This window comes from Spinacia oleracea, chromosome 5 (assembly GCF_020520425.1).
Source record: "Spinacia oleracea cultivar Varoflay chromosome 5, BTI_SOV_V1, whole genome shotgun sequence".
Classification (NCBI taxonomy): domain Eukaryota; kingdom Viridiplantae; phylum Streptophyta; class Magnoliopsida; order Caryophyllales; family Amaranthaceae; genus Spinacia; species Spinacia oleracea.
The window spans coordinates 68,971,691-69,043,779 of NC_079491.1; the positions used below are offsets into that span (position 1 = coordinate 68,971,691).

Below are 72,089 nucleotides of genomic sequence, written 5' to 3' on the forward strand. Positions count from 1 at the left end.
ACTATTAAACTATTCTGAATTGATTTTAGCAATATGCAACACATAATACTAAATCGATCGTGATTATCTTGTTTAGATTGATTTAAGGTACCTAGCATGATAATTCAATTGTCCAAGGTATTATCTTATTAGGTGTGATAGATCAATCAAGTTAATAGTTTGACAATTTTATAAGAGGGTGATGAAAGCGATTAAATCACATGAGGGACACATTACAACGCACCCTTGAGAGGTGCATTGTGGTTCTCAGAAAACTAACCACTTGGCTTTGCTGTTTCTCCTTTTATTTAACGAATCTCGGGTTTTTAAGCAATGTTCCAGTATTTAGGCTTAATTCATCAAGCTACAAGGGGCAGGATGCGTTCTGTTCGACTTTTGGGTCGATTGCTACAGAACGCTGGATCAATTTCGCAGCGTGAGGCTTAGGCTTAAGGCTAGAGTCAATACTCAGATTATGGAATTGTGTCTTCCTTTCACGTCGGTTTTGAGGCTGTATTTATAGGAAAAAGGGGGTGTGGAAAGATAGATTTTAAGATACCAATCCAAAAAGAATCCGGAGATAAAACGGCCCTGGGCATTTTCAGCGCCCAGGGTTGGGCGCCAAAGATTTCAGCGCCCAGGGCTGGGCGTTGAAAATGTGATATGGGCCGAGTTCTTTGTCAGATTTGGACTCCTAGAACACGGAGCTTTTGAGATTTATCCGAGTCTTTGTGTGCGTATTAACTTATGACAAAATGCGTCTTGGCCCGTTACGAACTCTGGGTTCGTTAGGAATTTAATTAATACGTAACTCTTATTTTCGAATTATACCAGGAATACAAATTCTATCTCTTTTAGGATTTATGTTGGAGTGCAACACCTAATTCTGACAGGTTTCTATCTTTATGACTTGCCACTTTTAACAACTACCTTTTACGGCAGTTACTATTCTTAGCAGGTTTCTATAAATAGTAGCTTTGGCTAAAATGAAAAGGGTGATTGAGATTCGTTATTTTATAGAAGATGCGTTGCCAAGTGGAGATTTACGTTCTCATCATCGAAACTTCCCTTTCGGGAATGGGGACAAAAGTAGGTGTCTACACCGAGCAGGAACAGTCGGGTGCACATTGGCTTCCTGACAGCTTTGCAGGATTTGAGGGATGTTTCGAGCCTCAACTGGGGTGGTCTGGCATACTTCGACCTTTTGTATGAGATGAAGTGGACCTCTCGGACTGCGCCGGAGAGCGAGCCAAGTATTGCGGCCTTGTGGAGTGTGCTAGAGGTATTCGAGACTCCTTGTACTTTGTATTTTGTACTTGTATGTTTGTATCTTGAACTTGGTTGATGCTTTGTTTGCTTTTGAAAGATTTGGATGTACGAGCACTTCCCGACTTTGGCGCCGGTTCGTACTAGGGATGCGGCTTATCCGTATGCTGCCTCTTGGATAGGAGCGGTGTGCAGCAGGGTGCCTCGGGCGGCCTCCCGCAGAGCTTTGTGGGTTTTACCTGTTGATAAGGTAGACATTTGTACTGTTTTACCCTTTTGTATTTGTACTTGTATAGTTGTCTGAGTTGTCTTCTCTGTAGGTGATTTGGCATCCCTTTGCTGGTGCGCCTATACCCGTTTCGGCTACTCGTGCCCTCTTCTTGTCTTGCCGGCGGGTCTTGCTCCCGAGGGTATATCGCTATATGTGGTACTTGGGGGATCGAGTGTCCCTTCAGCACAGTGGGGGGGGGGGGGGGGGGGGGGGGGGTAGGCTTGTCCCTAAGGACCCACCGGGAGTCCATGTTAGCGCCAGACGATGAACTCGCCCAACTCTATTTGAATGCTAGGGGCGATGCTGTTTGTCTCCCTTGGGAGCACTTTGTAGATAGGAGGGGCCATTATGAGGACCTTTTGAAGAGGCTTGCTCCACCTGTACGTTTCGTACTGCCGGTGAGCTCTTGAATTTTGTATTCTTGTATTCTTGTATTCTTGTATTCTTGTACTCTTGTATTCTTGTATAATTGAATCAACGTATGAATGCTTGTAGGAGGAGGAGGTCGACCCCAAGGACATTCCCTATGCTGATAGGGTCATCCGCTATGAGAACTCGGATGGGGAGCAGGTGGAGGTGACCGTCCTTATAGCTTCTCCTCCGCACTGGAGGTCGTATGATGCTGTACATGAGCATTATGCAGTTGTGAGTACTGTTGTATTTGTTTGAAACTAATTGTAATCTTGTATCAGGAAATTGATCTTGAACCTTTTATGTAGGCGCCTCGGGTGAGAGTGCGTCGCTGGATGCTTCTGATTGATTCTCTGAAGAGGCATTATGCCAAGCTGACCCAGAAGCTTTCTGGCCGGGACTGAGAGGTGCTTTCCTTGACTGTGAAATTTTGTACTCTAGAAATTCGAACATGGATGTCTGATTCCTGAATTTTGTACTTTTGTATAGGAGCGTCGTCGAGGTCGCAGAGGTTCTGTTGACAGGGAGCCCCAGGTGGAGATTTCGAGAGGGCAGGAAGAGCCGAGCTTAGATCTGGGACAGGGGTCCGGTGCTGGTACTTATCAGAGGCATTCTGATGCTGATAGGGGAGGTGTCCCCTTTGTATATGCCGATCCTACCAGGCATTCTTTTGGGGGTGCGAGCAGTTCGAGGCCTTTTGTACCTCCTCCCGGCTATTACTTCGGAGGAAGCGGCTCTCAGCCTTGGGGTGTAGATGCTTGGGCTTACTGGCAGGATATGGAGAGGATGCGTCAGGCCCAGATGTTTGGGGCACCGCGCCAGTTCATGGCGATGCCACCGCCTTATCAATACCCTTCCCCTCAGCAGGGAGTTTATCATTCTCCCGGTACTCTTCGTATTTCGGAGCAGGAGCCTGGTACCCCTGGGGCACAGCTGGATCGAGATCTGGAGCTTTATAGGAGCCGACAAAGGGGCAAGGAGCCTGTGGTTGACATTATGGCTGGTGATGACTCGGACTGACCCTGCGTGGTAGCGAGTTCCAGTTTGTCTTGGTTGGATTTTTGTATAGATTGTATTTGTATGGATTTCAAATTTGAACTTTGTATGGCTTTGAATTTTGTAAGATTTGGAATTTTTGGATCTTGTATGGCTGAATATTGGTTTTAGTATGATTTGAAAATTGAATTTTGTATGTGTTGTGTGTTCTTTTGAAATTTGTAGCTATATGTATGCATGCAAAAAAGAAAAAATTTGCCCATTTTTTCGGGTGTACATACCCATTATAAGCCCCCACTTTGACTGAGGTTTTTTGGTTAGGAAAAGTGCAAGTCAAAGTATATTCAACTTTTGCTGATGCATATGCAGACTCGACTTAGGACGCCGATCTAGGACTAGAATGTTTGAATTTTTATCAGATTGACTCGAAATCGGCCCGAGGCGCTGACTCGGACTGCCTAAAATTGCGCGGTTTGCGGCTTTGGAATCTTGAATAATTGAGGCTGTACTCTGCTGTCAGAAACATTAAAGAGTGCGTACTTGGAATCATAAAGGGGATGGTGGCCTCGTCCTTTGTTGCAGGCACCTGCGCTTGGCGCAGGTCACGACGCCTGGCGCCGGTCTACTATCATAAGTGCCGGTTTTTTATAAATAGGGAGCTTTTCGGACCATATTTTGCATCAATCCATCCCTGCTTTTCTTTGTATATATCGGTTCCTCACGAAAAGAAAGAAAATGGCTATGTCTTTTGAAAATACCTTGAACTCTTGGCTTGGTTCGTTAGGAAAATTAGAGAAAAGAGAGCTCGATGGCATGCATCTTGGGGTGCTCGCCTCCTTCCGGTTTGTAAAGCTTGATGTGCACTTCATTCTTGCTGCTTTGGAGGCTTGGGATCCGAATCATCATGTCTTTGCTTTGGAAATAATGAGGTATGTCCCCTCCCCGAAGAGTTTAGTGTTATACTGGGGTGGCCCATTATGCCGGAGCCATGCATGCGTAGTGTTGAAGAACACTTTTTCTTGGGTTTTGAAAGATATTTGGGCTTGAAGCCCCACTTTTGAGTGCTGTTGTATATGGAAGAGGGGTGGATTTGTCCCTCCTTGTCGCCTATTTTGCTGGGCTTGGTGTCCCCAAGGCTTTCCGCTTGAGGGCCTTGAGTTTTTGTATCTTTGCTCGCTTCCTCTTTTCGAAACAGGGGTTTGGCAATGGTGATGCCTCCCTAATAGAGTTTTTAGAGCAGTTTGCTAGTGGCCGGGACCTAATGTCGCTTGTGATTGGCGAAACATTGTTGGGCCTTGATATGTTGAAGTCGGACCCCTCTTCTTTGCCGTCGGGAAGTCCGGTATCACTCCAAGTAAGGATCTGGAGCTTTCTTATGTATTGAAATTGTACTTGTATTTTGAATTTTGAATTTTGAAATGTTTTTTTTTGTATACTCCCCAAGGTCTGGCTTATGGAGAGGCTCATGCTGGTGGCACCACCGGAGAACTGGAATGCTACAATAGAAAGGGGTTCACTGTGCGGCGCATGGTGTATGGCCGCCTTTCATTGGATGAGTGGCGCTGCGCACTCTCTGGTGTTGAATCTTGTATAAGGTGGGTAGTTCCTTGGTGGGGAATTGCTGCTATGAGACATGCCCTGGGTTCTACTGCTTTGAGGGTGCCAAGCCTCACAATGTTGGTCTTCTACTCGCCTGCTAGAGTGATGAGACAGTATGGTTTGAAACAAGAAATTTCGGATTGTGCTGAAGAGAACCCGAAACCTGTTGCGCTAAATGCAAATTGACTTGTAGTTTGGAGGCGGTACTGGGTCGCCAAACCATTCTTGAGTATTCAATACCCACCTGAGCCAGTTACTCTGTCTGCGGGTTACGTTGTATGGATGAACGGCCCAAGCCAGAGGGACATTCTTTTCTCTGGACCAGCTAGAGTCCGAGGTTCTAGAGCTAGACGCGCTGTATCAACTGAGGAAAGTGACGGGAGTGTGGCCCATCCGGTGCTTGACCTATCTAAGTCCAAAGGACGTTCGTCATCCTCCCGTCTTGGAAAACTAGCAAGTTCCCTCTCTCGCCGCTTGGGAAAAGGGAAGATTGATGATTGATTGCAGGAAGAGCCAGGGGATAGTACTCAAGGTGCCAAGACTCAAGAGCATAGTCGCCCGACCCTAGATCCACTAGTGAAAAAAGGCTTATTTGCATCCCCGCATTTGCCACGCCATTCTGAACATGCGAAGCAAATAACAAATTTTAGCATAAAATTTAGTCATTTGCGTCGCAGATTTATAATTCTGCGTGGCAAATGACTCTAGGAGCACCCTAGAGTCATTTGCCATGCAGAATTATAAATCTGCGACGCAAATTACTCAATTAAGTGCATCGCAGATTTATAATTCTGCGTGGCAAATGACTCTAGGGTGCTCCTAGAGTCATTTGCCACGCATAATTATAAATCTGCGATGCACTGGTTGCAAAACGAATATTAATTCATTTGCAAAACGAATATTAATTCATTCTGACTTAGGTTATTGCTCGACAAATTAACACTGCGCCCTAGCTCCCCAACGAAACCACCACCAACACCAACACTAGCTTCTTTGTTCTCACCGGCGGCACTACCGTCGTTGCTTCGCCGCCTTCCATCGTTGCCGCGCCGGCGTTCCTTGGCTGATTCAAGTACTGCGCGCGAACTATTCACTGCTTCCCCTCACTGCTGCGCGCTTCACTGCTTCCCCTCACTGCTCCGTTTTTAGAGCCGCCGCCAACGCCGCCGCCCACGCCGCCACCCACTCAGCCGCACTCGTTCATTGTCGTCTCTCCCCTCTTAGGTATTGAATAGTTTTGATATTTATTGAATTTTAATTGTGTATTTTAATTTTAATTGTGGACATTATAATTGAATTTTAATTATGCATTATAATCGAATTTTAATGGTTGATATTATTTGTTGAATTTTAATTGGGTACATTTTAGGATTTAGGTTTTGTTGAATTTTAGTTGTAGGTTTTGTTGAATTTTAGTTGAATTATATTTTAATTGGGTGCATTTTAGGAAAACACCATCTTATGTTGATTTTACTGGAAATCAGTGCTTTGTTGGTGATGCTGCCAAGAATCAAAGTGATAGAAACCCTGCAAACACCATCTTTGGTTTGTTTTTCTTACTCTTCTCCGACTTCAGCTTCATTTGAGATGCTATTGGTTTCCCAATTATGCTGGTTTTATAGTCTTCTGCCACAATGTCATGAATCATGATCTTATAGTTTTGCACTGTTTGGTAGAAATACCTTCTCATTCACTCACACTACTAGCCTCTTGCCTTACAACATACATTAGAGTGAATGTGGTGGACAAACATAAGATGAATTGCTGTTGTTGTGAAAAGAATCATGATATTAGTTGCCTCACATTACGAATACACGAATATTGTCTACTATGTTTTTCATTTGATTGTAACATGTCTCGTGAACTTGTACAAATTACTAATACATGAATGTTGTCTACAGTTTTTTACTTTTTAGCTAGTAACAGGCCTAATGAACTTGTATATATTTTTATCTCACAAAGTACCAATTCTCCTTTTAGGTAGTATCAGTGTATCCACCTTCCTAAATAATCAGCCGTGCTCACTGACATTTACACTGACATTTAATCTGAATGTCATGGTTTCCAAACAGAGAAGAAAGCTATTCTTCCTTCTTCATTTGATAACTTATTCAAACTCTGATTAGGTTCTTACTCTACACTTTTGATTGTAAATAGGATATGAGGAAGAGAAATGGAAATACTTTTTAATTAGGAGAAACATACCCATTCTCATGCTTTTTCTTCCCCCCTTCCCTGTTTTCTTTTGAACCCCATGTGCAATAAGGATCTGATCTTGATGATCATATTGTGGAATAAGCCTATGTTTCTTTGTGTTATCTTATTCTTTGTGTTTGTTCATATCAACAAAATTACAGATGCAAAGAAGCTTCTAGGAAAGAGATTTAGTGATGTAACAGTTCTGATATGAGCTGTACAGATCAGTGCACAAAACTGATCAGAACTGACCAGTTCTGTGCACTGATCTGCACAGTTCTGATCTGAGCTGTGCAAATCAGTGCACAGAACTGGTCAGTTCTGATCAGTTCTGTGCATTGATCTGCACAGTTCTGATCTAAGTTGTGCAGATCAGTGCACAGAACTGATCAGAACTGATCAGAACTGTGCACTGATCTGCACAGAACTGATCTGAGCTGTGCAGATGAGTGCACAGAACTGATCAGAACTGACCAGTTCTGTGCACTGATATGCACAGCTCAGATCAGTTCTGTGCAGATCATTGCACAGAACTGGTCAGTTCTGATCAGTTATGTGCATTGATCTGCACAGTTCTGATCAGTTCTGTGCAGATCAGTGCATAGTTAAATGACTTAGAACGACCAAATTAGCCTTAAATGTGAAATAATAGATTGTAAAGAGCCTTAGAAAGTTGTAAATATGCATATTAAACGTGTAATAAGTTTGAAAACATTCATTAGGTTTTTTAGTTCAAAGTTGGGTTCGAAAACGTCATTTTTGCCTAAAAATGTCCTTGAACGACCCAATTACCCTTAAATGTGAAATAATAGATTGTAAAGAGCCTTAGAAAGTTGTAAATATGCATATTAAACGTGTAACAAGTTTGAAAACATTCCTTAGGTTCTTTAGTTCAAAGTTGGGTTCGAAAACGTCATATTTGCCTAAAAATGTCCTAGAACGACCCAATTAGCCTTAAATGTGAAATAATAGATTGTAAAGAGCCTTAGAAAGTTGTAAATATGCATATTAAACGTGTAATAAGTTTGAAAACATTCCTTAGGTTCCTTAGTTCAAAGTTGGGTTCGAAAACTTCATTTTTGCCTAAAAATGACTTAGAACGACCAAATTAGCCTTAAATTTGAAATAATAGATTGTAAAGAGCCTTAGAAAGTTGTAAATATGCATATTAAAGGTGTAATAAGTTTGAAAACATTCCTTAAGTTCTTTAGTTCAAAGTTGGGTTCGAAAACGTCATATTTGCCTAAAAATGTCCTAGAACGACCCAATTACCCTTAAATGTGAAATAATAGATTGTACAGAGCCTTAGAAAGTTGTAAATATGCATATTAAACGTGTAATAAGTTTGAAAACATTCCTTAGGTTCTTTAGTTCAAAGTTGGGTTCGAAAACTTCATTTTTGCCAAAAAATTACTTAAAACGACCAAATTAGCCTTAAATGTCAAATAATAGATTGTAAAGAGCCTTAAAAAGTTGTAAATATGCATATTAAAGGTGTAATAAGTTTGAAAACATTCCTTAGGTTCTTTAGTTCAAAGTTGGGTTCGAAAACGTCATATTTGCCTAAAAATGTCCTAAAACGACCCAATTAGCCTTAAATGTGAAATAATAGATTGTAAAGAGTCTTAGAAAGTTGTAAATATGCATATTAAACGTGTAATAAGTTTGAAAACATTCCTTAGGTTCTTTAGTTCAAAGTTGGGTTCGAAAACTTCATTTTTGCCTAAAAATGACTTAGAACGACCAAATTAGCCTTAAATGTGAAATAATAGATTGTAAAGAGCCTTAGAAAGTTGTAAATATGCATATTAAACGTGTAATAAGTTTGAAAACATTCCTTAGGTTCTTTAGTTCAAAGTTGGGTTCGAAAACGTCATTTTTGCCTAAAATGTCCTAGAACGACCCAATTACCCTTAAATGTGAAATAATAGATTGTAAAGAGCCTTAGAAAGTTGTAAATATGCATATTAAACGTGTAATAAGTTTGAAAACATTCCTTAGGTTCTTTAGTTCAAAGTTGGGTTCGAAAACGTCATATTTGCCTAAAAATGTCCTAGAACGACCCAATTAGCCTTAAATGTGAAATAATAGATTGTAAAGAGCCTTAGAAAGTTGTAAATATGCATATTATTTATCTAAGAATCAAGTTTTTCAAAATTATAACATACAATGTGATAGAAATTTTACTTGTGTTATTTATTTTAATGCATGTAGTGTGCTCAACAACCGGGATCACTAGAATGTGGCTACCACGTCATGCGTTTTATGTACGACATAATAATGAATCATGGTAATAGTCAAGATCTTACTAAGGTATGTTCTCATAAACTACGTACTTTATATAATAAATTGAAGTACACAAAACTATTATATTGATCGATCGTTGATAAATTGAATTATTTACACTTTTTTAGGATTTTTCAAGAACATTGCCTTATTCACCGGAGGAGATTAATGAGGTGAAAGATTTTTGGGCAGATTACTTCATGAACAATGTCGACTTTTAGCTTAATTTGTAATATGAACTCGATCTCTAGCTAGATACCTTTGTTGTAGTAATTTTATGTTTGTTTTGTAACATGTTGGTTGATCTATGACGAATTTAATTGCCTTTTATTGGGAACGTTAATTACGTTGTAAACTATTGTGACAGGTATTATTTATATATGTATTCCCGGTATTGGGAAGCGTCTACTTTCAAAGACGATCATGTCGGAATTTCCAATAAAATATTAAAAAACCAATTTAAAAAAAAAACAAAAAATAAGTCATTTGCCACGCACGTTAGCTTAATGTGCGAGGCAAATGACTTAATTTTTTGGCGCTCAAATTGTCATTTGCGTCGCACATTAAGCTATTGTGCGTGGCAAATGACTTTTTTTTTCGGCGCCTGAAAGTCATTTGCCACGCACTTTAAGCTAATGTGCGTGGCAAATGACTTTTCAACATGGTGCCTGAAAAGTCATTTGCCACGCACATTTGCTTAATGTGCGACGCAAATAAGGGTCATTTGCATCGAGATCTTTTGCCACGCACAATGTGCGATGCAAATGTGCTTAAAAGTGCGATGCAAATGGCCCTTTTTCCACTAGTGATCTTTGTAGGCTAATGGTGTTTGAAGTTGTATTAAAAGGAATTGTGTTTAAGTATGTGTTTAGAAAATGTGTTTAGGAAGTGTATTTAGTGGAAGTGAAAAGGTTTAGGAAGTGTGTTTAGGAAGTGTATTTAACATAGTCGATCGAGGTTTGTCAGAGATCGGAATTCTGTTCCGTCGACATCTGTTAATTCGACTGCTCCCCCGAAGAGGATTTTCTTGACAATGTATGGTCCTGCCCAGTTGGGTTTGAATTTTCCCCTTGGGTCCATGACGCTTTTGCGAAGGGCTTTCAGGACAAGCTCGCCTTCCTTGATGTTTCGGGTTCTGACCCTCTTGTTGAAATGTCTGGCCACCCTGCGCTGATAGACTTGTACGTGGTGAGCGGCCTGAAGCCGATGCTTATCAAGCATGATTAGCTCATCATACCTTGCTTGTACCCATGCAGCTTTTGGGATTTTTCTTTCGAGGACTATCCTTAGAGAAGGTATGTCCAGCTCGATAGGTTGTACTGCCTCCATTCCATAGACTAATGAGAATGGGGTTGCACCAGTTGAAGTGCGAATTGAAGTTCGATACCCCCATAATGCGAAGTGCAGCTTTTGGGGCCAGTCTTTGTAATTGGTTGTCATTTTCATGATGCTGGTTTTGACATTCTTCTTGGCTGCTTCGACTGCCCCATTTGTTTGCGGGTGGTAAGGCGAAGAACGATGATGCTGAATTTCCCTGAGCATGGGTCCATTGGGATTGTTTTATTGAAGATTCTACGGTATCCCCTTTTGAAGTTTGAACTATTGAAGCTTGTAGATGTTTTTAGAACTTGAACCTTTGGAGTTTGTAACTTGAATTTTATACTTTGGAATTGTAGATGCCTTGCTTGGCACAACCTTGCTCGGTTAAAGATTATAGAACTTGAATTTTGAATCCTGTACTTGTTGAATGGGCCTTCACATTCTTCTTGGAAATGAGTTCCCTGATCACTGATGAACTTGTGAGGAACACCGTATATGCATATAATATTTTCTTGAATGAACTGGGACACTTGCTGGAACCCAATACCTTGAAAGATCTGGATACTTGGACTCTTGACTAAACCCGACGTCTAGCTGCTTAGAGACTTCTTCTTGAATTTGGAGGGAAACGTCCGGTTTCATGCGAGGGAGTTTCTGCTTGATGGGTTTTGAACCTGGAATGAGGGGAATTGTATGCTGACCGATGCTTGGATCAACCCCTGGCATATCATGATAGGATCATGCGAAGACGTCTATGTACTCTGAAAGTAGCTTGATAAGATCATCCCGCTCTGCTTGAGATAGAGTCAGACCAATGTGAACTAATTTTGAATCAATGCTGTTAGAAAGGTTAACTTTTTCTGTTTCCTCAATTATGGGCGTCCTGTTTTTATAATTTTCAATAGCTTTTAGTATTTCAAGGCCAGTTTCTTGTGAAGAAAAGTTGTTTGGATTTGAAGTGTGTTTTGAATTTTGACTCGAAGAGTAAGAGGAAATTGAAGTGTCATTGAAATTGGCAATCATTACATCGACAGTTTTGACTTGAAGCTCGGCCTTTAGAGGCTCTTGATTGATGTAAGACTCTAGCCCTAGACTCTTAGACTCATTACTAGACTCGGATTCAGACTCATCCTCTGACTCGGACTAGCTCATCATAGATCCTTCGCCCACATTAATCTTGAACATTTTTCCATTTGGAGCAGAGATCTTTTTGGTTAGGTCATCCACAACACCCAAGCGGTTGCTCACATTCTCCGGGTTGGTATTGAGGTTGGCTACGGCCGCCATGAGCCGAGTGAATTGATCGACAGTGGCCATTTGAATTGATTCTTGAAAGGGACTTGAAGCTTGATTTGTAGAAGGTGAGTTGACTGCTTGCTCGATACCGGCTATAAAGGAAGCTAGGGCTGATGCAGTTCTCCTCAACCTTTCTCCTCTTCGGCGAACCCACAGGATCTTTGGACTCCTAGTTAGGACACGCCACATGACTTTAGAATTTGGACTTCCCGACTCATGATATGATATGCATGCAATGAATGAGACCTAAACTTGACTCTAAGTGCCACTCCGAAGATTCAGGATTTTGGATTTTGTATTTGTATTCGAGATTTGCAACCCGTTGGAAATATTTGAGAGGAGCTTCATTCTTTTGTGGAGGCTTCCTCCTTGTACTAGAACTTGGAACATTGAACTCAGACTATTTTAGGGGGATTTTAACCCATTGAAAATGTTTTAGGAGATTGGATATTGTATTATTTTAGGGGAGTTTCAACCCGTCAATATTTTAAGGGAATTTCAACCCATTGGATTTCGCACTATTTTAGGGGATTTTCAACCCGATTGAAAGGGAATTGATTTTGTATTATTTCAAGGGAATTTCAACCCGTCAATATTTAAGGGGAATTTCAACCCATTGGATCTTGGAATATTTTAGGGGAGTGTCAACCCGGAGTAGAATTTGGACTATTTTAGGGGAATTTCAACCCGTAGAATTTCTAATTATTTTAGGGGAGTTTCAACCCGTAGATAGAATTTAGAATTTAAATTTGTATTATTTCTGGTGATTTTCAACCCGTTGGACAATTGGACTTGTACTATTTCAGGGGATTTTCAACCCATTGGAAGTGTTTTCGAATTTGGATTTGTATTATTTCAAGGGATTTTCAACCCATTGGAAACGTTTTGAATTTCGTATTTGGAAGCAATGGAAGACAAGGATTTTTTGTAGCTTGAAGATGCATTCGAAATTTGGATTTGACTCGGAGTTTGAACTTTGAAATGGAAAGACGCACTTTTGTACAGGGTATGAGGCTTTGAGTTTGAAAATCCCGGCATTATGCCGCCATGGATTTGAGACATTGAATTTGGAATTTTGAAAGTCCGGCCTCATGCCGCCGTGGACTTGAAATTTTGAAATGTTTGATCATGGAATTTTGAATTTGAAATTGAATGAGGAAAATCCGGCACTACGCCATCATAGATTTTGGAATTGAAAAGTTTCGAATAGGGGATTTGAGATTTTGGAAGATTGAACTTAGTACTTCTACTTGAGGTTTGAAATATGGAATGGAAAAGTCGGCATTATGCCGGCATGGATTTGGAACTTGAAATTTTGAGTATAGGACTTGAAGTTTGAAAGATTGAACTTAGGAATTTGGTCTTGAAGCTTGAATTGAAAAGTTGGCATTACGCCAGCATGAGTTTGGACATTTGAATTTGAGACTTTGAGATTGAAATTGGCAACTTGATTTTGAGATTCGAAAGATGGAATTTGAAGATTTGAATGCTTGAACTAGAAAATCCGGCATGACACCGTTGGACTTGAATTTTGAATTTGGAATTTTGACTAGAAAATCCGGCATTACGACGCCGTTGGATTGAACTTTGAATTTGAAACTCGAAATTTGGACTAGAAAATCCGGCATTGTGACGCCGTTGGATTGAATTTTGAATTTGAAACTCGAAGTTTGGACTAGAAAATTCGGCATTATTACGCCGTTGGATTGAATTTGAATTTGAAACTTGAAATTTGGACTAGAAAATCCGACATTATGACGCCGTTGGATTGGACTTTGAATTTGAAACTCGAAATTTGGACTAGAAAATCCGGCATTATGACGATGTTGGATTAAATTTTGAATTTGGCATTTGTGCGTGAGGCGTGTTTGAGGGTTTTGAATCAAATGGAGTGGCACTCCTAAAAGACCTTAAATCGGCGATTTTAGATGCATGAGGCTTGAATGATGCTCCTAGGGGGTTGGCTTCCTAGTTGGAGGCTAATGGGTTTTGGCAAAGCTAGAACTCGAGGTTAGCCATTCACGCGTGCAAAGACGCCCACACAATGCACAAGTAGCACGTTGTCACACTAACATGAATATGAATGCGACATGCAAAGTTCTCAACCTAAGGTCGGTCTAAGCTTTGTATGATGCAAGTGGTCGGCTTTGGGTGTCAAAAGGTACCCGACTAAGAGGCGGATCCGGTGACAACTTGCACATCCACCTAAGAGACGTGTGTGTCGGCAGACGACCTCCATACTTGACATCGGGAATGTCAAGAAAATGCCAAGTTTCGGTAGGCGCGGAAATGGTCACACACTTTGGTTGGGAACCGTATGGAGAGTCACCATTTCGTTGCCCCCGAGCTATCCCGAATGTAGAACACAGCCGTTTGGGCAAGATAGAAATTCGTTTTGCACAAATATGGTTTTTGAAAAATGCATGAAATGCCTAGAAATTGAAAATTGAAATCGCACTTGAATATTGTATTTGAAAAGCTCGTTTTTCGACATTCGTTCTCAAGGTTTGGGAGCGTCCTTCAAAGTTCAAAGATAGACTGACTCCCACTTGAAAACTTGAGCAAATATGGGCAGCAAGCCACTGTGAGCCACTGTGCTGGATGCAGGCAGTGGCGTTTGGCGCAGGGGGCTGCGCCTGGCGCCAGTGCTGACATCCAGAACTTAAGCAGATCAGTGGCTTGATGGAGGTTGTTTTTAGAAAGCTTTCGTATCTTTGTACTTTGAAGGAGTCGCCACCAAACATTATTTAGGGTCTCGTTTGGAAAGACCAAAAAGATGACTCTATTAGGATAAGGCATTGAATCTTAGAAACGGACGGGTGAGATCCGGGCAAGGGAATGAGATGCTTATTCCGCGAGCTTTAAAAATTATTCAAATGCGTGGCACAACATTTTCGAAAATACCCTATTTTTAACTATGTGGGTTTGAATTTAGAACAAATCGAATTTCTAGTTTGTATTGTGGTCACTTTGCTTTAAAGTTAATTTAAGGGAACCTAAGATCGGTTTGTCCAAGAAATTATCTTTGTTAAGCGTGGCGTAACCTTGTATCTTGTTGTATTTAGCATGTTAGGTGATGAAAGCAATAAGCAAGTGAAGCAACCTCACAATGCAAAATAGGTGCGGAATTAGTAAAGTACAAGACCACCTAGAAATGTACTAGGAGGTAGAACCACATTGCCTAGAAGGACTAGGCAAGTAAAGTTGCGGAATTGAAATTGCATAATTGAAATTGCATAATTGAAAGTGCGGAACTGAAATTGCATAATTGAAAGTGCGGAACTGAAATTGCATAATTGAAAGTGCGGAACTGAAATTGCATAATTGAAAGTGCGGAATTGAAATTGCATAATTGAAATTGCGGTATTGAACTTGAATCTTAGCACATGAGATCCGAACGCCAAAAGACTCCTTAAAAATAAGTGCGCCCGACACGAATTCAAAGCAAAAATCTCTACTTTAGGTCAAGTTGCTCGAACTAAAGTGTCTTAGATTTTGAACATAGAACTTGAACTTGAAAAGTTTGAATCTTGAAATATTGGACTTGAAATATTGAACTAGAAATGTGGAACTTTGAAATATTGAACTTAAACTTGAAATATTGAACTTGAACTTGAAATATTGAACTTGAACTTGAAATATTGAATTTAAGAGTCTTGAATCTCAAATATTGGACCTTTTAATGTTGAAAAGGCTTGATCTTTGATGAGCTCTTATTTTGAAATGATCCTAGTTTAAGGAAGTGATTGCAAACAACCCTAAACATTATTGGATCTTGAAACTTGAACTTGAAATTTGAAAAATGGAGTCTTGAATATCAAAGATTAAACCTTTAAACATTAGAAAGGCATCTTCTTTGATTACTCCATGTTTTGAAGGTGATTCTAGTTAAAAGAAGTGATTACAAACAACTTTGAACATCATTGAATCTTGAAAGTTTGTATTTTTGTATCACATAAAGTTTGGATTTTGTAAGAAATGTATGATTGTTGTAAGTGACACTTTTAGGATTAAAAATGCCAACTTACTAATCATTTTTGAAAGATAAAATCAAAGAAACATGATTGATTAGGGGTGGGATTCGGAATTACCTAGTTAGGTTTAGGCAAGAATTCCTTTTAGAGCTCTCAATTGCTTAGAACTTGAAAATTGTATGTGATTTTGGAGGATTTTTGTATTTTTTATTTGAGTGGCAATTTTTGTATTACGACGTTGTGTTTTTATTTTGCCTCCCCATAATGCTCAGAATTAGGGGTTTAAATAAGAGAAGCTGCTGCTAAACGCCAGCTCACGCCAGCGTCCAACGGAGCTGCCAGCGCCAGGCGCTGCTGACGAGGCGCAGAAGCTGCCAAACAAGGACGAAAGATGTCGTCCTTGTTTTGGCTTGTAATGGTGTACCTTCGTAAGAATTGTATAAAGTTGGAACGTAGTGTTTTCTTGATGGTTAAGGCTTAGTTTGCGTCTAAAAACAAGCCGTTTCAAGTTTTTGAATTCGGTTTTACGGGACGAGGCCCGGCTTGCTCGATTTTGTGGGTCGGCGCCCGAATTTGGATTTCTTAGTGTCATTTCGACTGGAACAGGCATTGTAAAACCAATGGGATATTCCATTGGGTGAGATTATACTTGGATTTTGAAATTTATTTTTGGAATTTGTATTTTGTACCGAGTTCCGGAATGGGAACGGCCTCGGGGATTGGATTTTGGCTATTGGATTTTGGAAATGTTCTTAGCAACTGAGACTTCCGCACGGAGTTGCTCCGATCGCCTAATAAGGATAATGGTATCGTCATCATCCCAATGGGAATACACAAATTAGGTGTCTACAACACGCTTCGAATGTAAGTTTGCTTATATACTACTACAAATCATCACTTGTGCCACGGTAATCATCGTGGCACAATTGTAAGTAGAAAATTTCCTTGGCTATGCTATGTAGCCACGAAAATTCCCGTCTGATACTCCCGTGGCACAAGTGGCCGTGGCAAGAATTTTGCCACGGGAAAAACATGGTTGTGGCAAAAATAATTTTTATGGCCACGGGAAAACCCATGGAAAATTATAATATTTTGCCACGAAAAACGTCGTGGCAAAAAGTGAAAACTCGTGGCGATGAGTAATATCAAGTGGGAAATAATATCCCATAGCCACGAAAAAAATCGTGGCAAGAATACAACAATTGTGGCTAAAAACTCAATTAGCCACGGACATAACCATTGCTAAAATTGATGATTCATTTATAATTAATAGTTAGACACGCACAAAAATATATGGCTAGTAACAATTGAAACGTGCAAAAAATTCGATAATCATTTATAATGTATACATGTTGCCGTAAATCAAAAAAATTGAAAACTAAAAATAATAGTCTCAAGAAAAAACTTTCATTCATATCAAAAGTGTTTTAACACAAAAGTATATGCATAAAATAAAACACTAAAATCTTTAAATAAAAAGAAAATAAGTCAATGTTACTCTGTATCTCTAAAATCTAAAATACAGTAGGTTTCATAATCCATAATATCAAAGACAACCACAATATCTTTTTGCTCGAAATATAATTTGACTACTTTCCTTAACATCCATACTTCATTTTTCCTACAAAAACAAGTAAAAACCATTAACATTGTTATAATATAATACACACAATAACAGAATAAGTAAAACACATATATGCTATTACTTTGAAGAAGCACAAGGACTCTTACGCTATCTCTTAAATAACAATCATTCTTGAGGACAAGACATATAGGAGCACTTCAGCATTTATAGTGCTTAAGAAGGCCAATTAAACTTGTCACTACTGAATGTTCTCTGATACTAACACAGAGTATATGACTCTGGAAACTAACACTATACTTGCTTTCAGGATCCCCTGAAAAACGGTGTCTTGATAGTTCAAACACTTCGTAACAACACGTGAGAATAAAAATCATTTCAGTAGGATCTGGTCATACATGGTGCTGTAGGTGTTGGCTTTTTTTCATTGGTAGAGGATGATTACACGTTTGGATAGACATGTTTCTATCAGAAACAGGAAACCTGAAGATTGCTGAATTCATCAAATTGATACAAGTTGGAGCAGCATGCTGGCAAGTACTGTTGTGCAGTATTGTATAGCTTACACTTCATTCATCATTTGGCCTGTCCATTATAGCAGCTCCATATCTTGATTGATAGGATTCGTTTAAGCTAGACATCAAAAATTCACTCATGGACAGTAGTTGTGGACCCAAATTTGGCCCAGCAGCCTCTATGGAATATGATAATGCCTTTCCTGAATCTGGAAACATGTATGTACTTTGTTTAAACTCCTGAATCCAGCGACCTTCTATACACATCATATTACTACTAACACAGATCTTAACAAGTAGTTAACATAAGAAATAAACAACTAAAATTCCTAGAAGAAAATTTCACCGGTAGCATCCAAATTCCAAGGGTTTGCACTTAATTAAGCAACATGTCAGAAAAAGATTTTTTGCCACTTTTCGAATTCTACAATAACATTCCGTAAGAATCTATCCTAATATGCAATCGCATCATGGCCCTTCTGAATGAGTACAACGCATCAAATACTGCTGACTGTGAGGTAACCCCAACTGCGCACACACCAGCAGAACAGTTCTGGAAGGCTCCACAAGCTGGTTATGCAAAACTAAACACGGATGCGGCTCTGAGATAGGATATTACGGTGGGTCTCGGAGTAATGGTTAGGGATCATGAAGGAGATGTACTACTAGTAGCTAGGAAAAGGATGAAAGCAGACATATCAGTAGTGCAGGCTGAGGCATTGGCAGTAAAATTTGGAGTGCAGGTGGATTTTGAGGCTGGCTTTTGCCTGCTGGAGGTGGAAGTGGATAACCTCACATTTGCTAACCTACTACAGGGAAAAAAAAAGAAGCTGTAGCGTGCCGGGAGGCTAGCCAAACTGTGCCACTACAGGTTATGCCTAAGTGGAAACCCCTAGTTCAAGGCAAATACAAGGTTAACACTAGCGCATCCACATCAAACACGAGTACTTGTTAAGCATATTAGCCCACTTGGTGTATTCAGGCCCGTATAGTCTTGCGCCTAAGTTATTAGCTCGTATATTTGTAGCTTGTATAAAAACAGAACTGAATGACAAATACAGCTAAGGGAAAATTGATTCCTAACATGGTATCAGACGCAAAAACATAACCCAAACCCTAAACCCTGTTCATCGTCTTCCTCGCACAATTTGCAGCTATGTCAGACGATAAGATCGAACCTTCTTCACCTTTTTACCTCTCTGCAGGAGACCAGCCCAGTAATTTGATCACACACGTGGTCTTGAAGGGCAAAGACAATTACTTAGCGTGGTCACGGGCGATTACTTTGTCCTTGAAATCACGTAGGAAGTACGGTTTCGTGAATGGAACTGTTCCGAAACCGAAGGACGAGGCCAAGTTGCTGGATTGGGTGACTAAAAACTCGATGATTGTTGCTTGGATTCTCAAAACCATGGCACCAAAGGTCGCCATATCAATTCCGTATATGGAGGAAGCACGACCTCTTTGGGAGTATTTGGAGAAGCGCTTTTGCGTTTCCACGGGCCCGCGCTTGCAACAACTACGGGGACGGATTACGAAATGCCGACAGACCAAGGGTATGTCAATCGAAGACTATTACAATCTGTTGATGGGGTTGTATGATGACCTTCATCAATTAAAGCCCCCTCATGGCTGTGAATGTGGGAAGTGTACGTGTGATGTTGTAGGCAAATATGAGGCCGACAAAGCCGAGGAGAAGCTGTTGCGATTAAAGCGAAAATTAGAACAAACTTATCTGATTCGATGAACTGAACGAAGAACAATTGTTGCGTCGTGGACACCCACTGTCCTAAAAGACGATTCCGCGCTACCTCCCGGTGCAGTAGAACAGAATGCGGTCGCCCTCCAGGATTAGCGCAACTCCGACGTTGTGTGCACTCACAAAGCCGGATGGAGTCAGAACGTATGCCCAAAACCGAGAGCAATTTTGTGTGAGAGTAAGAATGTGTTTTCGTATTTTGTGTGTATGATTTTCTGTGAGAAGGGAACTGAAACTCTGATTTAAATAATTAGAAGGAAAGCATTGCAACAGACAAAAACGGCTGAGGGGATGAATGTTGCAACAGCCAAAAACGGTCAGAGACATTGAATGTAGTAACGGACGTAATTAATGGTAATTAATCCAACGGTTACGTAATCAATACAGATTCCCGTAACAATGACTTAAGCAAAACGGTCCAGTTACCAAAAAGAATAGGGTTGACCCACAAAACCCACCCCACGCCCGCGAACCGCATTCCCAAGTACCAAGTACCAAGTACCAAGTACCAAGTACCAAGTACCAAGTACCAAGTACCAAGTACCAAGTACCAAGTACCAAGTACCAAGTACCAAGGCCCAAGGCCCAAGTACCAAGTACCAAGTACCAAGTACCAAGGCCCAAGGCCCAAGGCCCAAGGCCCAAGGCCCAAGGCCCAAGGCCCAAGGCCCACGGCCCACGGCCCACGGCCCACGGCCCGCGGCCCGCGGCCCGCGCCCGGCCCGGCGCGCGCGCGCGTGTGTGTGATATGTCCACCCATACCATTCTCACACTTTCTCAAACAAGAGTTACACTCATTCCCCAATTAATAAACAAGAGGAATATGAAGAGTTTTTCCAATGTGGGACTCTTGAATTTTCACTCACCCTTTTTTCCTTTGTGTTTCCCAATGAGAATTTCCAACAATCCCCCACAGGTTCGAATATGCGGAAAAGAAAGAAAAGAAAGGAGAAGGATATTGGTTTTGGGCAAACAAAACAATTGAATAGGTGTCAATGTCTTTCGACTTGAATTAACACTTAGTGACATTTAAGCTATGATCTCTTTCCTACCAAGTGACTTTCGTATTGAACTTGATAGGGAGATAGAAACCCGTCACTTAAAGCACGCAACTGAATATGTATGACATTCTGACTCCGCGAATAAAGTGACGCCTTATACTGGCCATACGTCCGACCTGGATATGCTCATAGGTGCTCTAGAGAATAGCCCATATCGCAATTCTCATAGGAAGCGGCCACACTTCCACACCTACGTAGGTGAATCCCATCAAGTGTGAGCTACATTCACACCACCAAACATATGGTATGGGTTCATTAAGAGCCGTATGCTCAACCTCTTTCCTATTGTAGCAAGCACATTATAACATCTAGGGGATGGACAAAAAATAAAATTTTGTGCTTCCGAATTATAACAATAATGTCGTCCTTTAAACTCTGTGAGTAGGAGTTCATTATTTTACAATTCATTCAACGGGCTTCAGGCCCATCCCTTCCGATGTTTCCAAAACTAGTTTTCTACATAGGCCTTTCGTTAACGGATCCGCAATGTTCATTTCAGACTTTACATAGTCTAGTGATATCACCCCACTTGACAACAATTCTTTGATGGCCTTGTGCCTCAAACGAATGTGCCTTTTCTTCCCATTGTAGGCATGGTTGTTTGCCACAGCAATAGCCGCTTGCGAATCACAATGAAGTGCAACTGAAGGAGCTGGCTTCCCCCACAGCGGAATATCTGCAAGCACATTTCTCAACCATTCTGCCTCATGACCTGCCAATTCAAGAGCAATAAACTCAGATTCCATAGTAGACATAGCAGTACAAGATTGTTTACAAGATTTCCAAGACACAGCTCCACCCCCTAGGGTGAAAACATAACCACTGGTAGAGTTAATTTCATCATTGCCAGAAACCCAGTTAGCATCACAATAGCCTTCCAAAACTCCTGGAAACTTGGAGTAGTGCAAACTCCAATCCATGGTACCCTTAAGGTACCTGAGCAATCTCTTCAAAGCATCCCAATGTTCATGACTTGGGTTATGAGTATACCTGCTTAATCTACTCACAGAATAAGCAATGTCAGGTCTAGTGTAGTTCATCAGAAACATAACACTACCAATAATCTTAGCATATTCAGATTGGCTAACAGGATCACCATTATTTTTCCTTAAGTGGATGCTTGGATCATAGGGAGTCCTAACTGGATCGACGTCAAAAGAGTTAAATTTTTTAAGTAACTTTTCAACATAGTGAGCTTGGCTAAGACAAATGCCATTTGGAGTTCTCTTGATTTTCACTCCTAAAATCACATCTGCCTCACCCATATCTTTCATTTCAAACTTAGAACTTAGAAAACTTTTTGTCTCATTTACTCGATCCAAATTAGTCCCAAAAATTAACATATCATCCACATAAAGACAAATAATCACACAACCATCAGAATCATGCTTAGAGTAAACACAAGAATCACCTTCATTTACATGGAACCCATTACCTGTCATAGTCTTGTCAAATTTGTCATGCCATTGCTTTGGAGCTTGCTTAAGCCCATACAAGGACTTGACTAATTTACAAACCTTATTCTCTTGACCAGGAACAACAAACCCTTCCGGTTGAACCATGTAAATTTCCTCATCCAAATCACCATTTAAGAATGCAGTTTTAACATCCATTTGATGCACAACAAGATCATGAATGCAAGCAAGAGCAATCAAAGTTCTAATAGTAGCAATTTTAGTGACAGGAGAATAAGTATCAAAATAATCAATACCATGCCTTTGGGTGAATCCCCTCACCACAATTCTAGCCTTATACTTGTCAATGGATCCAGTGGATTTCAATTTTTTCCTAAAGATCCATTTACAAGTAATGGGCTTGCAACCCCTAGGCAGATCAACCAACTCCCAAGTATTGTTACTTAGGATTGACTGAAGTTCACTATCTATTGCCTCTTTCCAAAACACTGCATCAACAGATTTCATAGCCTCTTCATAGGTCCTAGGATCATCTTCCAAAATAAAGACATAAACAAAGTCATCATCAATCAAGTAAGGTTCAGTTAAGAAAGCAGTAATAAAATCATCACCATAACTGGTTTCCTTTCTTGCCCTCTTGCTCCTCCTTGGCTCAAATTCAGAATTCACATCATAGGTGGGAGGAGCAACAACAGGCATACTAGAAGAAGTGCTAGAAGAAGGCACATCATTGATACAAGATATTTTCAAAGGAAATACTGTTTCAAAAAACTCGGCATCTCTTGCCTCAATGATGTTACCACCTGCATAAGAATTGTTAGCACCTTTAACAAGAAAACGATATGCAGCACTTTGGTAAGCATAACCAATAAAAATACAATCAACCGTTTTAGGACCAATCTTGTCCCCTTTGAAGCTGGGTATAGCCACCTTTGCTAGACACCCCCACACTTTCAAATAACTTAGGTTAGGTGCACGACCCTTCCATATTTCGTATGGAGTCTTGTCTAGCTTCTTGTGAGGTACCCTGTTTAAAACATGACAAGCAGATAATATAGCTTCCCCCCACATGTTATCAGAAAACCCAGAACTAATAAGCATAGAATTCATCATGTTCTTCAATGTTCTGTTCTTCCTTTCAGCAATCCCGTTCTGCTCGGGTGTGTAGGGAGCCGTTGTCTCATGAATGATCCCATTCTGCTCACAAAATGCCTTAAGAGTGTTAGGGTCATATTCACCACCCCTATCACTCCTAAGTCTCTTGATCTTCCTATCAAGTTGGTTCTCCACTTCGGCCTTGTATTTGAGGAACATTTCCTCAGCCTCATCTTTTGACCTGAGAAGATAAACCATGGTGAATCTTGAGCAGTCATCAACAAAAGTAATATAATACCTTTTACCACCCCTGCTCTCATAATTTTTAAAATCCCCCAAGTCACTATGAACAAGCTCTAGTACTTTAGTTTGTCTATCTATTGATTTAAATGGCTTCTTTGCAAACTTGGCCTCAACACATACTTCACATTTTGCAAAATCAGTTTTAGAAAAACTGGGAATCAAGTTAAGTTGTTTAAGCCTTTTAATTGAAGCAATGTTAAGATGACCCAACCTTGCATGCCATAAATCAATAGACTCAGCAATATAAACAGAAGAAGTACTAGCATTCTTATTCATAATTTCAAGTTTGACATCAAGAGTAAATAAACCCCCATTACAGAAACCCTTTCCCACAAACTCCCCATTATGAGTAATAACAAGCCTATCAGAATCAAATGAAAGCTTCAATCCAGCCTTCATTAGCAAGCTACCAGAAATCAGGTTCCTACGCATTTCTGGAACATGCAACACATTGGTAAGAGTAATAAGTTTTCCAGAGGTAAGAGTGAGAACGATCTTCCCTTTGCCTTGAACAGTTGCAGAAGCTGAATTACCCATGAAGACATTTTCACCATCAGTTTTTTCGTAGGTAGTGAACATGTCTTTGTTGGTGCAGATATGTCTCGTTGCTCCAGTATCAACGATCCATTCAGCAACATTACCTGTCAAGTTAGCTTCTGAAACAACCGCAACAAAATGGTTAGGATTAGAAACTTCATTAGCTTCAGCAAGGTTGGCTTGGTTCTGATCCGACTTCTTCTTGGATCTGCAATCTACAGACTTGTGACCAGTTTTCCCACATTCAAAACACTTGCCCTTGAACTTATACTTCATTGGTTTCCCTTGAGGCTTGAAAGGACTTCCCTTTCCCTTAAACTTTTCAGAATATGCATGAGGCTTAGGTTCTACAAGGTTAGCCTTAGCAGACCCGGAAAACACAGATTGACCCTTATCCTTAATACGATTTTCCTCCTCAATTTTCAGGTGACCTACAAGCTCCTCTAAGGTAAGGTCCTTTTTCTTATGCATTAACTGATTACGAAAATCTTTCCAAGAGGGTGGGAGTTTCTCAATTAAAACTATAGCAAGGGTAATATCACAAATACTCAAACCCTCGGCAGCCATAGCAATGCAAATATTTTCATAAGCATGAATCTGATCAATAATTGGTTTATCATCTTGGACTTGAAAAGCTAACCACTTACTGACACAATAACGCTTAGTACCAGCATCATCAGTTCCATATTTCTTTTCTAATGCATCCCAAATATCCCTAGCATGATTAAACCCCATATAGATATCAAGCAAAGTATTCGACATATGATGCAGCAACATGCCCTTACATGTCCTATCATCTTTAGCAAATTTCAACTCAAAAGCATGCAATTCAGTTTCATCATCAGGTTCGACAACATCATCAAGCACATAAGCAATCTCAATTTGTTCTAAATAGAATCGCATCCTAACAGCCCAACGTTTATAATTCTTGCCATCAAGAGGTTCTAACTTAGACATATCAGGAATCATGAATTTGGAAGTCAAAGCCATAATAATCGTCTTTTAGATTGTTGCGATTAAAGCGAAAATTAGAACAAACTTATCTGATTCGATGAACTGAACGAAGAACAATTGTTGCGTCGTGGACACCCACTGTCCTAAAAGACGATTCCGCGCTACCTCCCGGTGCAGTAGAACAGAATGCAGTCGCCCTCCAGGATTAGCGCAACTCCGACGTTGTGTGCACTCACAAAGCCGGATGGAGTCAGAACGTATGCCCAAAACCGAGAGCAATTTTGTGTGAGAGTAAGAATGTGTTTTCGTATTTTGTGTGTATGATTTTCTGTGAGAAGGGAACTGAAACTCTGATTTAAATAATTAGAAGGAAAGCATTGCAACAGACAAAAACGGCTGAGGGAATGAATGTTGCAACAGCCAAAAACGGTCAGAGACATTGAATGTAGTAACGGACGTAATTAATGGTAATTAATCCAACGGTTACGTAATCAATACAGATTCCCGTAACAATGACTTAAGCAAAACGGTCCAGTTACCAAAAAGAATAGGGTTGACCCACAAAACCCACCCCACGCCCGCGAACCGCATTCCCAAGTACCAAGTACCAAGTACCAAGTACCAAGTACCAAGTACCAAGTACCAAGTACCAAGTACCAAGTACCAAGTACCAAGTACCAAGTACCAAGTACCAAGTACCAAGTACCAAGTACCAAGTACCAAGTACCAAGTACCAAGTACCAAGGCCCAAGGCCCAAGGCCCAAGGCCCAAGGCCCAAGTACCAAGTACCAAGTACCAAGGCCCAAGGCCCAAGGCCCAAGGCCCAAGGCCCAAGGCCCACGGCCCACGGCCCACGGCCCGCGGCCCGCGGCCCGCGCCCGGCCCGGCGCGCGCGCGCGTGTGTGTGATGTGTCCACCCATACCATTCTCACACTTTCTCAAACAAGAGTTACACTCATTCCCCAATTAATAAACAAGAGGAATATGAAGAGTTTTTCCAATGTGGGACTCTTGAATTTTCACTCACCCTTTTTTCCTTTGTGTTTCCCAATGAGAATTTCCAACAATCCCCCACAGGTTCGAATATGCGGAAAAGAAAGAAAAGAAAGGAGAAGGATATTGGTTTTGGGCAAACAAAACAATTGAATAGGTGTCAATGTCTTTCGACTTGAATTAACACTTAGTGACATTTAAGCTATGATCTCTTTCCTACCAAGTGACTTTCGTATTGAACTTGATAGGGAGATAGAAACCCGTCACTTAAAGCACGCAACTGAATATGTATGACATTCTGACTCCGCGAATAAAGTGACGCCTTATACTGGCCATACGTCCGACCTGGATATGCTCATAGGTGCTCTAGAGAATAGCCCATATCGCAATTCTCATAGGAAGCGGCCACACTTCCACACCTACGTAGGTGAATCCCATCAAGTGTGAGCTACATTCACACCACCAAACATATGGTATGGGTTCATTAAGAGCCGTATGCTCAACCTCTTTCCTATTGTAGCAAGCACATTATAACATCTAGGGGATGGACAAAAAATAAAATTTTGTGCTTCCGAATTATAACAATAATGTCGTCCTTTAAACTCTGTGAGTAGGAGTTCCCAATGAGAATTTCCAACAGAAGCTTCACCAGTTCTTGATAGGGATTGATGATGATCTATACGCGGTTGTCCGGTCGAATTTGTTGTCTCAAAAACCTCCTGTGACTTTGGAGGACGCCTTGGAATCACTCATTCAAGAAGAAGAATCAAGAGGAATAGCGCATGGGAAGGCCGTGAATGATACCGTGGACACTCACGTGTTTGCGGTACCGACTGATCATTGGAAAGGTGGGGCCGATCGTTGGAAGGACAAATCAAAACTCTCCTGCTCCCATTGCCAGAAAACGGGTCACAAAAACTCTACGTGCTTCAAATTGCACGGCTACCCAGAATGGTGGCCGAATAAAAACAGGAGCTGCAAGAGTGGCAGCTGGTCCACTCGACCTTCCAACTCGCCTGCTGACCGGAACAGACCTAGTGGTGCTATGACATCACGTGCGAACGCTGTGAGCAGTAGCGTTGGTGGGGCAGTCCACTCGTCGAGTCAGTCGCAACCCAGCAACACTGTTGGAGTCTCCTTGGATGATCTTAAACCCGAGCATATTCAGGTTCTCTTAAATATGGTCAATAATCAAAAACAAGATCGGATGATTGGTGAGTATTTCTCTTTGTCTTGGATAATTGATACGGGTGCTTCGAATCACGTCACTGGTGATGAAACGTGTTTAACAGATGCTCAATCCATTTCTCCGTTTCCCGTGGGCCTTCCTAATGGCGACCGTCCTATGGCTACAAAGGCGGGACGTGTTATACTGACTGATAATATTTCTCTGGAAAATGTTCTCTTTGTGCCTAATTTAAACTGCAACTTATTATCGGTGTCTCAAATGATAGATGATTCTAATTGTTTTGTCCGATTCACTAATAATTTGTGTGCTATACAGGACCATCACTCGGGGAGCCTGATTGGGGCCGGTGAACGCAAGGATGGACTATACTTTTTCCGGCGTCTTCCTACAGTATGTGCAGTGACAATCCCGAAGATTTCTGAATTTGAACTGTGGCATAGGCGATTGGGACACCCGTCGGACAAGGTCGTCAAGTTAGTACCCGCAATTAGTGATAGCTCTCATAGAAAAGCATTAAATAAAGCATGCGATGTGTGCCCTCAAGCAAAACATTCACGGGCTAGCTTCCCTAGTAGTGATAGTAGAGCTAGTCGGATTTTTGAATTGATTCATTGTGATTTATGGGGAGCATATAAAACTCCTTCTACTTGTGGTGCTCAATATTTTTTGACATTGGTTGATGATTTTTCAAGAGGTGTTTGGGTGTATTTGTTGAATTCAAAAACAGAAGTTTATTCCGCTTTTCAATCATTTATGGCTATGATTAAATGTCAATTTGAAGTATCTGTGAAGTTGGTACGTAGTGATAATGGGACCGAATTCAAATGCATGTTACCGTACTTTAATGAGCATGGCATTATTTTTCAAACTTCGTGTGTTGGCACACCGCAACAAAATGGTCGTGTTGAACGTAAGCATCAACATATTCTGAATGTGAGCCGTGCTTTAATGTTTCAAGGAAATCTGCCGATTGGTTTTTGGGGTGAATGTGTGCTTGGTGCGGTTTATTTGATCAATCGTACTCCATCTCGCTTGTTACAGAATAAAACTCCATATGAAGTTCTTTTTGGCAAAGCGCCGGATTTTGATGATTTAAAAGTCTTCGGATGTCTTTGTTTTGCTCATAATCAAAAGGCCAAGGGTGACAAGTTTGCACCTCGAAGCAGGAAGTGTGTGTTTGTGGGGTATCCACATGGAAAGAAGGGGTGGAATTTGTATGATCTTCAAACGGGAGAAATCTTTGTTTCGCGTGATGTGATTTTCCACGAAAATGAGTTCCCTTTCGCCACTAGTATGGGGTTGGGGGACGCCTCTAGTCGTGATGAGCGGGTTGTGAGTACGTTTAATGACAATATGGTCGATGTTGATTTTCTTGAGGACTTGGAATCTGTATTGGAGGTAGTGGATGATGCAGCGACGACACCCCTTGAGCAATCCGAGCCACGCCTGCCCAGCGTTCTGCCTACACCCCAGGCTGAGCCCAACACGCTGCCCGCGAGCCAATCCGAGCCCAGCGCGTTAACAGACTGCCAGGCAGAGCCCAGCTCCTTGCCTTTGGGCCACAGCGCTGTAATGCACGCTGAAGACAGCAGTGCCCGCGGGGAGGCAGTGGCATCCAGTAGTGATCACAACAGTCCTGGGCCGTCATCAAATGTGTTTGATCCCCTCAGTTTAGGCCGTGGTCGACGAGAAAGACGTCCACCGGGTTGGTTTAAAGACTACGTCGCACATACTGTTCCGGAAGTACGTCCATCTCCAAGTTCATCGTCGGCTCCTAGCTCCTCAGGTACTCCCTACCCTATAGCACACTTTGTGAATTGTGATAAATTTTCTATTAGACACCGTATATTTCTTGCAGCGATTCTTGCAGGCCTTGAGCCTCGCACTTTTAATGAGGCAATGAAGGATGCCGGATGGAGAGAGGCAATGCAGAAGGAAATAGGTGCTTTGGAAGACAATGAGACATGGGTCATGGCAGAGTTACCTCCCGGAAAGAAAGCCTTGGGTTGCAAATGGATCTACAAAATAAAATTCAAAGCAACCGGTCAAGTGGAGCGACTAAAAGCTAGGCTTGTTATTTTCGGAAATCATCAAGTGGAAGGTATTGATTACAATGAGACCTTCGCTCCTGTTGCAAAAATGGTCACCGTTCGGGCTTTCCTAGCCATCGCTGCAGCGAAAAATTGGGAACTACATCAGATGGATGTACATAATGCATTCCTTCATGGGGATTTAGACGAAGAAGTGTATATGAAGCCTCCTCCCGGATTCCATTCTGGTAAGCCTGGCATGGTTTGTCGCCTCAAGAAGTCTCTATATGGGCTCCGACAGGCGCCACGATGTTGGTTTGCGAAACTGGCAGCCTCGTTAAAAAGTTATGGCTTCACCCAGTCATACTCAGATTATTCATTGTTTACATTAACAAAGGGACACATGCAGCTGAGTGTCCTCATCTATGTTGATGATCTGATCATTTCTGGAAACGACTCTTCTGCCATTACTGATTTTAAAAAGTATTTGGGTGAGTTCTTTCACATGAAGGATCTGGGTGTCTTGAAATATTTCCTTGGCATTGAGGTCGCACGTAGCCCCGAGGGACTCTTCTTGTGTCAGAGGAAATACACACTTGACATTATTGCAGAGGCCGGAATGCTAGGAGCACGGCCAGCAGATTCCCCTATTGAACAAAATCATACACTTGCCTTGGCCAGTGGGGCTCTCATTGATGATCCCGAGATGTATCGTCGCCTTGTTGGCCGCCTCATCTACTTGTCCTTTACCCGACCAGACCTGGCCTATACAGTGCATATATTGGCTCAATTCATGCAACATCCTCGACAGGAACACTGGGATGCTGCGGTTCGCACGGTTCGGTATCTTAAGGGCTGCCCGGGTCAAGGAATCCTTCTTAGGGAGGATTGTGATCTACAACTGACAGGTTGGTGTGACTCAGATTGGGCTACTTGTCCATTGACTCGACGGTCGATCACGGGTTGGTTGATTTTTTTGGGGTGCTCTCCTATTTCTTGGAAAACGAAGAAACAACAAACGGTGTCTCGTTCCTCAGCGGAAGCTGAATACCGCTCCATGGCGGCGGTTACCACCGAGCTCAAGTGGCTTAAGGCGCTCTTGGGATGTTTGGGGGTGGCCCACCCTCGCGCTATGAAGTTGTTCTGTGATAGTCAGTCGGCATTGCACATTGCCCATAATCCGGTTTTCCATGAGCGCACGAAACATATCGAGGTTGATTGTCATTATGTAAGGGACGCGATCCAAGATGGTATCATTAGTACGTCTCATGTACGGACGGACGAGCAACTCGCAGATATCTTCACTAAGGCTTTGGGCAAACGACAGTTTCACTACTTACTCGACAAGTTGGGCATTTACGATGTGCATGCTCCAACTTGAGGGGGGGTGTTAAGCATATTAGCCCACTTGGTGTATTCAGGCCCGTATAGTCTTGGGCCTAAGTTATTAGCTCGTATATTTGTAGCTTGTATAAAAACAGAACTGAATGACAAATACAGCTAAGGAAAAATTGATTCCTAACAGTACTGGTATGGGCATGGTGGTCAGGGACTTTGAGGGAGATGTGATGATGTCTGCAGCGATGATAATAGACTCTCAAAGGCCTGCTCTCCTTGCTGAAACAGAAGTAATGATTTTTGGGCTCAAGTATGCGTACGAGGCAGGGTTACGGACAGTAGAAATGGAGACAGATTGTCTGCACCTGGTGGAGCTGCTGCAAGCTACAGAAAGGGAGAGGTCAAGCGTTCAAGTGCTTGTGGATGATATGCTGTCAAGAGCAAATTTATTTACTTAAGACACAAGTGGACAGGATCCTGATTAACACTAAGAGACACATCTCAGTACTCTAAGTTAAGAACAAAGTTGAAAACCTACTCTATACAGTATACACGCAGAATATAAGGAACTTCCAGGTTTGGATTAGCAACACCAATTAACAGTTTTGTATGCACCATTAACTTGTATTTCTAGGCTTATTGACTGACACAAAATCGATTTAAGGGTTGACAAAGAACGTTCTTCAGAGTAAATTCAGTGAACAAGAGGCTGAGCAGCAGGTTTGATTAAATTTATATTTTTTATCAATCATCTTTTCAGAAAGAAAAAAAGGAATATGAATATACTTACTTCAAGATGATGATTTGTCACTTTCAGCATCATTAGTGTCAGATAAATCCTTCCCACAAGCTTTTAGAATCTTCATGAGTCGTTTCTCCCAAAGTTTGTTGTTTTCAGAATTTTTTTGATCTACCTCATTCCTAATCACCTCAGCCTCTTTTTTAGCATCTAGAACTTCTTCCTCAGCAATCTTTTTAACTTTATTAACCTCTTGAGCAAGATCTAATCGGGAAGGCTTCACTTGAAAATGCTTTGTAAAACTTCTACCAGGTCCATTGGCACGCAAATATCCATGCATATCTTTGCCGAGCACCTATTGGAAAATCTGTTCATCTGTTTTCTTATGAATTCCTTGTTCTCTTTGCTCCTTTAATTTCGTTAGTTCATCCTACATGCAAATAAAGATGAGTTGGGTAATTTAATAGTGTAAGCAACACTAGGATAAGTTCTCAAGAAGTTATAAACTTACTACTGCATGCACGTTATTGGCTAAGGTCGCAACATTTACTCGCTTCTTTGATTTTGATTTTCTCTTACGAGACTCTACCATCACATCAAGACGTGTACATTTCCCATCATTTTGTTCCATCTATGATAACAGCTTTGTAAAAGTAATTTATTTAAAAACAATTAATATTCAAATATATTATATATATTCACTTACAATGTCTTGTTTAAGGCGAGCAAAACTTTGAGTGCCATTGTAGTGAGGCATCTTTTGAAAGGACCTGCTTTTTTTTGCCTTTTCACTCTTCTCCTGAAAGTAACAAAACTTATTTTGAATTCCGATCAGGGATTTGTGAAACTTTGGAAAGTAATCTACTAATGACATGCTAGGTATACGATGCATGGCTCACAGATTTGAGCTTGAAAAACATTTATTAATAGCCAAAAAAAAATACCTGAAACTTAGAATCGCTCCAAAGCTCAATTAAGTATTTCCAATCCACTTTTGTCATGTTTGGAGGCTTATTTTTCAAGCGCTCCTCTTTCGTTTTCAAAGTTGGATCGTTGAAGAACTTCCTCTTCCATTTGTGCCTGCTATCCCTAAATAACCTTCTTGCATGTTTCATGACATTTTCCTTCCTAAACTCGGGATCATCAAATGAGCATTTCTCCTAAATTTTACAAAAACGCATCAATCAAAGATTATAAGTCGACAGCATAAGAAAAATGAATATACGCAAGCACATTATAACTATATTACCAGGATACAAGTCCACAAATGATCTAGCGTTTCAAGTTTAAAGTCTTCCCAAAGTTTGACTTGTACGTGACAAACTGAATGGTTTTGTACTTGTTGACCCAAGTAGAAAGAAAATAATGAAGATTCAGGACCAATTGAATTTCCGTCCTCATCAAACTCCACATTGATTTTTTTCCCAGGGGGTAACAATGTAAGCTTTCTGCAATAAAATGTCCCCCTTGATTTCTTCGATTTTGTAACAGTTTCTGGACAAAGGGAAAAACAAATTATGCAAAGAAAATATCAGATTATAATATCAAATTATCAGGTTGCATGTCATACACATATGTGATTCAATAGATGTATAATATGTGACAAAGAGACTGAGATTACAAGTGCATTAGCAAGGAAGATATTACAAGTTTCTGTATTCTGAAGAGATGGATTACTGAATGACAAAAAAGTTGGACGTATGTGGACTTCTGCTGATTTCATCTGTTGCTAACGAATTGCAGACATCGAATGAATGATCATGAAAAGCAGTTGTTAATGATGTGATTATGTAATTGAGGGGTCTAGTTCATAATTTAGTTAAAGTATCCTGTTTGTTATGTAGAGAATATATGATCAACTACTATGACAATATAGAGATATAACTTGTATGTAACCTGTTTGTTATGTAGCAAATATTTGGTCAAGTAATATGTTTATGTTACGATCAACTCTCTTCTTCACTTCATATTTTCATTCCAAGCCAATTCTCAATAACAGACTCCAAACCACTAGCTAAACCATGTTCGACGTCTGCAATTCGCTAGCAACAGATGAAATCAGCAGAAGTCCACACTTTAAGCTCTCTTGTAGAATGAATGATCATGAAAAGCAACTGTTAATGATGTGATTTTGTAATTGAGGGGTCTAGTTCCTCCTTTAGAAGGTGGGTTTGGTCTGCGGTTACATCATTTGTTTAGTGTGATTTATAGTTTTGTGGCTTTGTTGTTGTACGGTTTCCTTACTTTTGGCAATAAAATAAAACTGGTAATATTGGGGAATCTGAGTCTCGTGAACCAATGAAACAGGGGCACTTGTTTTTCCTCATAATCAACAGGCCTCGGTTCTTATAGGAACTATAATACTTGAGCAATTAAGAAGAATATCGCTAGACTAGAGAAATCTGAAGTTGGCCAGCCAATTTTAACTACGGTGAGGAGGTGTTGAGGGTTACTCCTCTATGGATAAGAGTTCCAAACTAAGTGTGTCTTTTGCCAGATGGATATCATTCTTCACTCTTGAACCAAACTATTATAGTATTGAAAAAACTTTGCAAACAAGTTTTATAGGCCTTCTAGGTTAACCGTCTATTGTACAGTCAGGAAGCAGATTTTAAATTAACTGTATCAGATGATAAAACATATCTGTCACAGAAACTCCAGATATTCCAGGCAGATCAATAAGAACACGGTACTGTACGCATTCCCCACAAATGGAAATAGGTAAAGAACACACCATAAGTAATCTCACCATTCTAAATGTTCTAAATCCCTTACAGCCTTCTACTACAGGTATAATTCAGTAGTACATAGAATCAGAGATGATAATAACAATTGAAACAACAAAAGAGAATATAGTGTCATTCTACAAACAAACAACGCCCTCCTCCTCATCAACCCCTTAAATACATCCTAACATGTATAAGTAATGTATATTGCCGTATGCAGAAGACAAATTAGTTTATGTGATGGTTATATTTGACTAAAAGAGCTAGAACCTCCTAGAGAAAACTAGAAGAAAAGCAAATCCTATGCAATGTACCAAACAATCCCTTGCCCACATTCCAAAACAGTCAACATGTCAAGATATATCGACAAATTGAAGCTGAAGGATAATTGAACACCCTTGCCATATGCCATTTGACTCATTTCAAGATATAAATTTATCCCATTTAATCATCACAGAGAAGAACATCTCAAACTGCTGTAGAAAGTACTTAGTTAAGTGGTTGGGTTAACACTTTGAGAAGTAACTAACAGAGCAACATATATTCATGACATCTTCTAAATTGTGTGAGCAAAGTTGGAAACTTCCATGAATCCACTACATGCTGCAAAACAAAATAAAGAGCCTCGTAGCACGCAAGCGACAGATTGAGAGGCTTAGAGGTGGGAAACGCAGCAGATGATTGAGAGGCTTAGAGGTGGGCAGAGGAAGCAGATAGCATTATAAAACAGTTTATACCTGGATAGAATATCATTTCAAACATTCGCAATGTAATAGTTAAAATGACACCAAAGCATCAGCCATTCAGACACATAATTTGAATTCATATAGGGTCTAATTGTCAGTCCTTAGCTCAACAAGGTTCATAGTTATTGGAGAAATGAAGGGCATAAGATACAAATATTTCAAGCTATTTGCAAGACCATTTCTATTAGAATAAGAAACGAAAGGCATACCAGGATTATCAAGATCAACATCCATATTCACAAGGGCACCTTCTATTTCATCAAGGGGTGCATCATCCGGTCCATCTCTTCCAGTCAGTCCATCTTGATCAAAGTTGTCCTCCATAACATCTTCAATCATCTCCTCTTCTGGTTTGCAAATTAAATTAAGAAGTCACATGAAAGTACATGTAACACATCAAAATATTACTTACATAACTCTTGTTCAGTTGCAAAAGCATAATACGTTTACATCTTTCCAATTCCATATCTTGATTATTCCTGGTATGACGCTCAGCATTCAGATCATGTGCATCTACATCATAAAGTCAAAAAACAAACATTTTTTAGTTTATAAAAATGTACAAAACAAAGAAGAAGTTGGGCCCTTTCAACGTCTCAAGTGTTAGGGGGAGGGAGAGGGGAGGCAATAGGAAACTTTCCAGCTAAACCAAAGTGACAAGATTTACTGTGAGGGTAAACCAAAATATCACAAGCAGATCGAGAAGCTTTTTGAAGTTTGAAACTGAGTAAGCTCAGGGAGGGCCTCTTCTTTCTACTTTCCCATTAAAGGATTTACTATCTCGCCATTTATGACCAGTAGGCAAAAAGTGATGATAATCCATGTAACAAAATTTTCCATAGTTAGGTAGCCAAGTAGAAGGAGTTTCACTCATGCAACGAGGGCATGCTTTATACCGCTTGGTAGAACATCCTGACAAATTTGCATAAGCGGGAAAGTCATTAATGGTCCATAATAATGCAGCTCGCATCTGAAAATATTCATGTTTGGAAGCATTATAAGTCTTGGCCCCAGATTCCCACAGCTCCTTTAATTCTTCAACTTACGGTTGCAAGTATACATCAATGTTATTTCCCGACCCACTTTTCCCAGGAATTAACAAATATAGTATGGTGTAAGGTTGCTTCATACACATCCATGGAGGAAGGTTATAAACATCAAGTACAACTGGCCATATACTATAGTCATTACTAAGCCCTCCAAATGGTTTGAACCCGTCACTTGCTAAACCTAACCTAATATTTCGAGTTTCTAAAGCAAAGGACTGATGTTTCTCATCAAAATGCTTCCATGCTTTGCCGTCCGCTGGATGTGTAAGGACTCCTGGCTCTTCTTCTCTACTTTCAGCATGCCACCTCATGTCACTTGCGGTTTTTGATGACATAAACAACCTTTGCAACCTTGGTTTTAGTGGGAAATAGCGCAACACTTTTGGTGATTTTCGATCACGCTTTCTATCACATATTGTGCACTTTTCGAGTTTTGCATTCTCTTTCCAAAAAAGCATGCAATCATTTTTACATGCTTCTATTTTCTCATAATCAAACCCAAAATCAGTAATCATCTTTCGTGCTTCACAATAATTCGATGGAACATCTGCACCATCTGGTAAAACATCCTTGTACATTTTAAGGTTATTATTGAAGGCTTTATTAGTCATTCCGTCCATACATTTGATTTGGAACAACTTTTAAATGAATGACAACTTTGAGTATTTCTCACACCCAGGGTAAAGAGTTTGTTCAGCATCTTTCATTAAATTGTCGAACATTTTGGCCTCCTTGGAACCCTTAGCGTATTCATGAACATTTTGCTCAAGATTAACTTGTTCGTCATCAAAACCATCAGCTTGCTCATCATCAAACTCCTCATTTACACAGTCATTAAAGAAAGCTGGCCCACTTCTATCGTAGATCATTCTCATTATATCATCACTATTACCATCTCCCAAATCTGCTCTTTTTCTTTTTTGTGGGGGTTTAAATTCTCCTTGATAAACCCACCGAACATATCCTCGCACAATTCCATTTAGTAACAGATCATTGAAAATTTCGTCCTTCGTCTTATGTCTACTATTGTTACACCGGTTACATGGGCAAGGAACTTTAATTTCATCTTCTCCTATGTCACTAATATTAGCCAAATCACCAAAAGCAAAATCAAGAAACTCATTCACTTTGTTTATATATAAGGAATTCATCCTATCTTCACATTCCATCCACTCTAACCTCTTCTTTAACATATCTGAGCTATCCATGTGTTTTAGAAGATTTAAAACTACAAAAAAGTACGAAAAAATATTCACAGAATTAAGTTATACACATAAAATCAATTTTATTACCAAATACGCTTGTAGCATGTCATTCAGTTAATAGTCGAAATCTCGAGTGAATATCAATTCTAAAATAAATAAAACGAATACAGACAAATCTTATATAATAATAAGCATATCATATAATAATAAATAAATCTCCAGAATTCAATTAATCTCCAGATTTTAAACAAATATCCAGCAACAAAATTCAGTTAATATAAATAAAATCAAATAAAAAATAAACATTATGTTCAAACTTATGTCATCCAAAACAGAAAAAAGAGCCAAATCGTCCAAATTACAAAAATTACGCAATAAAACATAGAATTGGGAAAATAATGATGAACATTACTTTCTTCTCTGATTACCTCCCTAAGAAACTGCAACAGGAAACTATAGATCACCTCCTTGTTCTCCCTTGTCCTCTGCCTCTGCTTTCAAAGCCTATAAGAGCACCCAACTGGCCATTACGCTTATTGAAAATTTCAAACATATAAACTACCGCCAAAAGAGTTAATCATGTACTTAATTAAGAATACTGATTCTCAAGATGATGAATCGTTCTCTATTTCTAATCCATTAACAATATTCCACAAAATTTTAACATCCAATAGAAGCAATTCAGTCAAATTTCATCATCAGAAAATTTCGATTATCATCAGCAATACAAATTTTGATTAATTAATAATAACCAAATCCATCAAACAAAGATGAAAGTATACGAAAATTTCAGAATTAAAATTAAAGAATTAGCGCGATGAAAGTTTCAGAATTAGCGCGAGTTGAGATTTGAGATGAAAGTTTCAGTTGATTAAATAATAATAACCAAATCCATCAAACAAAATATGGCGATAGCTTCCCGATAGATTTCAGAATTAAAATTTCATCTTTCTATACGAAAACAGGAAATCAATCGCAAAATTAAAATATGGCGTACCTACGTAGGATTTTTCACTCTTCGTCGTTCTTGATTAAATCGTTGTTGATTTCGCCGTCGTTCTTGATCAGCAGCGATAAGCCTTGAACGTTGTAGCGGTGCCACCTTGAAAAGGCTTTTATAGTTTTAGGGATTTAGGGAATTGAGAATAGAAAGATGAAAGTTTCAGAATTAGCGCGATAGCTTCCCGCTTTGTTTTACTTTTTAAATTTTTATTTAATTTTTTTTAAAGATAAAAGTATGTGATTTTTATTAGCCACAAAAATAATTTTGTGGCAAATTTCGTGGCATAAGTGTATGTTTGCCACGAATATATTTTTCCCGTGGCATAAATTTTGTTGTTATTCATAGTTTATTACTAAATGTTATTTTTCCCGTGGCAAGATGTAAAATTGCAACAAATTTAAAATTCCCGTGGCATAATCCGTTGCACAAGTGATGATTTTTAATAGTGTTAATCTGTGCTTTATACATGTTTCCTGGCTTTGGGGATTGTTCCGCACATGTTATATGTATTTAACTGTATTCCCCTACAATAACTACCAATATGGGCAAGGTAGTGGAGTTTCTAGTGGGGGCTATCCATTGAATTCGGGAAACCAATATGGCAATTCCCAATATCCTCCACGTACCTGTCCAATAGGCAAAACCCGCAAAGCTCTGCGAAAGGTCGCCAATGACAAATTGCTGCGCACCGCTCCTATCCAAGAGGCAGCATACGAATAAGCCACAACCCTAGTACGAGCTGGAGCCAAGGTCAGAAAATGCTCGTACGCCCAGATCTTAAAAAAAAAGCATCAGCCAAATCCTATGTGTACAAGATTCAAGATACAAACATGCAAGTACAAAAACAAAATATAAGGAGTCCCAAATACCTCCAGCACGCTCCACAAAGCAGCAACACTCGCCTTGCTCACCGGTGCAGTCCGAGAGGTGTTCTTCATTTCATACAAAAGGTGGTTGTGTGCGAGACCACCCCAGTTAATGTCGAAAATAGCCCTCAAGTCACTCAAAGCCCCTAGGAAGCCAACCAGCACCCGGCTACTCCTGCTCGGGGCCATCAATCTACTCACGAGGGCCAGGAGGAAGAGCTGAACCCTCTGCTCCGCAGGTATGTCCGTGCTACAGATCCCAGCCATAATCACCGTCATAGGAGCACGAGTGTCATCCGTAATCAAATCAACAACAGGGCCAATCAATTCCCTGACACCATCCGAATGCCATGTCAACTTGGAGTTCAAAGTCACCTCCCTCTCAGAAAAGGGGAGGCCTGTGATCATAGCAAACTCGAAAGGGGTAATGGGGATGTCCCCCCAGACCATATGAAAAGTGTTTGTGGTATCCCACCACCGCTCCAGCAGGGCCTGTAGTCGGGCTTTGATGCCTGTCCTGCCTTGAGCGTCTCCCAAAGCATTCCAGAAATTAACCAGACCCGTCTGCATCCAGATCGCTCGAGCCTCCACATCAGCATAGACAGTCGGGAAAACAGTACGAAAATCCCTCAAAGACCAAAATGTGCGTGTCGGCTCCCCGTCAGCCTACAAATGGGTGGATCAATTCGAGGTCAATACAAATTCAAGAGACAAATCAAAACACAGTACAAGACTCACCAAGCCAGCGTGTGGCCGCTGGGACAGATGAAACTCTGGTCTAAATACAAGATCCGAAGGCCGCCAACCAGTGTCGTCGAAGGTAGGTATTGTCCGTGGTACCATGCCTGGCCCCGACACATTCGTTGTCGCCGCTTCGTCATCCGAAGCATCCTCCATAGATGCTCGAACTGTCGAACGTTTGGCGAGCTTCCTCCGGGTATGACAAGGCATGCTAAATCATTCGAAATACAAAAAATCAACATTCAAGCCTAGGGGCTATCTTATACTAGCCCGTACAAATTAAGATCAAAGTTCGGAAAGTCCCCAATTGCCGTACAAGTTTAGCTAGGGACCTCTACTTCAAAAGAGAATTCTACACCAACGCTTAGGCTATCCATGCCAAAGCAGGTATACAAGTTTTACACCAACGCCTAGGCTATCCATGCCGAAGCAGGTATACAAGCTCTACACCAACGCCTAAGCTATCCATGCCGAAGCCAATATTCAAAAATTCTACAAACAACATCTAGGCCATCCTAGCCTACTCTCCTACAAGACCCAACAAGATCACCAGTGGGGTCACTATCTACAAATACCAAGTACAAAATTCAAGGAAAAGTTCAAAATTCTACAAGTTCCAATAGTACAAAATCCTACAGGTTTCAACAGTTCAGGTTTAAGTGGCTACCAAACAATTTTCTTCTACAAGATTCAAGAAGCCTACTATCATATAAGCATCATACCAACAAACATTTCAAAGTACAAAAATCGAAACTACATGCAATCCTAGAAGTTATTTCGTAAACAAAACATGAAATACTTACGCGGATAAGGCAAGAACAACAAGATCAAGGGGAGTAGTCGACCTTTGAGAGAGAGAAGCAAGAAAAATGAGTGTGGATGCTCTTCAAATGGCACGGCGAGGGGGAATTTATAGCCCAGCCCCGCGCCGAACGCCGAGCCCTGTGCCTGGCGCCGCGCTGCTGCATGCGCAACATCTTCTCCGCTCGGTCCTCCGTGTTGATTGCACGTTCTTTGCTGCTACGGTTTTCTGCACCAGGCATCAAACATCAAATCATGCTACCTTCCGAAATTACTGGTATATACCTGTTTCTCCAAACATCAACAGATAAATATTTCAAGAATGCAAAGTCCGAAAAATACAAGAATTCAGGCGTTCGACTCCAAACGGACCCAAGGTCCAGGAAAGTTAGCCGAAGTTTCAAGATTTTAAGAGTCAATAAAAAGCTCTTCTCCCCGGTGAGCATATCCCCAACGGATCAACTCCGGGTATTCATAATTCAAAATTCAAGATTCAAAAATTTCGATGCCAAGCTCCTTCCTAAACCAAAGGCAGAAAAGCAGTACAAGTACAAATCAGAGTCGTCACAACCACACAGAGGTAGACTCTATCCTTTTTTCTAACGCTTGTCTTGTGTAGGTACTGGCGTACAAAGAATGGTCTTGATTGCAGAACATCTTGACCGTTCTCCGTCCCTAGTCAAAAACTTTGACTCGCGCTTCCTAACCGGACGCTCAGTCAAAGTGGGGGTTTCTGTAGACACCTAAATCGTGTCTCCCCTTTGGGATGATGACGATACTATTATCCTTGCTAGGTGGTTGGAGCAACTCCATGCCGAATTCCCAATTTCTAAAACATATTCCAAGTCCAAGGTCCAAAGTTCGATTCCCGAGCCCGTTCCCATTCCGGAACTCGGTACAAAATTCAATTTCCGAAAATCAATTACAAAATCCAAGTACAATCTCACCCAATGGACTTCTACATTAGTTTTACAAGACCTTTTTCCATTCAAAATGACGCTAAGCAATCCCAATTCGGGCGCCAACCCACAAAATCGAGCAAGCCGGGCCTCGTCTCGTAAAACCGAATTCAAAAACCCGAAAACGGCTAGTTTTTATTCGTAAAATCCAAGCCTTACCCATTAAGCAAGTGCTACGTGCCAAAGCTCGTACATTTCGTACAAAGGTATGTGCACTAAAAGCCAAATGCAAGGACGGTGCCATCGTCCTTGCTTGGCGTTTCCAGTGCCACGTCAGCGGCGCCAGGCGCCGTAACCTGCGCTGGGCGCAGCTGTCATTTGGCGTTTAGCCATCCAATTTTCTATTTAAACCCATATTTCCAAGCACTTTAGGGCACCAAATTACAATCAGAACGTCGTAATTCTGAAATTCCCCCTCAAAAATCAAATACAAAAACTTCAAATTCTTATACAAATCTCAAGTGTTCAAGCAATTAGGAGCTCCAAGAGGAATTCTAACCTAATCCTAACTAGGTAATTCCGAATCCCAACCAAAATCTACTATGTGATTCTACAATTCTTCTTTCAAATTGATTAGTAAAGTTGACACTTCTGCTCTCAAAAGTGTCACTTACAACAATCACATATTTTTACAAAATCAACACTTTCTATGATTCAAATACAAAGTTACGGAATCCATGATGTTTAAGGTTGTTTGTAATCTCTTCCTTAAACTAGAATCATTTTCAAAATAGGGAGTAATCAAAGGTGAGGCCTTTTTTAACATTTAAAGGTCTAATCTTTGAGATTCAAGACTCCTCTTTTCAATATTCAAGTACAAGTTTCATGTTCAAGATTCTATGATGTTTAAGGTTGTTTGTAATCACTTCCTTAAACTAGAATCATTTCAAGTTATGGAGCACATCAAAGGTGAAACGTTTTTAACATTAAAATGTCTAATCTTTGAGATTCAAGACTCCACATTTCAATATTCAAGTACAAGTTTCATTTTCAAGATTCTATGACGTTTAAGGTTGTTTGTAATCACTTCCTTAAACTAGAATCATTTTTAAAATATGGAGTAATCACAGATGATACCTTTTTAACATTAAAAGGTCTAATCTTTGAGATTCAAGACTCTTAAGTTCAATATTCAAGATTCAATATTTCAAGTTCAAATTCTATGCCCAAAATCTAAGACACTTTTGGATGAGCAACTTGTCCAAAAGTTGAGATTTTTAGACTTGAATCTGTGTCGGACGCACTTATTATTAAGTAGTCGTTTGGCGTTCGGATCTCAAATACAATAGTTCAACTTCAATATCGCAATTTCAATATCGTCATTTCAATATCGCAATTTCAATAACGCATTTCAATATCGCACCTTTCAATATTGCACTTCAATTTCGCACCTTTATTATTTGCTATTTCAATTCCGCATTCTTACTCATCTCACTTTGAGATGATGTGGTTTTGTACGTACCTTCAATAATTCCTTTATTCATTGTGATGTTGCTTTACTTGTTTATTGCTTTCATCACCCCACGTGCTAAATACAACAAAATGCAAAGTTACACCACGCTTAACAAAGATAATTTCTTGGACAAACCGGCATTAGGTTCCCTTAAATTAACTTTATAGCGAAGTGGTCACAATACAAGTAGAAATTCTATGTGCTAAAATTCCAAGTTCAAACCCACATAGTGTCGTGACTAGGGTTATTCGAAAATGCTCTTTTCCATGCATTCGAATATAATTTTTAAGGCTCGCGGAATAAGCATCTCGTTCCCTTTCCCGGATCTCACCCATCCGTTTCTAAGATTCAATGCCTTATCCACTAAAGAGTCAACTTTGGTCTTTCCAAACGGGACCCCTAAAATTGTTTGGTGGTGTAGACACCTAATTTGTGTCTCCCCTTTGGGATGATGACGATACCATTATCCTTGTTAGGCGATTGGAGTAACTCCAGGCGGAAATCCCAATTGCTAAGAACACCTCCAAAATCCAAGGTCCAAAATCCAATCCCCGAGACCGTTCCCCTCCCGGAACTCGGTACAAAATACAACTTCCAAAATCCAATTTCAAAATCCAATTTCAAAATCCAAGTTAAATCTCAATTAGTGGACCATCCCATTGTTCTTACTAGGCCTTTTCCACTCAAAATCATATAAGGCAAGTCAAATTCGGGCGCCGACCCACAAAACCGAGCATGCCGGGCCCCGCCCCGTAAAACCGGAATTCAAAAACCCGAGAAAGGCTTGTTTTTAGACGCAAATTCAAGTCTTAACCTCCAATCAAACACTACATGCCAAACATCGTACTATTTGTACGAAGGTACGCCCATATAAGACAAATCAAGGACGATATCTTTCCGTCCTTTTTGGCGGCATTCAGGCCACGTGAGCAGCGCCCAGCGCTGGCCTGGCGCCAGGCGCTGGCGTGTGCTGGCGTTTTGCACCATTTCCCTCCTATAAATACCCCTCATTTCCATCGAAAGAAGGGGGAGCACAACATATATAACGTTGTAATTTCGACATTACTCCTCTCAATACAAACTTCAAAACTCCTCGAAAACTCAAGAGCAATTGGGAGCTCGTGCCTAAGCCTAACTAGGTAAATCCGAATCCCATTTCAATCAATCATGCTATTTTGATTTCAAATGTTTAGCAAGTTGGTGTTTTTTTTTGCCATAAAAAAAACCACTTGCAACAATCACACATGCTTTTTCAAAAATACAAACTTTTTCAAATACAAAATACAAACTTTCAAGGTTCAAGGATGTTCAAAGTTGTTTACATTCATCTCTTTGAACTAGAATCACCTTCAAGTGTGGAGTAATCAAAGATGACACCTTTTAGCATTTAAAGGTTTAGTCTTTTGAGATTCAAGACTCCATTTTTCAATATACAAGTTCAAGTTTTCAAATTTCAAAGATCCAACCATGTTTAGGGTTGTTCATAACTACCTCTCTAAACTAGGATCATTTCAACTTCAAATTTCAATCATTTCAAGTCAAAGTTTCAATCTTTTCAAGTTCAAACCTTTCAATATTCAAGCTTTCAATTTCAAGTTCAATATGCAAAATCTAGGACATTTGGTTTGAGCAACCTCTCCCAAGTTGAGATTTTTGGCTTTGAATTCGTGTCGGGCGCACTTATTTTTAAGGAGCAGCTTGGCGTTCGAATCTCATGTGCCAAAGTACAAATTTTAATTATGCACCTTTCAATATCGCAATTTCAATATCGCACTTTTCAATATCGCACTTTCAATACCGCAACTTCAATACCGCAATTTCAATACCGCAATTTCAATTTCGCACTTTCAATTCCGCACCTTTAATTACTTGCCTAGTCCATTTCTAGGCAATGTGGACTTACTCCCTAGTCCTTTTCTAGGGGGTCTTGTATTTACTAATTCCGCACTTTATTTAGTATTGTGATGTTGCTTTATGTGCTTTATCGCTTTCATCACCAACATGCTAAATACAACAAAATACAAAGGTTACATCACGCTTAACAAAGATATTTTTTGACAAACCGGCCTTAGGTTCCTTAAATCAATCTTTAAAGCAAAGTGACCACCGTACAATTAGAAATTCTATTTTGCTCTAAATTTCAAACCCACATAGTCTAATCTTAGGGTTTATTTTCGAAACAATGTTGTGCAACCGTACTTGAATATTTCTAAAGCTCGCCGAATAAGCATTTTCGTTCCCGAGCCCGGATCTCACCCATCCGTTTCAAGGATTCAAGGCCTTATCCAAAAATAGAGTCATTTTACGGTCTTCCCAAACGGGACCTAAAATAAAGTTTGGTGGCGACTCCTTCGAGGTGCAAAAACAATTCAACAGTTCTCTAAACGAACCGCCGCGTACCAATCCCCCTTGTAGGAAACGGGAACAAAAAAAAAAACCCTACAATTCTTGGCGACTCCACTAGGGAATTTTCTAATTTCAATTTCGAAAATGAGAGCAGATTTCGAGCAACCAGCCACTGATCTGCCGAAGTACTGGATGCCAGCATTGGCGCCAGGCGCAGCCCCTGCGCCCAATGCCACTGCCTGCATCCAGGACAGTGGCTCACAGTGGCTTGTCGCCCACTTTTGCTCAACTTTTCGTGTTGGGAGTTAGTCTGTTTTTGCATCTGGAAGGACGCTCCCAAGCCTCGTGAACGAGTGCCGAAAAACGGGCTTTATAAATACAAATTCAAGTACGATTTCAATTTCAATTTCTAGGCATTTCATGCATTTTTCGAAAACCATATTGTGCAAAATGAATTTCTACCTTTGCCCAAACGGATGTGTTCTACATTCAGGCTAGCCCCGGGGGCAACGAAATGGTGACTCTCCATACGGTTCCCGACCAAAGTGTGTGACCATTTTCGCGCCTACCGAAACTTGGCATTTGCTTGACATTCCCGATGTCAAGTATGGCGGCCGTCTGCCGACACACACTTCCCTTAGGCGGAACGTGAAAGCTTGTCGCCGGATCCGTCTCTTAGCCAAGTACCTTTTTGACACCCAAAGCCGACCACTTGCATCATACAAAAACTTAGACCGACCTTAGGTTGAGAACTTTGCATGTCGCATTCATATTCATGATTAGTGTGACAACGTGCTACTTGTGCATTGTGTGGGCGTCTTTGCACGCGTGAATGGCTAACCTCGAGTTCTAGCTTGCCTAAACCAATTAGCCTCCAACTAGGAAACCAAACCCCTAGGAGCATCATTCAAACCTCATGCATCTAAATCGCCGATTTTAGGGTCTTTAGGAGTGTCACTCCATTTGATTCAAAACCCTTAAACACGCCTCACGCATAAATGACAAATTCAAAATCAATCCAACGGCGTCATAATGCCGGATTTTCAAGTCCAAATTCCAAGCTAAAAATTCAAAATCAATCCAACGGCGTCATAATGCCGGATTTTCAAGTCCAAGCTACAAATTCAAAAATTCAATCCAACGGCATCATAATGCCGGATTTTCAAGTCCAAGCTACAAATTCAAAAATTCAATCCAACAGCGTCATAATGCCGGATTTTCCATTTCAAATTCCAACTTTCAAATTCAAAATTCAACCCAACGGCGTCATAATGCCGGATTTTCTAGTCCAAATTTCGAGTTTCAAAGTTCAATCCAAATTTTCTAAATCCAAAACCTCAATTTTCAAGTCCAAATCCAACGGCGCCATAATGCCGGATTTTCCAAACTCAACCTTCGATTTTCAAGTCAAATTCAACCCAACGGCGTCATAATGCCGGATTTCCTAGTCTTCAAGCTTCAAGTTCAAATTCAAACTTTCTAGTCCAAAAATTCAATTTTCAAATACAACCCGACGGCGCCATAATGCCGGATTTTCTAGTCCAAATTTCGAGTTTCAAATTCCAAATCAAGACTCAATTCAACGGCGCCATAATGCCGGATTTTCTAGTCCAAATTTCAAGCTTCAAACTTCAAAGTCGAAAACCATAAATCCAACGGCGTCATGCCGGATTTCCTATTTCAAACATTCAAGTCTTCAAGCATCGAAGTCAAGTTGCCAATTCCAAGTCTCAAAACCTCAAAGTTCAAATGCCAAAGTTCATGACCGGCGTAATGCCAACTTTTCAACTCCAACTTTCAAACCTCAAATTCCATGTCAATCTTTCGAATTTCAAGTCCTATGCTCAAAACTTCAAATTTCAAATACATGCCGTTATAATGTCGATTTTCCATTCCGTATTTCAAACCTCAAGCTCGAAGTTCAAAAGTTCCAAACCTTCAAATCTCAAATCCTACACTCCAAGTCCACGGCGGCATAATGCCGGACTTTCAAGTTCCCAAATTCAATGTCTCAAATCCACGGCGACATAATGCCGGATTTTCCAAATACGAAGCTTCATGTTCTACATACAAAATGCGTCCTTTTCCATTTCAAAATTCAAACTTCGAGTCAAACTCAAATTCCAATCGGGTTGAAAATCCCTAGAAATAATACAAGTCCAATTGTTCAATCGGGTTGAAAATCCCCTGAAATAATACAAATTCCAATGGGTTCAAATTCCCTTCAAATACTCCAATTCCAATGGGTTGAAATTCCCCTAAAATATTGACGAGTTGAAAATCCCCTAAATAATACAAACCCCATTCCAAATATTTCCAACGGGTTGAAAATCCCCAGAAATAATACAAGTCCAATTGTTCAATCGGGTTGAAAATCCCCTGAAATAATACAAATTTCAATTGGGTTGAAATTCCCTTCAAATATTCCAAGTCCAATGGGTTGAAACTCCCCAAAAATATTGACGGATTGAAATTCCTTTTAAATAATACAAAATCAATCCCTTTCAATTGGGTCGAAATTCCCTTCAAATGTTCCAAGTCCAATGGGTTGAAACTCCCCTAAAATATTGACGGGTTGAAATTCCCTTTAAATAATACAAAATCAATCCCTTTCAATCGGGTTGAAATTCCCTTCAAATATTCCAAGTCCAATGGGTCGAAATTCCCTTGAAAATTCAATTTCCTAGTACCAGTCCAATTTCCAAATCCTAGAGCGGGTTGAAATCCCCTTCAAATAAGTCTAATTCCCAATAGCTCGAAATATTCCTTTTCGATTTCCCAAATTCTAGTACAAAGAGTCAACTTTCACAAAAGAATGAAGGCTCCTCTCAAACATTCCCAACGGGTTGCAAATCTCGAATACAAGTACAAAATCCAAAATCCCGAATCTTCGGAGTGGCACTTAGAGTCAAGTCTAGGTCTCATTCATTGCATTCATATCATATCATGTGTCGGGAAGTTCAAGTTCTAAAGTTCAAAATCATGTCCAAACTAGGTGCTCAGACTCCTCCTCTCAAAATCCTATTCAAGATGACTTCACTAGCAGCAGGTGTAGCAGAGCTCTATGAACGTGTTGAGGAAGCTGAGGCTCGCATAAGGGCTCTCGAAGACAATCAAGAAACTTTTTTCCATGCTATGAGCCCATACGAGGTAGAGGAAATATTTCATAATCAAGGGTCTGTACCAAACTTTGTGCAGCCAAGTGAAAACTCGGAATCTGGGTTACCTCAAGGAGACATTTGCGGGATCTGGGCCAGCGATGATGAAGACACATATCTTGACCCTCCTGTTGAAAACATCTCTGACGATGAATGCCGAGAAATTGTAAACGCCGACTGGTATTTGGACCCTAAAGCAGAAAACAACGTTCAAGTCATGACTAGGTCTGGTCGAATTCAAGAGCCAGCCAACAGAACGGCACCAGCAACAGATGTCCCTCTACCCACCGAGGAGAACCCTCTAATCAAGCAATTGAAGCGCACTAAGGCAGAGGTTAATATTTGGAAACTCATGGCTTCCTTTGTGGAGAACCGCACTGCTCTTATCAACGCTCTGGTCAAACGGAATGTCACCCCAGAAGTCACTCCTGACGAATTAATCGGGTTGCTTACAAATCTGGAAGAAGGAGTCACCTTTACTAATAAAGACCTCCCACCTGAGGGGGAGGGCCATCACAAGGCTCTCTATCTGACTGTTGAATACAAAGACAAGATCATCCCCATGACTTTGGTGGACAATGGATCAGCCATCAATGTGTGTCCTCTCCGCACTGCCGAAATTCTGGGTTTCACCCCTAGTGACTTTTCTAGTTCCTCCCAAGGTGTTCGTGCCTATGACAACACTCGTTGGGAAGCAATGGGAACACTCACTCTACTACTCCGCATAGGGCCAATCGAGCGGAAAGTGAGCTTTCAAGTGCTCAACATCAAAGCAAGTTTCAATCTCCTACTGGGAAGACCTTGGATCCATGACCTCAAAGCAGTGCCATCTTCACTTCACCATAAAGTGCGAATGGAGGTCCAAGGAAATGTCATTACCCTGCACGCGTCTCATCCAAGGACCAAGATAGCCGACAAGGCTCTGATATTGATCGAACATGATGACAGGGACGAAGACCAGTCTTACCCATACCTGTGTACGGGGTTTCTTCCCTGATGATCAATCAAATTTCCAGAAAATGGAAAGTAAGGAGCGAGAGCCTGGCTCCATACCAGTCTTACCTTGAGCAGTTGTCCGAACAAATAGAAGAGCTCCCCTATACATACCTCCCAAGAGAGGAGAATCAATTTGCATATGCACTGGCAAAACTGGCCTCAATGATCAACATTCCAAGCAGCATGGCTGAAATGCCACTTACAATTGAAACACGTTAAGAAGCAGCATATGTCCATGCTATTGACAACGTCGAGCAAGACGAAGATGAACCTTGGTTTACAGACATCCAAAGGTATCTACAAAGTTTGGAGTATCCCCCACACTTTTCAAGCAAGAATCGGAGGGCTCTACGACTACAATCAGCCAATTTCGTCATAGAAGGCGACGTTCTATACAAAAGGTTCCTTAACGGTCCTAACCTCCGATGTGTTGACAAGCACGAAGCTCAAAGAGTCATGGACAACATACATGCAGGAGTCTGTGGCACCCACATGAATGGGAAAATGCTAGCTCTCAAGATCGTCAGGGCACGATACTACTGGACTACCCTCGAACGGTATTGCTACTTCTTTGTCAAGAAATGTCCCACATGCCAAAAGTGTGCGAATCTGAAGCACATTCCTCCATCACTACTATACTCTCAATCATCACCGTGGCCATTCTCAGCCTGGGGTATCGACGTCATCGGCAAAGTCACTCCAACAGGCACCGGGGATCATGAGTTCATACTGGTCACCATCGACTATTTCACCAAATGGGTCGAGGCCAGATCATTCAAAGTATTGGGTTCCAAGCAAGTGGCCCAGTTCATACAAGAAAACAATATATGCAGATATGGCGTTCCTCACGAGTTCATCAGCGACCAGGGAACCCACTTTCAAGGAGAGTGTGAAGATCTATTCACCGAATACAAGATTCAACATCATCGCTCTTCACCTTATCGCCCACAAACCAATGGGGCAGTCGAAGTAGCCAACAAGAATGTCAAGACCATCATCATGAAAATGACTACCAATTACAAGGACTGGCCCCAAAATCTACATTTCGCATTGTGGGGATATCGAACTTCAATTCGCACTTCAACTGGTGCAACTCCGTTCTCATTGGTCTATGGAATGGAAACAGTACAACCTATCGAACTGGAGATACCTTCTCTAAGGATAGTCCTAGAAAGCAAAATCCCAGAAGCTGCATGGGTACAAGCAAGGTATGACGAGCTAGTCATGCTCGGTGAGCGACGGCTTCAAGCGGCTCACCATGTACAAGTCTATCAACGCTGAGTGGCCAGACATTTCAACAAAAGGGTCAGAACCCGAAACATCAAGGAAGCCGAGCTTGTCCTGAAAGCCCTTCGCAAAAGCACCATGGACCCAAGGGGAAGATTCAAACCCAACTGGGCAGGCCCATACATCGTCAAGAAGATCCTCTCCGGGGGAGCAGTTGAACTAATAGACATCGACGGAACAGAATTCAGATCTCTTACCAACCTCGATCAACTCAAGAAGTTCTATGTCTAAGTTCCATGTTCAAGTTCAAGAATCCAAATTCAGGTCTTGTAAGGTAGTCAGAACTACGTCCGGCCTGATTCCCTAACGGGACACGTAGGCAACCTCATTTCGAGGCCTGGCCACTTTAATACAAAAAAAATTCAAAATTTCCTCAATTAAGGGCATCCTAAAAATCAAATCAAATCAAATTTCAAAACTCAAATGTTGTTGTCACTAGTAGAAAAAACCCTTATTGCAGCGGGCTTTTAGACCCCTGTTGCAGCGTACATCGTATGCTGCAACTGGGGGGCCTGCAACAAGTCTGAACTTGTTGCAGCGTACAAGTTCGCTGCAAAAAGTGATTTGTTGCAGCGGGCTTTTAGATGTACGCTGCAACAAGTGCCAAAAAATTGGCAAAAAATTGGACTTGTTGCAGCGTACATATATATGTACGCTGCAAAAGACTCAACTTTTTGCAGCGTACATTTATTTGTACGCTGCAACAAGTCTGAATTTTTGCGAAATTTTTTTCCCTTGTTGCAGCGTACAATATATATGTACGCTGCAATAAAGCACTTTTGGCGGGAAAATTCTAATTTTGTTTAGGGATACCTAGAGTGCCTTGCACCAAATATAGAAACCTGTCAAAACAATAATAGAATAACGCAACCTGTATAACAAATATAAAAACAACAACTGGAGTTTTGTATACTATATATCCCAAAACCAAATTAAGTGCACATATTACATTTAAATATATGTTCCAATTTCAACATAAACATACATTTTAATATAAAATTTATTCTATAACAACTAAACCAACTCGATCAAGCGCGCTAAAGCCAATAATAAATACTTGCTGGTAAAAAACTTGGCCCATTGCTCACGAACCACATCAAATTCCTCGCATAAGGCGCAATCCTCGGAGTGTAGACCTTTACAAAAACAGAAATTTAAATTAAACATTAGATTAAATACAAATTAAATATCACATTTTAACATTCAAGAAACTAATGACAATGTCCTAATAGTCTAAAATGAGTCCTTAGGTTCTTTAGTTCAAAGTTAGGAGCGAAAATGTCATTTTAGCCTAAATATGACCTATAATGACCCAATGAGCCTATAGGTGCATAAATAGATTGGAACGAGTCTTAGATCGTTAAAATTATGCATATTAAACATGTAATAAGTTTTAAATGAGTCCTTAGGTTCTTTATTTTAAAGTTGGGAGCGAAAATGCCTTATTTTAGCCTAGATATGACCTATAACGATCAAACAAGCATTAAATGGGTATAAGTAGATTAGAATAAGTCCTAGAAACTCAAAACTAAGCTTATTAATCATATAATAATTTAAAAATGAGTCCTTAGGTTCTTAAGTTCAAAGTTGGGAGCGAAAATGTCATTTTAGCCTAAATATGACCTAAAACGACACAATGAGCCTTAAATGGGCATAAATGGATTGGAATGAGTCCTAGAAAGTTAAAACTAGAATATAAAACATTTAGTAGGTTTAAAATGAGTCCTTAGGTTCTTTAGTTCATAGTTGGCCTCCTTAACTGACACTTCAATATTAAAATTAAAATTACTTGTGGACCTGGTCTAGATGTTGTCTAGGAAGAATTCACACGGAATCTCTATGGAACCTTACTATCTTATCACTATCTCAGTCCTTAAATATTTAGTCGGTAACGTTGTGAGGGGGGAGAAGAATATTGATCGGTAAAATAAATATTTAATTACGTAATCCGTCCAAGTCACCTTGCTAATACTTATTACTACCACCTCCGTTTTAAAATAGCCTTTACACTTTCTGGGTTAATCGATTTCTTTACTTTGTGTTTTATTTTACGGAGTATGTTTGAAGATGAACATTTATTATGTTAAAATGTCTTTCCTCCAAATGATGGGTGCCGGAGTCTGGAAGGCTCTACAACACATCCACACTGGTAGAAGGCAGATATGTCGAAATGTTGCAGAAGCGGTCAACAAATGCTGAGACAAAACACTTAAAAGTACTTGGACCTTTTAATCTTGTGGAATTGAAAAGCGGAAGTGGAAGACAGAGACATGAATGCCTAGAAATGGGTAGATAAACAAGAGGAAGGATCTGTGATATATGTATCACCAACATCGCTGAGTTACGAGCGGATCAAGGAATTGGCAATAGGATTGGAAAGAAGCAGACAAAAGTTTGTATGGGTGCTTAGAAACTCCGATACAGTTGATGTTTTTGAACAAGGTGAAGAGAGAAGTCATCAACTACCACAAGGGTATGAAGAGAGAGTGAAAAACAGAGGAATTGTGGTAACAGACTGGGCAAAACAAGTAGAAATTCTAGCTCATCCCTCTGACAGGTGGGTTTATGAGTCATTGTTGCGTTGAGACTTGAGAGTATAAGCATGGCCTATGCATTCTGAGCAGCCAAGCAACGTAACACCCTATTGGTAACGGATGTTCTAAAAATCGGTACACTGATGAGAGATTGGGCACACCGTGATCAGTTGGGTAACATCAACCACTATAGACTTATAGAGCATGCAGTCAACACATTGATGACTACAGATTATGAGGAGAAGAGCTACTGAACTTGGTGATGCTAATCAAGGATCCCTTGCTAAAGGTGGTAATGCTCACTCTGAAATCCATTCTGAATTAGACATGCTTCAGCAAAAGAAACCGTGGATAGTCAGGATTTCAATTTTGTTTTTCTAATTATTCATCTGGAAACTTACTTCATATGTTGCAATATGTTTTTAATACTATGATTAATTATGTGTGCTTCTTTTCTTACATTTTCTTTTGCAAGCAAAAATTACTACAATGCCATATTTCTAAGATCTGAAATCAATGCAGATACAGATACTTTTTAGCATAAAACATACCAAGTATTCAATAGATGTACCTGTGCGGTTGTGCCATTCCGTAGTCTAAAATCCCAGAAACCTACCAAATCCAGTGCCAATGTCCTATTCATGTCACCTGTACGGACCAGTGCACCAAACCAAGGAGCCTATCTCTCTGTCATCCAAAGTCCAAACACAAGAATTTTGCCGTGTCATCACAAAACTCTAGATTGCAGCTATCCTCCTGATATCAAAACAGAAAACTCTTGCAGAGTTACTTACAGCCCAGCTAAGAAGTACTCCCATAAACAGAACGCGAGATTTGTTCTATGCTCCACTTCTATCAACAGAAACCAAAGATACACAAGCAACTAAATGCCTGGTTTACTAAAAGATATTTTTTCAAACACGAGCAAAGTAGATCACCGTTTTGTTACTTGAGAAAGAGATAAAGAAAATAGAAACAAAACAACAACAAAAACTCCATTCAATAGGAAAACACACAGGAGTTTTGTTTAGTAGTACATAATAGAATAACATAGGCCCATCAACTCATTGAGCCATCATACAAGAAAACATAAAGCAGCAGGTATGGTTATACGCCAAACATTCTCAACCCCTTATTTTAACAGCCAAGGATAAAGATGGGGGAGCTCAACTTAAAAACTGAAAAGTAATCATCTTATTCCTCATCATGGTGCCTGCGTTGGTGGTGGTGGTGCCTCTGACGGCGTTTCTCATCATCATCAGAATCAGAATTATTTCCACCCTGCCAATTTTGAAAGGAAATAATGGTAAGTGATTGCCACGTCCTAGAAAGTTCACTACATTGTTGACCAAATGTCATACACAAGATAGAGATCAAGCCATCTAACTTTACAATCCTGTCGGGAGGGGAAAGAAAAGATAGTAATCACACCATATAAGTTCAGGTCAATAATTCGCCCTGTTATACAAAGAATATTAACAGAAGGATCAAGATTTTTCCAGAAAACCCTTTGTTTCTTCTTCTGGACACATGTTTTTCAACAAGGAGGATTTAGTTTCTTAATGTTTTATGTTACTAAACAGATAAAGATTTCATGCGATTCCGCCATCAGAATCAAAGGAAAGGTAAAGCAGTCAAATTCTTGCACTGGTGCTACTGTAGTGAACAAGTAAAAAGAAGCAGAGGACAGGCGTCACCAAAATAAATGCTAGAGTGTTGCAGAATCATATTTTGTACTCCGTACTAGAACTTCTTCTGTCCAGAAATGTTGTCACATTGCTCTAAACTCTTTTAATCAAAGACCCCTTGCAATACATATCAGTGATATGACTACTATTTCCTGATGGAGGGAGTAATAATCAAGTCAAAGCCACGCCAGAAGGAACCTTGCACAATCCCAAAGTTTGTATGCACACAGAGGGCCGCATCGAATTTCAAATGAATGTGACGAGGAAAAAAGAAAGACTATCTCAATTAAACTGAGAGAATACAAAAGCAAAGATGCAGCTGAATTGTAAAATCACCTCAGATAAGGCAACGGACAATGATTGGACAATAAGCGAAGCTGGAAATATCACATTGCTGATCAATTTATCTAGCGCAGTTACTAGGAAAATGAATTCAGATCACCAAGTACTAAGGATTGAGCCAGAAACGAGATCCTTAATCATATTATTAGCTGTCATCTTATTCCAATCGTCTCTTCATCCCAGTTTTCCAAATCACCAAATATTCAAAATATGAAATTAAAAGCTCATATATATTGGTTTTGAAGCAGTAACGTGGCAAGATGGTACTTGAGAATGTTGGGGGAGTGTATTCCAGACTGGAAATGGGAGAAAAGGCGTAAGCCAGGGAGCAGAGACAGATTCATCATCCAGATGTTTCTCCGAGAATACTCAGTAATCATATCCTAATCCCAAAATTTTAGACACACCATTTCACTTGCCTGAGCTCTGGACACTCAGTTATCATCATCCTCGTCCCTAGAGTAGCAATACCTTAGGGAACTTATGTTAAACAAACATATATATTCAATATATATATATATAGCTAAATCACTAGTAGGTGCTTTAACTTATTCCTAGACCAAATTCAACTATGGCTAAGTTACTAGATTCAAGGCTAAACAACTACTGAGTAATTGACTTCTAAATTCTACTAATGATTCCACATCGCCACCAGTCTACGTTCAACAATGGCTATTCCACTAAAATCTAATTGACTCTGCATTCTGCATCTGTTTTATTTTTCTAATTTTCTCTATGAATATGTGGTTCGAGATGGTTGAGCCGTTGACGTATTATGAGACTCTGGGTAAATATTGAAGTGTCACTTAAGGAGGCCACACCCTTGTCTGAGTGTCTTAGAACCCAGAGAAGAAAAAGAATAGTGGAAGGAACATAGGTTATCTTTTTGCAAGTATTCAGAGAAGAAATATTTCAATCGTAATCAACAAAAAACCAACAAAATGACAGATTTTATACCTCTTCGGTCATCTCAAAACCCAGAGCCCTGCAACGATGCAGTTTTAGGTCAGGTAACTGTGTTAAGTGTGTAGTGGTATATCAAAACCTTAGGATTTACAAAGAATAATACCTCATAGCAACATTCAACTCCTTAGCATCAATAGTTCCTGAAAATAACAATTTGAATCAAACAGGCGAGATTGCGAGAACAAACTAAATGGTTTGACATATAAAATTCGAAACACTAAACAGATTCAAAACCTGAGCCATCAGTGTCAAACAGTTCAAAAGCTTCCTTTATCTCTTGCCTCTTCTGTTGAGTGAGACCATGATGACGCCCACGTGGCTTATCTTTCCTCACCGTCCTAGCACTTGACTGGTAGTATTTACCAAATCAAGAAAATCAAAGTCAACAAAATTCACTAGAAAAATACACACCAACATCTAATAGATATTTCACTACTTAGAGCACACTATTGGCCGGTGTCTCAGTTCCTATCCAAACAGTTCGAACTCAAGACGGTCTAATAACTCAATTAATTCTTACACACTAACAGGAAACTAACCAGCTATATATCGTGCCAGTAAGAATAGAAACAGATACATAAACAAAACACAAATAAAGCAGAACCATAGTAAAAACATATACTAAATAGAAAATCATCAAAGTGATATAGTAATTCATAGGGTACCAAATATTATCCACTTTAGGGTTGACATTCAAAATCGGAAAAAATCGGAAAAAAATAAAACCCTAACAATCAAAATCGGAAAAAATGTATCAATTAACACAAAAAATAAGAATAATTTATATAATCAAACCCTAAAAATACGAAATTAGGGGAAAAATCAAGAATTGACTGAAAGCAAACCCTAAAAATACGAAATTAGGGGGAGATGAGGCGAGAACACAGACCCATCGGCGAAGACAGCGACGCAGGGCCGAGCAACGCCTGAGTTGCTGAGTTCGACGGCTGAGTTCGACGGCGGCTGAGTTCGAAGGCTGAGGTCGAAGGCCAGATGCTTGGAGAGAAGGAGTCGAGCAAATTTTCACAAAAACCAAGACGAATTGTCACCCAATTTCAACAATTACTTGCAAAAAACCCAAAAAACCACGAATTAGAGAGAGAAAGAGAGCAGATGAAGAAGAAGAAGAATGAGGAGGTGAGAGAGTACGCAGGGAAAGCTGAGGGAAGAAGAGGGAGTACTGAGCGTGGAAATGGTCCTTAGGTTTGAGATGAAATGTTTTTCTTAATTAGCTTTGCAGCGAAAATTTTTTATTGCAGGGGGCTTTTATCTGTACGCTGCAAAATAAATGGGCTATTGCAGGGGGCTTTTACTTTGTACGCTGCAAAAAACTCTCTTGCTGCGGGCAATTAATTTGTACGCTGCAACAACCCTTTATAAAGTTTGACCCGCGTTGACCTACTGGTTGTTGAAGCGTATTATTACATGTACGCTGCAACAAGGGGGTTGCAACAGGGGTTTTTTCTACTAGTGTGTCTTTATTCCAAATGTGCCAATTCAAAGCAAAGCATGTTCAAGCGGAATTTAACACAATAACTCTTTATTTGGGCCATAAGGCCTTCAAAGCTAATTCAAATACAAAGTTAGGATCAAGTGAAGCAAAGTTCAAAAGCCTTTTCACTTCCTAAACACATTTTCCAAACACATCTTTCTAAACACTTCTTCTAAACACATTCTAAACACAATTCCTTCCAATACAATTACAAACACATTTAGCCTACAAAGATCTAGGGTCGGGCGACTATGCTCTTGAGTCTTGGCACCTTGAGTACTATCCCCTGGCTCCTCCCGCAATCAATCATCAATCTTCCCCTGGCCCAAGCGGCGGGAGAAGGAACTTGCAAGCCTTCCAAGACGGGAGGACGACAAACCTCCTTTGGATTCCCAACGGTCAAGCACCGGACGGGCCACACTCCCGTCACCTTCCTCATAGTCAGTTGATGCAGGACGTCTAGCTCTAGAACCTCGGACTCTAGTTGGTCCTGAGAAAGAAATGTCCCTCTGGCCTAGGCCTCTCATCCATACCATGTACCCCGCAGACAGAGTAACTGGCTCAGGTGGGAACTGGATACTCAAGAATGGTTTGGCGATCCAATACCGCCTCCAAACTTGAAGTCGATTTGCATTCAGCACGACAGGTCTCGGGTTCTCTTCCATGCAGTCCGGGATCTCCTGTTTCAAGCCATATTGTCTCATCACTCGAGCAGGCGAGTAGAAGACCAGCATTGTGAGGCTAGGCACCCTCAAAGCAGTAGAACCAGGGGCATGTCTCATAGCAGCAATTCCCCACCAAGGAACTACCCACCTTATACAAGATTCAATCCTAGAGAGTGCGCATCTCCACTCATCCAATGAAAGCCGGCCGTACACCATGGGCCGCACGGTGAATCCTTTTCTATTGTAGCTCGCCATGTTCTCCGGTGGTGCCACCAACATGAGCCTCTCCATAAGCCAAACCTTGGGGAGTATACAAGAAGCACATTTCAAAATTCAACATTCAAAATTCAAATACAAGTACAAGTTCAACAATACAAAGAAGGCTCCAAATCCTTACTTGGAGTAATACCGGACTTCCCGACGGCAATGAAGAAGGGTCCGACTTCAGCATGTCAAGGCCCATCAATGTTTTTCCAACCACGAGCGGCATTGGGTCCCGACCATTAGCAAACTGCTCTACAATCTCAATTAGGGAGGCATCGCCATTGCCAAACCCCTGCTTCGAAAAGAGAAAGCGGGAAAATATACAAAAACACAAGGCTCTCAAGCGGAAAACTTTGGGAACATCAAGCCCAGCAAAGTAGGTGACAAAGAGGGACAAATCCACCCCTCTGCCATATACAACAGCACTCAAAAGTGGGGGCTTCAAGTTCAAATACCTTTCAAAACTCGAGAAAAAGTGTTCTTCAACACTAGGCATGCATGGCTCCAGCATCAAGGGCCACCCCAATATGGCACTAAATTCCTCAGGGAGGGGACATACCTCATTATTTCCAAAGCGGAAGACATGATGATTCGGGTCCCAAGCCTCCAGAGCAGCAAGAATGAAGTGCAAGTCCAATTTTACAAACCGGAAAGAGACGAGCACCCCAAGATGCATGCCATCAAGCTCCCTTTTCTCCAACTTGCCTATCGAACCAAGCCACGAGTTCAAGGCACTTTCAAAGGACACAGCCATATTTTCTTTTCGAGAGGAAGCAGTATGCAATGATAGTAGGGAAGGATTGATACAAGAAATGATCCGAAATGCTCCCTATTTGTAAAGAATTGGCTTGCACGACAGCTCACAGGCGCTACGAGCCAAGCCCGCGCCAGGCGCAGGGAGCCTGCATCAAAGGACGGGGCCACCGTCCTCTCTTATGACTCTGAGTACACACTCTTTAGTGTTTCGGACAGCAGAGTACAACCTCCATTATTCAAGATTCCAAAGCCGCAAGCCGCGCAATTTCAAGCAGTCTGGATCAACGCTTCGGGCAGATTTCGGATCAATTTTTTTCTTTCAAAATTCAAGCATTCTAGTCCTAGATCGGCGTCCTAAGTCAAGTCTGCATATGCATTAGCAAGAGTTGAATATACTTTGACTTGTGCTTTTCCTAACCAAAAAACCTCAGTCAAAGTGGGGGCTTATAGTGGGTACATACACCCGAAAAAATGGGTAAATTTTTTCAAAATTTTTCGCAAAATTGTCATGCATGCATATAGCTACAAAATTTCAAGGCACACACAACGCATACAATTTCAAGCATTCAAACATACAAACGCCAATTTTCAAATTTTACAAACCCATTCAAGTTCAAAACAATACAAACCATACAAAAAATTCAAGTTTCAAGCCATACAAACACAATACAATACAACATATACAAAATCAACCCAGGCAAGCTAGAACTCGCTACCATGCAGGGTCAGTCCGAGTCGTCACCAGCGGTGATGTCAACCACAGGCCCCTTGTCCCTGTTACGCCTCCTAAGGCGCTCCAGCTCTCGATCCAGCTCCGTCCCAGGGGTACTAGGATCCTCCTTCGAGATACGAAGTGTGCCAGTGGAGCGATGAACTCCCTGCTAAGGAGAGGAATACTGATAAGGCGGCGGCATCGGCATATACGGGTACGACCCAAACATCTGAGCCTGGCGCATCCTATCCATCTCCGCATAGCAAGCCCATGAACCTGCACCCCAAGGTTGAGGACCACTTCCTCCGAAGTAATAGCCAGAAGGAGGAACAAAGGGCCGTGAACCGCTAGCACCTCCAAATGAATGCCTGGTGGGGTCAACATGTCACTAGTGGAAAAACTACCTGTTGAGGGGGGCATTTTGGGCTTATTGAGGCGAACATTGCCCGCTTCGACAGACGGGGCTTCAACAGCTCACTGAGCTGTTGAGGCGGGCTTTGTTCGCCTCAACAGGCACTCTGTTGAGGCGGGCTTTCAAAAGTGAGCCTCAACAGCCCTAAACCAAAGGGGAAAAAAAGGACCTGTTGTGGGGGGCATTTCAAAAGCCCGCCTCAACAGACACCTCTGTTGAGGCTCACTTCTTAAAAGCCCCCCACAACAGACCTGTATTCTTGGCACCATAATTCATATGTTGTTGAGGCGTACATTAAAAGCCCCCTTCAACAACATTAATTTTTTTTTCCAAATTCTTTTAAAATATAAAATAGGTAGCAATACCTAAATCTAGATATATACTCCATTGAGTATTGAAACCTGTACACCAATCAATACCAGAATAGCAAAGGTATGAATCTGCTTATTTTTAATAAATAAATCATTACATTAACTTCATTTATAGTAACCCAAGCGTATAGTACGTACGTTTGCAATTTTAAACACCTAGCTAGTCTAACAAATTACAACTAATATTAACAAATAAAGACAAAAGGCTAGAGAGCTAGTCTAACAAATTTCTCTAATCCGGCCACTTAGCTCCCTTTAGATCATGCATTATAAACCTTAATTAAGGCAGTGTTGAATTTCTTCCAATCGACTCGATCCCTGCAAGATGGAAGGAAAATATACATGAGTACCAAAGTTTACACTCACGATATTATCTTTACATTCCACTGAAGCATAAAAACATATAGTTGCAGACTATAGAGATAATTAAGTTGTTGAAAACCATGCAGCTAAACATGTACTTCTAATTGCTCTGTGAGCATTCAAGTGTCCACGAAAGCTGATGCCTGTCAAACCATGATTAATTAGTTGGTGGAACAGCTCTAATTTAGACAGATCTAATGCATATTAATCATGTAATAAGAATCAAATGAGTCGTTAGGTTCTGTAGTTCAAAGTTGATAGCGGAAATGTCATTTTAGCTCTAAACATGACCTATAACGACATAATGAGCCTTAAATGTGCATAAATAGATTCGAATGAGTTTTAGCTAGTTAAAAATATGCATATTAGTCATGTAATAATAATCAAATGAGTCCTTAGGTTCTTTAGTTCAAAGTTGGGAGCGGAAATGTCATTTTAGCTCTAAATATGACCTATAACGACCCAATGAGCCTTCAATGTCATACATAGATTGGAATGAGTTTTAGAAAGGTAAAAATATGCATACTAATCAGTTAATAAGAATTAAATGAATCCTTAGGTTTTTTACTTCAAAGTTGGGAGCGGAAATGTCAGTTTAGCTCTAAATATGACCTATAACGACTCAATGAGCCTTAAAATGTGCATACGTAGATTGGAATGAGTTTTATAAAGTTAAAAATATGCATAATAATCATGAAATAAGAACTAAATAAGTCCTTAGGTTCTTTTGTTCAAAGTTGAGAGCGGAAATGTCATTTTAGCTCTAAACATGACCTATAACAACCCAATGAGCCTTAAATGTGCATAAATAGATTCGAATGAGTTTTAGAAAGTTAAAAATATGCATATTAATAATGTAATAAGAATCAAATGAGTCCTTAGGTTCTTTAGTTCAAGGTTGGGAGCGGAAATGTCATTTTAGCTCTAAATATGACCTATAACGACTCAATGAGCCTTAGAATGTGCATATGTAGATTGGAATGAGTTTTATAAAGTTAAAAATATGCATATTAATCTTGTAATAAGAATCAAATAAGTCCTTAGGTTCTTTAGTTCAAATTTGAGAGCGGAAATGTCATTTTAGCTCTAAACATGACCTATAACGACCTAATGAGCCTTAAATGTGCATAAATATATTCGAATGAGTTTTAGAAAGTTAAAAGTATGCATATTAGTCATGTAATAAGAATCAAACGAGTCCTTAGGTTCTTTAGTTCAAAGTTGGGTGCGGAAATGTCATTTTAGCTCTGAATATGACCTATAACGACCCAATGAGCCTTAAATGTGCATACGTAGATTAGAATGAGTTTTACAAAGGTAAAAATATGCATATTAATCATGTAATAAGAATCAAATGAGTCCTTAGGTTCTTTAGTTCAAAGTTGGGAGCGGAAATGTCAGTTTAGCCTAAATATGACCTATAACGACCCAATGAGCCTTAAATGTGCATACGTAGATTCGAATGAGTTTTAGAAAGTTAAAACTATGCATATTAGTCATGTAATAAGAATCAAATGAGTCCTTAGGTTCTTTAGTTCAAAGTTGGGAGCGGAAATGTCATTTTAGCCTAAATATGACCTATAACGATCCTATGAGCCTTAAATGTCATACGTAGAGTCGAATGAGTTTTAGAAAGTTAAAACTATGCATATTAGTCATGTAATAAGAATCAAATGAGTCCTTAGCTTCTTTAGTTCAAAGTTGGGAGCGGAAATGTCATTTTAGCCTAAATATGACCTATAACGATCCTATGAGCCTTAAATGTCATTTTAGATCATATGCAATTAGAGCCGAAAACCTGCCACTCTTGTTTACAGGTGGTGCAGGTCAAGAGAAGGGGCTAATCAATTTAAAGAAAGTGGAAGAAGCTTACAGAAGACATAGGACGAACATATTCAGCATATGCTTACTTTTTGGAAGCATAAATATTGTTTCCTGGTGTACTTGTTACTATGTTTTAAAGCTGACTTTAGAGAGAGAGTTCAATAAGTGATTCCAAAGAAAGAAAATTAGGAAAGGAAATGAGCGGTTCTGGTTCGTACATTCAGAAAACTTAAAGTGAGTAACAGATAATCTATCAACCAAAATTTGATGATGATATATATGAAACCCGAAGTTTCTCATACTTCCTTGGACTGACTGTGCTGTGAAATTGCTAAAGTTAAAGACAATAACGAGCTAAGTGAATAGATTCCTCACTGTAACAACAATCTGTTCTAGCTAGTTCTAATCAGGAAGTGTCCTTACCTTGATGTCTGGATGAGTTAAAATATACTCTCCAAGGAGATGGATCTAGAGTGAAACCATTAACACCGCTTCCAGTACTCAAAACAAGCTGTAAAAACAACAAAAACTGTGATGTTTTAACCACCTCAATAAAGAAATAAATTAGAAAAAAGAAAGAAAACAGGAGGAGGCTGCCACATAATTTGATTTCTACAATTTTGCAAATTCAAACAGATAAAACAATTCAACACAATGACGGACCAAGCAAGTACGAAGGAAACAGTTAGCACACAAAATGATAATATTTTTTTCCTTGATTTGTTGCCATAGTTTACCAATCTGCTATAGTTAGCACCACAATACGTGGGCATAGATCACCGACAGTATATCTTAAGATCAGCTGAGGCCAACCTGAACTTATCGAAAAATGGACTATATTAGTGTTAAGTTAAACTGAACTAATTGGAATTCAACTGAGCAAAAGTGAAATTCTAAAGACCGTTACCACTACGGCACTACCTGACAAGCAGAATTGTAGCAGTTATTAATGGTTGTAAACAGCCAAGTAGTATAAGTAGAGGTGGAGAGGAAAGAGAAAGTTATTCAAAAAATTATAGAGAGTTAAAGAGACTTGTCACCTAATCAATCGAATTCCCCTTCTCCTATTTGTTTTGTTCAAAGTTGAGGCACGCAGATCAGTGCACAGAACTGCACAGTTCTGATCTGAGTTAAAGAGCCAATCAACCGAATTCCCCTTCTCCTATTTGTTTTGTTCTTGGTCTCGTTGTTTAGCCTTGTATTTGGGTGTTGCTACCGTGGTTCTTGTGTCTGCAGGAGAGAGTAAAGCTAGGGCTTTACACATTCTCAATCCAGAACAAGGGGAGTTTCTTTCAGATAAAATGGGTTAGAAAAAACATTCTCATCAATCTCTTCATTGCTCTCAGTTCTTCACCTATCCTATATATTGATTTCAGAGTTCAAACATTTGGAATTTCCTGAACACAACTTGTATTAAATGGCCTTTGCATGTCAGACTCAAAAACGGCTTGTAGCATAATATTCATACACATCAATAGATTTATGATAAGGTCAATTATTCACAGCAGCATATTAGTATTCACAGCAGCAGCAAGACCAGCAGATTAGTATTCAAAGCAATAAATTAGCAACATATCAGTAAATCACAACAGCAGCAGCAAGACCAGCATATTAGTATTCAGTAGCAAGACCAGCAGATCAGTATTCACAGCAGCAGCAAGACCAACAGATTAGTATTCAAAGCAATAAATTAGCAAATCCAGCAGACTTGTAATTATGGAAAAATTAAAGAACTTTACCAAATCCATGAAGATATAAACGCTTCCATCTTTGTGTCTAAACAACCTAAGTAAATAAATACTCGGTTGTAAAAAACTTAGCCCATTGCTCACGAACCACATCTATTTCCTCATCGGTATAAGGCGCATTTCTTGGAGTGTAAGCCTGAAATAAGTAACATGATAAGTAATGCTACTTGTAAATTAAGAATTCTACTACGTACAAGTACTAGTATTAGTAGTTCAACTAACATATGGTAAAAGAACGAACATTATCTAACCGCTCATCAGAGTTATGGTGTAACGTGACTATTTCATGCATGAACTTCATAATGTAATAGCCACACTCGCGGGCGCCGACTTGTTGAGCACACTGATTTGGAAACAAATCATAAATTACATGGGAATGCATGAAATGCATCGTGAGTTCTACGACACTCACGAATCATGAGCATTGAAGCAGACGGTTGGAAAAATCAAAGCAAAAGCCTCTGTTTGGGGAGGGGAGTACATGGGATTTTGTCTTCTTAGGCCAATACGGTGGGGATTCAAAGACAATGCATGCATTCTAATCATGAAATCCCCTGATAGTTTTGCAAGAAAAAAAAGGGTAACAATTAAGAAATATAGACCAAAAACAAAAAACAAGGAATCCCCACACTTACCGTCACTGAGGACCAACACAAAATCACTATCCATAACTGTTGGTATTCTGTGTGCTATCATCACAACTGTGCAGTCCCTGAACTCTGCCCTTATTAGAGTCTGGATAAGATTATCTGTCGCTGTATCAACAGAAGCAGTGGCTTCATCAAGAACAAGTATTCTTGCCTGCTTAAGCAAAGCACGGCCCAATGAAACAAGTTTTCGTTGTCCCACACTCCAATTTTCCCCATTTTCAAGCACTTCATGTAAAGCAAAATAAAATTTGGTGTAAAAAAGGCTAATTATGAATAACAGATCATAGATACTCTCAACGTATATGATTACAGACCTGGTGAATCAAGCTTTTCGCCTCTTTGACGAAGAAGGGCTCCAAGCTGCGATTTATCAAGTGCCTGCACCAGATAAAACATGTATTTAGAATAGCACACAAGTATATAAAGTTTCAGATTCCTCGAGATTCTGCTTCATGATATACAGCTATGTAGGAAGATACTATAATGGACCTAGAAATGAAATTAAACAGTGAGCTGAAAAAGGATACACACAATATTCAACCAAAAAGAGAACTCGTTGAACCTGGCAATACTAGAACTTGTTGCACTTGTAGTAAAACGCAAACAAAACAGGAATATGTTTTATCTATCTAATCCCAAAAATATGCTTTTGGAAGGAACAATATGCAAGGTTCATCAACAGCCAATGGAAGCAAAGTATTCAATCAATAATTCAGCAATGAAAGTTCCCCTTTTTATCCCCGGTTCAATATTTTTTTCCCGAAGGTCCAAAACTGGCAGTAACTAATGAACAAACTATAGCACATCTTGTTAGGACAGTAGGATGTTTCTATAGAAGGCCACTAAATGAAATGTGTTGATCATTCATTAAGCTTCTGTTGGAAGCTGAAATCTTAGTAAACGGATGCACTATATTTCTATCTTTTGGCATCTTATATATCTGGAAATGTTTCACATATGTATCAGTTAGCAAATGCCTATATACAGTAACCTTACCAACAATACAAGTTACAAGTTTACAACCCAAATCTATAGGTTTTTGTTTGTTGACCTTCTAGCCTATCATATTGTACAATTACTCTAGTGCCTCAAATGAGTCTCGCGCGTAGTCTGTTCTGATGGGTCAGATGTCTGCAGCCTACTAATTCTTGCAGAAACACACTTTTTGCTGATGTCTTATTACTGCGAAATGGTTGTTTCTAATAGATCCTTGACTACGGAGACAACTAACTTAACTACTACTCCGTAAGGGCCAAAGGGGAATTCAGCTAGATGTTTGATTTAGTTTATTGTAATACAAGAACGTCTGTTTGAAAGTGTCGAAAAAGGGGTAAAATAAAACACCGCTTTGGTTGACCAGAATACTATAGCACAAATTACTGATGAAGCTTCGAAAACTTACCAGGTGGCCTTGCATCTAAATGCTTTAGTAAACTAACCTATTTTGAACTAGAAAAACCACAAATATCAAAACCTATTTTGTAATTGAACTAGAAAAACCACAAATATCAAACCCTATTTTGTAACTGAACTAGAAAAACCACAAATATCAAACCCTATTTTGTAAATTCATCTAATATTGGAACATTAGCCTAAATTCTCTGCATAATCAACTCATTATGCTCAACTAATTGAAGGAAAACTGAATTTTAAGACCAAGCAAAACAAGAATCAATTATAAACTAACCTTGACAGATTGCGTGAAACAAAGTCGGAGATAGGAAAGACGACGGTCGGGGGCAACTACGTACTATGGAAGAGGAGGCGAGGAAGGTGGTGGTGGTGGTGGAGCCGCGCGGTGAGGAGCGGTGCGAACTCGCCGGTGATGCGTTGGAATAGAGATTTGAAAGGATTCTAAAATCTTATCTGTTTGGCGGTCATAGCGTTGTACGTGTTTTAAGTGTTTAAAATTTTGTGAAGACCTGTTGAAGCGAACAAAGGGAAGCCCGCCCCTTTAGACGGGTGTCTATTGAGGCGGGCAAATAAAAGCCCCCTTCAACTGGCTCTATAGAAGCGAATACCACAAAAGCCCGCCCCAACCTGTTAGTTAAACATTTGACCCGCGTTAACTAAGTGGTTATTGTGGCTCGCTTATATATGCCCCCCTCAACAAGGGGGCTACAACAGGGGTTTTTTCCACTAGTGTGTACAAAAGGGGAAGCTCCCCACTCAGCATCAGAATGCCTCTGATGAGCACCAGCACTGGACCCTTGTCCCAGCTCCAAGCTTGGTCCTTCCTGTCCCAAGGACGTCTCCGCATGAGGCTCCCTGTCAACAGAGTCTCTACGGTCTCGACGACGCTCCTATACAAGATACAACTTCAAGAGTCAATTTCCCAGTTGGAATTTCCAGTATACAAGTTTCAAGATCAAGTGACGTACCTCTCTGTTCCGGCCAGAAAGCTTCCGGGTCAGCTTTGCGCACTGCCTCTTCCAAGAGTCAAGCAAGAGCATCCAGCGACGCACTCTCGCCCGAGGCGCCTCCATACAAAGTTCAAGATCAATTTCCCATGCAAAGTTACAAACAGTTTCCAAAATGCAACAGTACTTACAGGGGCGTAATGCTCAGGTACAGCATCATATGATTTCCGGTGCTGAGGAGAAGCCCAAGGAATGGTCTCCACCACCTCTTCCCCGTCCGAGTTCTCATAGCGGAGGATCCTATCAGCATGAGGAATGTCCTCAGGATCAACCTCCTCCTCCTACATACAATCATACAATCATACAATCAATACAAGAATACAAGAATACAAGAATACGAGAATGCAAAGTTCAAAAGCTCACCGGCAGTACGAAGCGTACTGGTGGAGCCAGCCTCTTCAGGAAGTCGTCATAGGTCCCCTTCCTGTGTACAAACTCCCTCCAAGAGCGGCAAACACCATCGCCCCTAGCCTCCGCATAGAGCCGGGCCAACTCTTCATCCAACGCCAGCATGGACTCCAGCGGATCCTTGGGGACAAGCCTATCCCCTGAATGGCGTTGAAGGGACACTCGCTCCCCCAGATACCACATATAGCGGTACACCCTTGGAAGTAAAACCCGCCGCCCAGACAGGAAATGGGCACGAGCAGCTGAGGCAGGTACAACCGCGTTGGCAAAAGGACGCCATACCACCTACAAAATAGACAACTCAAGCAACAGTATAAATACGAATACAAGAAAGCAAAACAGTACAAGAATATTACCCTATCAGTAGGTAAAACTCTCCAAGCTCTGCGAGAAGCCGCCAGGGACGCACCAATGCGCACTGCTCCTATCCAAGAGGCAGCATACGGGTAAGCCGCATCTCTAGTACGCCCCGGCGCCAAAGTCGGAAAGTGCTCATAGATCCAAATCTTTCAAGGAACAAACAAAACATCAGTCAAGTTCAAGATACAAGCATACAAATACAAAGTACAAAGTACAAAGTACAAGGAGTCTCGAATACCTCCAGCACGCTCCACAGAGCAGCCATGCTCGGGTCACTCCCCAGTGCAGTCCGGGAGGCCCGCCCCATTTCATACAAGAGGTGGTTATATGCCAAACCACCCCAGTTATAACTCGAGACAGCTCTCAAGTCCCTCAGAGCGGACAAGAAGCTAATATGCACCCGACTGTTCCTACTCGGGGCAATCACTCTGCTTACTAAGACAAGGAGGAAAAGCCTAACCCTCTGCTCCGCGGACACATCCTCACCACAGATAGCATCCACAAGCACCGTCACAAAATCGTGAGAGTCGTCCTCTGACAAATCAACAACAGGGCCGAGCAAGTCCCTAGCAGCGGCCGAGCGCCACGTCAGCTCAGAATCAAAGGTCACATTCCTCTCAGGAAAAGGAAGACCTGTAATCATAGAAAACTCAAGAGGGGTAACAGTGATCTCTCCCCATGCCATGTGGAAAGTGTTGGTGGTATCCCACCACAGCTCTAACAAGGCCCACAAACAATTTTTAATCCCCGTTCTCCTCGGGGAACCTCCCATGGTGCGCCAGAAATCGGCCAGGCCCATCTGCGACCAAATTTCCATAGCCTCTGCATCAGCACGGAGAGCTTTAAAGGCCCTCTGAACCTCCACCAAGGACCAGTAAGTACGGAACGGCTTCCCATCGGCCTACAGGTGAACGAGTTAGCGCAAGACCTATACAATTACAAAGTACAAATTCAAAACACAGTACAAGACTCACCATGCCAGCGCGAGGCCGCTGAGATAAGTGCCAATCCGGCCGAAACACCAGGTTAGAAGGGGTCCAACCAGCACCAGGGAAAGCAGGCGCATCTCGGGGAACCATACCCCCACCTGGCGCATATATTGCAGCCGCTTCATCATCCGAAACGTCTTCCTCAGCAGCTCGAACCACAGATGATTCAGCGAGCTTTCTCCGAGTGTGACGAGGCATACTAAATCAAGTAGCATACAAAGAGTCAAAATTCTAAACTGGGGGCTATCCTATACTAGCCTAAACAAAGTCAAAAAAAAATTCAAAACAAAATCCCAGTGGACCTCCAATTCAAGGCACAAGTTCACACCAACGCCTAGGCTATCCACGCCGAAGCAGGTATTCAAATTCCTACACCAACGCCTAGGCTATCCACGCCGAAGCAGGTATTCAAGTTCTACATCAACGCCTAGGCTATCCGTGCCGAAGCAGATACAAGTTCAAAAATTCAAAAGTACAAGTTCCAACAGTTCAAGTTCAAGTGGTTATCAAACAGTTTTCTACAAGATTCAAGAAGCTTAAGCATACAAGCATGATTTCAAAGTACGAGAAAATCAACACTACATGCAATCCTAGAGTTATTTCATAAGCAAAAACATGAAAAACTTACATGGACAAGGCAAGAAGAAGACCAAGGGGAGAAGCTAATCGACCTTTGAGAGAAAAGAAGCAAGAATTTCAAGTGAATGTGCCTCAAAATGGCACGGCAAAGGGGCACTTATATAGTGCAACCTAGCGCCGGGCACCGCCCCAGCGCCGTGGGCTGACCTGCTGCATGCGCAGGTCTGCAGCGCACACGGTCTCCCGTGCTAATTGCACGTCCTTTGCTGTTACGGTCTTCCGCACCAAGCATCAAACATCGCATCGAACCATCCATCAAAAATACGGGTATACACCTGTATCTCCAAGTACAAACAGATGAATATTTCAAGAATACAAAGTCCAAAAAATACAACGACTCAGGCGCCCAACTCCCAACGGACCCAAGCTCCGGGAAAGTCAGTCGAAGTTCAAGATTTTAAGGGCCAGTAAAAAGCTCTTATCCCCAGCAAAACACATCCCAGCGGATTAACTCCGGGTGTCAAAATTCAAAATTCAAGCTTCAAAAATTCAAATTTTCCACGCCAAACTTCGTCCTGAACTGAAGGCGGAAAAATACAAGTACAAATTGGAGTCATCACCAACCGCACCGAGGTAGACTCTATCCTTTTTCTGACGCCTGTTTTATGCAGGTACCGGTGTACAAAGAGTGGTCTCGATTGCAGAACATCTTGACCATTCTCCGTCCCTTTCGAAATACTTTGACTTGCGCTTTCCTAACCGAACGCTCAATCAAAGTGGGGGCTTCTGTAGACACCTAATTTGTGTCTCCCCTTTGGGATGATGACGATGCCATTATCCTTGTTAGGCGATTGGAGTACCTCCAGGCAGAAATCTCAATTGCTAAGATCACGTCCAAAATCCAAGGTCCAAAATCCAATCCACGAGACCGTTCCCCTCCCGGAACTCGGTACAAAATACAACTTCCAAAATCCAATTTCAAAATCCAATATCAATCTCAATTAGTTGACCATCCCATTGGTCTTACTAGGCCTTTTCTACTCAAAATCATATAAGGCAAGTCAAATTCGGGCGCCGACCCACAAAAACGAGCATGCCGGGCCCCGCCCCGTAAAATCGGAATTCAAAAACCCGAGAAAGGCTTGGTTTTAGATGCAAATTCAAGTCTTAACCTCCAAGAAAACACTACACGCCAAACATCGTACTATTCGTACGAAGGTACGCCCATACATGACAAATCAAGGACGGCATCTTTCCGTCCTTTTTGGCGGCATTTAGGCCACGTGAGCAGCGCCCAGCGCTGGCGTGTGCTGGCGTTTTGCACCATTTCCTACCTATAAATATGCAACACCCCGCATTTTCAATAAAATGGGAGCCTAGTCTATGCTAACAAGTTTGCCCCTTTTTATGTTCTTTGCTCCCCGATCCTATTTTATGAAGTAAAGTGGAGATACGAAAGACGATGGCGGAATGTAATTGACCTTAATGACGATTAAGGATCAACATATAATTTTGCCCCTTTTGTATTCTTTACTCTTCGATTCTAGGTCTCGAGTTGAAGCAGAGTCATGAAAGAAGATGGCGGAATGAAGGCTAGACATTGTCGGAATTGAAATAAAATTGTGAGATCTTGGTTTTAAAATAAATATCATATTTTTATTCGAATGTTTTCGATTTTCAACAATCATTTTATGTGTTTAATTTTTAAGTTTCGAGGACGAAACTTTTTCTAAGGGGTAAGGATGCAACACCCCGCATTTTCAAAACGTATTTTATTTGCTTAAAAACGTCCTAATATTAAAATAAAATAAAATATAGATTACTAGTAGTATTATTTTTGCGACTTACGAATTTAATATTGTGATGTTTATTGGAAAATCATTTTCGAAATTTAATTGTCTAATGTACGACTAATCTAAGCCCGTATTTAACATCATTAACAACCGAAATTCTGAAATTTACCTAGTATTATAAAATTTTAGAAATACCCATGCTCACTCAAAAGCCAAAATCCATACTCCTCTTTTGCTTCTCTTTCACGTGTCAATCAAGTGAATGAGTAGAAAATTTTTCTTACTATTTTGACTCCCTTTTCTCCTTATTTC

At 40.5% G+C, this 72,089-nt stretch overlaps 2 protein-coding genes, 3 long non-coding RNA genes and 1 pseudogene across 7 annotated transcripts; 3 read left to right on the plus strand and 3 right to left on the minus strand.

Moving 5' to 3' along the window:
• Nucleotides 1-6,604: 6,604 nt before the first annotated feature.
• On the plus strand, nt 6,605-9,260 carry LOC130460725 (uncharacterized). The gene is made up of 3 exons (XR_008920812.1): nt 6,605-6,648; nt 8,933-9,031; nt 9,133-9,260. It is a non-coding gene; the product is annotated as an uncharacterized lncRNA (long non-coding RNA).
• Nucleotides 9,261-17,042: 7,782 nt separating this feature from the next.
• Nucleotides 17,043-37,896, minus strand: LOC130461966 (uncharacterized). Its single transcript, XM_056830285.1, has 9 exons — nt 37,829-37,896; nt 37,260-37,335; nt 34,787-35,090; nt 32,355-32,599; nt 32,050-32,265; nt 31,812-31,904; nt 31,617-31,736; nt 31,157-31,535; nt 17,043-17,900 (listed from the first exon to the last, which is right to left on the minus strand). The coding sequence occupies exons 3-8, from the start codon at nt 34,914-34,916 to the stop codon at nt 31,461-31,463; spliced, it is 879 nt and encodes a 292-aa protein (XP_056686263.1). The 5' UTR covers nt 34,917-35,090; nt 37,260-37,335; nt 37,829-37,896; the 3' UTR covers nt 17,043-17,900; nt 31,157-31,460.
• On the plus strand, nt 18,848-27,715 carry LOC130461584 (uncharacterized). Its single transcript, XM_056829737.1, has 3 exons — nt 18,848-19,340; nt 26,427-27,023; nt 27,314-27,715. Exons 1-3 carry the CDS (start codon nt 18,848-18,850, stop codon nt 27,346-27,348), a joined length of 1,125 nt encoding a protein of 374 aa, XP_056685715.1. The 3' UTR covers nt 27,349-27,715.
• A 10,415-nt stretch (nt 37,897-48,311) lies between the features above and the next one.
• LOC110802511 (zeatin O-glucosyltransferase-like) lies at nt 48,312-53,356 on the plus strand (annotated as a pseudogene).
• A 2,485-nt stretch (nt 53,357-55,841) lies between these two features.
• LOC110797608 (uncharacterized) lies at nt 55,842-56,332 on the minus strand. Its single transcript, XR_008922216.1, has 3 exons — nt 56,206-56,332; nt 56,075-56,111; nt 55,842-55,990 (listed from the first exon to the last, which is right to left on the minus strand). It is a non-coding gene; the product is annotated as an uncharacterized lncRNA (long non-coding RNA).
• A 4,364-nt stretch (nt 56,333-60,696) lies between these two features.
• LOC110793507 (uncharacterized) lies at nt 60,697-67,365 on the minus strand. Of its 3 annotated transcripts, none has more exons than XR_008922196.1 (6): nt 66,916-67,365; nt 65,543-65,606; nt 65,214-65,453; nt 64,570-64,714; nt 63,254-63,341; nt 60,697-60,961 (listed from the first exon to the last, which is right to left on the minus strand). It is a non-coding gene; the product is annotated as an uncharacterized lncRNA (long non-coding RNA). The 3 variants fall into 3 exon arrangements; XR_008922195.1 differs by lacking the exon at nt 66,916-67,365 and adding an exon at nt 64,820-64,921 and having other exon boundaries at nt 65,543-66,905; XR_008922194.1 differs by lacking the exon at nt 66,916-67,365 and having other exon boundaries at nt 65,543-66,899.
• Nucleotides 67,366-72,089: the final 4,724 nt, after the last annotated feature.

Excerpts from the sequence above, each read along its gene's own strand:
- LOC130461584 (XM_056829737.1), top strand. The coding sequence starts at position 18,848 with ATGTCAGACGATAAGATCGAACCTTCTTCACCTTTTTACCTCTCTGCA. Across the intron at positions 19,341-26,426 it reads TGGCTGTGAATGTGGGAAGT|TTCCCAATGAGAATTTCCAA; the intron begins GTACGTGTGATG and ends TGTGAGTAGGAG. Across the intron at positions 27,024-27,313 it reads AAAACAAGATCGGATGATTG|GACCATCACTCGGGGAGCCT; the intron begins GTGAGTATTTCT and ends TGTGCTATACAG.
- LOC130461966 (XM_056830285.1), bottom strand. The coding sequence starts at position 34,916 with ATGATTGAAGATGTTATGGAGGACAACTTTGATCAAGATGGACTGACT. Across the intron at positions 31,737-31,811 it reads CTCGCCTTAAACAAGACATT|ATGGAACAAAATGATGGGAA; the intron begins GTAAGTGAATAT and ends CTGTTATCATAG. Across the intron at positions 31,536-31,616 it reads CCAATAACGTGCATGCAGTA|GATGAACTAACGAAATTAAA; the intron begins GTAAGTTTATAA and ends ATTTGCATGTAG.